Here is a 72,089-nt window from a genome sequence, read left to right as displayed (position 1 = left end):
TGTGCACGTGCGTGTGCGAGAGAGAGAGAGAGAGAGAGAGAGAGAGAGAGAGAGAGAGAGAGAGAGAGAGAGAGAGAGAGATTTTAGCATTTGGCAGGTAGAGGCAGGATTATCTGGAGCTCAAATTCATCCTCAGCTACATGATAAGTTCAGGACCAAGCTGAGCTAAATTTTGAGACCCTGTCTTAAGACAAAGGAAGGAAAGAAGGGAGGGAGGAAGAAGGGAGGGAGGGAGGGAGGGAGGGAGGGAGGGAGGGAGGGAGAGGGGGGTGGGGAGGGAGGAGAAATCTTCCAGCACAAGATAGGTAAGACATGGAGCAGGTGCTGAATGCAGATTCCAGTTTCCTTGCTGGCCTGCAACAGGGCAAGCTCCTGGCCATCACTTTCTTGGGAACATCTGCTTAGTATGCAAACTCCCAGACTGACCCAGGTTTGGATTTAAAACAAGGTCCCAGAAGCTCCTAAATGCCACCGAGCTTTTAGAAACACTTGATTTTCTAAAGACACCCCTAAGGCCCTGTTTGAATGGCTTGTGTCATCCTAAGGGCAGTCCAGACTAGACTTGGCTGTGAAGTGCACATTTGTCCATGCTGAGCCCAGGCTCTACTGTTTCCAGTCAAGATCCAGGCATCCAAGTCACAGGAGGATGTGTGTACTGGAGGGGAGAGACAGCTTGGTCCTCAGAGTCATTAAGGAGGCTGTTTACAGAGCAACACTCCTCTTTTAATTTGTTTGTCTTTTCAATTGTGTAATTAAATCCAAGCTACAGGGCTCAATTGAGCCCTGCAGGGAAGGAGGCAGAAATCCATCAATGCCCAGGAGTGACTGGCAGGTGTTAGCAAGCCAATAGGGTCTGGGATGGCAGGAAGTTTTGAGACTTGCCCTTTCTGCAGAAAGCCAGTATGGTACAAGGAAGGTGGCTGGGTTTTACAAATCAGACAAACCAGAGTTCAAACTCCAGCACTATCAGGAATAAGTTGTGTGCTCCATCTCTGCCTCTTTCTAGGGAAAATTTTCTGCAGACCAAGTTTCAAGGACCAATCAGGATGCAAGGAAGGATTAGTGTTGGTCGGGGACCTTCTTCTGCCCCCTTCAGTCTCACCTACACCAACTTACAGTCCTGCTGTGCCACAAAGGTGGAAGGCAGGGGCTTTTTTAGTCACTTTGCCCAGCCTAGCCATTGTCCAGCCTATCCATGCTAACTTCCCATCTTCATGGTAGTTCATGACGGATCAGACAGATCTTCATCTTAACACAAAGGGCATCTCTACTATTGGGATTCTAGAGCTTTCCACTTCAAAGTTCTATTTCCTAATACTATGAATTCTCAGGCTTGGGGGAAGGAGGAAGGCTATGTAGCCAGCACTTGCCCCACAGCTAAGAACTGCTAACTGGATTTAAGAAATACTTTGGGTCCATCCAGCTACCATTACAGAAAAAATTAAATTTCAGCCCTAAAACTGAACATAAAACCCATGAAGATCCTAGAAGTCCTGTCCATCTTCCCTGGTGTAAGAACACACACACAAACCCCAATGACATGACATAACCACACCTGCATCTCTCACTCAGCAGACAGTGGCCACGACCTATACACCTGACATAGTAAATGCTACCAGAAATTTCTATGCCAAATCACAGGAACTGGTGCTTCCATGGATGGATGGATGCTGGTGAAGGTCAAGATGAATTTGGTGTTACCATATCTGTTTTTACAGATGAACAAGTTAGAATGATAGGAAGTTAGGCCAATAGGAGGCCAGGGCAGCTTCAGTATTGTGTCTGCCCAGCCCCGACACACGTTACTTCATAAAGCACCCATATCCAAAGTTAGAAGAGCTAGGTTGGGTCTAGGTCTCTTGGAAGCAAGACTTCTGGTCCTTCTGATCTGTGACTGTCAACATTCAGCAAACAGAGAAGTCACTTGGGGACTCATTATCCAGTCAGGCAGCAACCAAAGTGTGTTTGGGATTATTACTTCTGGAACTCTGTATGTGCAGGAGCCGCCTAGGGATCTCTTCACCATGTAAATTTGGAATAACTCAGGCTGGGGCACAGGCAGGCCTATGTATCTAACCAGTTCCCAGGTAAGACCTGTGCTGTTAGCCAGAGACTCCTCTCATGAGTGGCAAGGGGTTAGTTAGCCAGCCTGGAATACCAGCTCCTTCCCTACCCCCACACCCATTCCCCAGCTGTGTAAAATCTGTGTAGCCTCTCTGTGGCTCAGATTCTTTATGCAGTCATACCTCCATACACATGGAATTTGCCTGCATAGATTCAACCAGTCACAGACAGAAGATATTTTTTGCTGCATCTGGATTGAATATGTAAGGACCTTTCAATGTCATCATTCCCTAGATAATATAATAAAGCAGTCATTTACAGAGTATTATGGTGTGTCAAACAGTAAGAAATTCAGAAGTGACTTCTGCAAATGGATGGCTGTGAACAGGGTCTATGCAGAATTCTTCTATGTTAGAGCAGGGACGTGAGCAACTTCAGAATTCAGTATCCACAATCCCTGCAATCAAGTCCCTGTTAATACCAACGGACACCTGTGAGTAAAAACATATTGCCTGCAGTGTGCTACCTCATGGTGCTGTTTTTAGGATTCTGTGAGGAGATTTTTTTTAAGGCCCTGAGTACAGCAGTTGGTGAAAAAAACCCTCAATCAATGGTGCTATTATTATTATTATTATTATTATTATCATCATCATCATCATCATCAGAGTCAGGTGGCACATCCTAAACTTTTAATAAATAAATGAAAACAATCAATGGTCTGTTTTCCCTCCAACTTATGTTTGTTCAGCTCTCTCAGTGCCTGCAACTCCCTGGATAAATGTGGGCACTAGCCATAGCATGCAGCTCACACTGGCAGGATGCAGCTCTGTAGATATTTCTGCTTCCGCCATTACTGCTAACTTAACACTTAAAACAGCCACCATTTGTGACACCTACAATTCCAGAGCTGCCCGCTTCTCTTCTGCTCCCAAGGTTGTCTCTGAAGTCAGGCACACACCTGGCGCTTGGCCTGATGCATGGTGGGGCTGCCACATTACCAGGGACTTTCTGTCCATGGCTTCTCTTGTCACTCTGCCATCTCATGTGAGCTTGTGACAGCAGGAGCACTTCCCAGAATTCCCTGGGAGGATGAGCCTCAATGTGCAAGCATTTTGCCTGTTCAAAAATCCAGAATGGAGGATACCAGGAAATACAATCCATGAGACACATAGTTAGCCAGGAGCCCTTTGAAAACAAGTGCTTACGCACAGCGCCACTGCAGTTCCCAACTGTAAGAGGTGACTTAACGTGTGTATGCTTATAACCACCTAGGGCAGCAGAAGTATGGATCCATGTGCATTCGGGACTGTGGGAGCTTATGCTCTCCTCATTAGGACAGCAGTTCCACAGTCCTCCTTCTTTTCTCCCCACTGTCCTGCCTAACCTTGTAGCTAGCAACTTTCTTCCCAACCCTTCCCTCCCCTGTGTGTCTTTTGTCTCCAAACCTCCTAGTGGCATAGTCAATTATTTATAAATGAACATTTAAATGCACCAGAATAAGGCTATTTAAAGGAACCCTGTGGTGACTCGTTGAGTAATTAAAATAATCATTTATTCCATAAGCATTTCTCAGTCACGCCAGGCACTGCATGTTAGAGAGGGACAAGAAGGGGACGAACAGTGAGATTCAGCTCCTGCCCTCAGGAAGCTCATTCACTTATCCTTTCATGCAGGAGACATTTATCCTGAACCTTCTGGTAATGTACCATGCTGAGTGCTGGAACCAAGACTGAACTCAGCACCATTCCTTCCCTCAACACACCCAAGACTAACCTGGACACCTAGATGCTCACAAGCCCACCTTGTGGTCTTTAAAGGGAACCTATCTGTGGACAGTCCTCTGCAAGCATGCATGACTTTTAACTCCGCATGGTATTCTGCAAGTTACTTAAACATGCTAAAGAATTTGGCCCTGCAGAAGGAGCCCATGGCATTAAGGAGCAGCCCAGCTCACTGGGTCACTGGGGTAGGACAGATGACATTTGTGTTCTAACACTGCTCTCAATAGCAGTGTCAGAAGCATGTTCACTCCTGCTCTTTCAGGACCCCAAATGATGTCACCTGCTAACATAGGTGCCCCATAGCCAAAAGGGGTTCCCTTCTTCACTGCTAAGCACGTGCCATCTCCCTCACAGCACTTAGCACTAACTTTATCTCCACGAACACAGGGACTTTTCTGCTATCTTCATCCTTATAAGAACAAAAAGACAAGGACAAAGCTGAGTTTCCAACACCAGCTGGGTAATTAAAGAATAAAAATAAATTTGGGCATGTTGGATCATATCTGAAATCCCTTAGGAGACTGATGCAGAAATGAGCCATGAATTCAAGAACAGCCTGGGCTACATAGCAATTCTAAGCCAACACAGACTGTAGAGTGAGAACCTATCTCAAACCAAGTGAAAAGAATGAATGAAAGGAAGATCCTTGAATATGGGGATGGAATATCTGTGAAGTGGGGATGTTGTGTGAACAGCAAGAATTTGGAAGCTTTAGAGGATGTCAAACCTGATTCTTAGTCAGAGTTTCTGTGGCTGTGACAAAACACAATGACCAAAAAGCAAGTTGGGGAAGAAAGATATTATTTGGCTTACACTTCCATATCATTGGTCATCATCAAAGGAAGTCAGGGCAGGAACGCAAACAAGGCAGAAACCTGCAGGGAGAGCTGATGCAGACGCCATAGAGGGGTACTGTTTAATGGCTTCATCCTCATGACTTGTTCAGTCTGCTTTTTTATAGAACCCAGAACCACCAGCCACAATGAACTAGACCCTCCCTCATCAATCACTATTTGAGAAAATGCCCTACAGCTATATCTTATGGAGGCATTTTCTCAACTGAGGTTCCCATCTTTCAGATGACTCTAACTTGTATATCAAATGGACATCGACCAGCCAGCACACATGAACTCTGAGGCTGTGTATCAAATGGACACAGACCAGCCAGCACACATGAGCTCTGAGGTTGTGTATCATCAAATGGACATCGACCAGCCAGCACACATGAGCTCTGAGGTTGTATATCAAATGGACATAGACCAGCCAGCACACAGGAACTCTAAGTTGTCTCTGTGCCTTAACCCCTCAGACTACAGTGAAATGGCTTTCCACAACAGGGGCCAGATCACTCAGCCCAGCACCAGGCATACTTTTTCAGGTTAAATTTCAGAAGAGTCAGGAAGGCTCTAACTCTGATAGACCTTAGCATGGTAGGCACTGAGTACAGGTTCACAGGGCAGGGCAGGACTGTGAGGAATGCAGCCAAAGGACTGGTATCAACCCTAATGAGGCATGAAGTTCAAGATTAAGTAGGTTTGAGTTAATAGCATGCAGAATTCCAGGAAAGCCAGCAGAGTTCTGTTTGTGCCAACAAAGCAATGGGAACTGGTACCTGGCCCACAGCACATGGTGGTTAGCTTCTGGCAGACCCATCAAGGACCTCAGCCTATTGCAGAGAAAATACCAAGAAACACTCTTCATTGTCTTTGATACTTTCATACACAGAAAGGGAAGACTTCAGGAAAAGATTCCCTACCCTTCACTGTTAACCATCATTGAAAACCTCACTAGGTACTCCTGTTCTCTAAAGCAGCTTTGCCTCTCCCATACTAAGTTAGTCAAATCCTCTTCTATGTGTCTATCATAACTAAAACATGCTTCATTGATATTTTAGAATCCTCCCATCTGATGGCAATCTCCCCCTTGAGTAAAGTTGTCCTTCCATTGCCACAGCCTCAGTGCCCCTACTGAACATAATAATAACTTCCATTGAATAGGACGCACTCTGTTATTGGACTTTGTTCTAAAAACTTTATGCATGTTGATTGCTTACTTTAAATCTTGCAGCAGCCCAGTAAGTTGATTTTACAAAGGATTCCCATTTTATAATCAAAGAAATCAAGAAAACCTTATTTTACTAGCATTTACTGTATGCCTAAGGAATGAATTTCATGTAGTAGACTATCTTAGTCAGGGTTTCTATCACTGTAAAGAGACACCATGACCACCACACCTTTATAAAGGAAAACATTTAATGTGGCTTACAATCTCAGAAGTTTAGTTCATTATCATCATGGTAGGACAAGCAGCATAGAAGAAGCTAAGAGTTCTAAATCTTTCAGGCAACAGGAAGTAAGCTATATCACTGGGTATAGATTGAAAATGTGAGACCTCAAAGCCCGTCTCCACAGTGACGTATTTCCTCCAACAGGGTCACACCTACTCAACAAAGCCACATCTCCTCTTTTTTGTGCCTCTCCCTTTTGGGGCCATTTTCTTTCAAACCATCAGCCACCCTGGTTCTCAAAGAGTTATAGCTATATCATAATGTAAAAATACATTCAGTTCAACTTCAAAAGTCGCCATAGTCTATAACACTCTTAACAATGCTTAAAGGTCCAAAGATCAATGTCTTTTCTGAGCTTCTTAACTGTAACTTCCTATAAAATAGAAATTAAAAAAGATTACATACTTCCAGCATATAATGGAACAAGATAAACATTACATTTCAAAATGTAGGGAAGGGGGCATGGTGAGGAAATACTGGATCTAAGCAAAACTTAACACCAGCTGAGAAATTCCAAATCCTGCATCCCTATGACTAATGTCAAAGCACCTTTCAGATCTCCAATTCCTTTCAGCTTTGCTGAATGCAACACACTTCTTTCTCTTGGGCTGGTTCTGCTCTCTGTTAGCAGCTTTGCTCAGCAGGTCCCATGGCTCTGGCATCTCCAACTTTTTGAGGTCTCATAGGTGATCCAGGCTTCAACTTCACAGCTTCATGTAATGACCTCTCTAGGTCTCCATCCAAGCTACCCCTGATACATGCCTGGCTTCAGCAGCTTTCCTTGATCATAGAGGGATATTTTATAATCCTGCTCTTCCACCATTGACTCTAAAACGAGAACTATGTAGCCAAAGCTGCCAATTTCTGCTACTTACTGGGGCTAGAATATGCCCCCCCCCCTCATTCATTGACATCTTTACCAGCTTTTTGTCCTTCATTGTTTAAGCCTGACTGTCCTATAACTTGATCTGTAGACCAGACTGGTCTCCAACTCAGATATATGCCAGCCTGTGTCTCCAAAGAACTAGGATTAAAGACATTCACCACCAAACCCAGCACTAAGCTTTTCTTTAATTCCTTTTCACAAGTTGGAAACTTAGCTTGGTGGTATCTTGTCCTAAGGTCACCACTCCCTTTATTCCATTTCTTAATCTATTTATATTCTTGAACACAGTATTTAACTCCATCCTACTTCCTGGTGCTCCTTTTCTCAATTACATCTTTTATTTTTCTTGTTTAGCTTGCTCCTTTTCATTATAAATCTTTATTAGAGTTAGCATTAATAACCACACAATAGAGTCAGTATTTGGCTAGTTTAAGATTTCCTCAGCCAGTTGAATTAATCTAAAACTCTTCACTTTATTTTCAGACAGACTCTTCAGACAAAGGCAAAAAGCAGCCACATTCTTCACCAAAAAAGGAATATATCTAGGCTACATGTTAAAATTTTTCTTCTCTGAAACCTCTTGAGCCAGACCTCCATGGTTCAAATTATTATCAGCACCACTGTCTTCCATGCTCCTACTATTATGGCCTATTAAGCAGTTCTTAAATCTTTCCTAACTGAAAGCATCAAAGTCCAAATTTCTCCAAACAAAACAAGCTCAGGCTATTACAACAATACCCCAATCCCTGTTACCAACTTCTGTCTTAGTTAGGCTAACTGTGGCAACTCTTTAAAGAAAAACATTTAATAGGGTGACTTAAATTTCAAAGGTTCCGTCTATGATGATAGTGTGACATGGCAGCACACAGGCAGACATTGTGTGGGAGCTGAGAGTCCTACATCTTGATTGACAGACAACAGGAAGTAAACTGACTCACTGGACATGGCTTGAACATATATAAGGCCTCAAGGCCCACCTCCACAATGACACACTTCATCTAAGAAGGCCACACCTACTCCAACAAAACCATCCCTTCTAATAGTGACACTCCCTTTGGGAGCCATTTGCTTTCAGACCACAATATGGACAAATGAGGAAGTAATTTAGTGAAATGATTAATCAGAAAAACCATTTGTTTCTAAGACTCAAGAAAAACATATATTAGACTTTACCCAGTATGCCTCTAACAGGAGAAAGGTGGAAGAGCTGTGTCCAAGAAAACTCCTTGTTATACAGCTTGACTCTTTAGGTCCCTTAGAATAAAAGGCTGTGCCTAGTAATACTGGCTTCTTGGAGGGCTGTGTTTTGGGGGCTTTTCTCCTATAATGCTCCCAAGTTGGCAACTTGATTGTCCCACAAGTTCTTGTGGTGGAAATTAACATTACCTGGAATAGTGTGCTCACCTATGGCTTCTAATACACACACAATCCTCTTCTATCAGATCTGACTTTTGCTGACATCATCAGGAATGCTGTGGCTGACAGATTCATAGGTTAAAGTGGGTTCTCCCTTCAGCTGCTTTATTCTGAAGCCTGGGGCTGGGAAACAACTGGCTGTCATAATGATAGCAGCTCCATCACCCAGGCTGAGAGTAAGAGCTTCTGGCTCAGTCCCAAGTCTTCATAACATGCTATCACACCAGTCACAGGCCAGTGGGCTCAGAGGTATATATTAGTTTAAATGCCAAAGAACCAATATCTTCACAGGCCATTCGTTTGGATGTGAACCAAGGCCTTTTAGCTTACCCTGCCACCAAGGCTGTATGTCAACTATCTCAGAGGGAAGAAGCCATGCTTCCTCATGGATGCCAGCTGGAACTGTGAAAATCATGTCACCATGAAAAAAAAGTTCATGAAGTCCTGCCATAGTCTTTAGTCATTACCCCACATGAAGACTATACTGTACTGATAACAATCCAAACACGACATCTAGGGAAACCCTGCAAATCAAACTACCTCTATTAACAGTGTGGCATAATAACAGAGCACTCACTGGAACTTAGCCCCACCATGTTCCACGTGCACTATTGTTGTGTGAGAATCCCCTCTGTATGCTGTGAATATGTTTTATTAACATTGGTTAATAAAGAACCTGTTTCAGCCAATGGCTTAGCAGAGTATAGCCAGGCTGAAAGAGATATGTATAGAGAGAATAGATGGAGTCAGGGAGATGCCATGTAGCTGCTGAAGAAGAAGAACTGGAACCTTAGGAACTTTGCAGTAGGCCACAACCTTGTAGCAATACACAGATGGAGAGTAATGAGTTAATTTAAGATGTAAGAGCTTGCTAGGAATATGCTAGAGTCATTGTCCAAACAGTGTTATAATTAATACAGTTTCTGTGTGATTATTCAGGTTTGGGTGACCAGGAAATGAATGAGCAGTATCCTACTACACTATTGAATATAAGTTTTTCTATGTGAGAGGGAATGACTATTAGTATTTTCTCATTTTACTGTGAGAAACTTGAAGTCCAAGCAGGTTGAATGAACTGTATATGATTTCATGGCCAAGGAGTACTGTGGTGTAGATCTGGCTTCAAGACCCCATGGATGAAGTATCTGTGTCATTTCACTAGAATAAGAGTCAAGCAAAGGGCTGGAGAGATGGCTCGGAGGGTAAGAACACTTGCTACACAAGCATGAGGACCTGAGTTCAGATCCCAGCAGCCAAGTAACAAGCTAAATACCTGTAATCACAGTGCTGCCGCAGGTCATAAACAAAAGGATAACTGAGACTCGCTGGCTGTCGGCGCAGCTCAATTCAGTGAGAATGCCTGTCTCAAGGGAATAAGATGGGAGGTGATAGAGCAGGACACTTGACGTCCTCCTCTGGCCTCTGAATATACAGATGGACACATGTACCCACATATTCACGCACATATATGATACACACACACACACACATACAATATAAAATAACCAAGCTGGATTATAGCAGGTTGGGTCATCCAAATTACAGTACTGCAAACCTGAAGACCTCAGAGACAACCCATGGAAGTACACCAATGTTTCTCAGCAAAGCCTAAGGGTGCAGGTGCCAGGGTAAAGTGTGAGGCTGCCAGTGATAGCCAGTAGCCTGAGTGAACATTAGAACCCTCTTCTTCCTGCTCAGGCTGGCATCTACCTCTACATCCCTGTCCACACCCCTTCCTGCTACATTAAGTCTTAGAGGAAGAAACTTGCCATAGTTCCGGAAGAATCCTGATAGCTAGGGTCCACCTCTAGCCATTCCCTAGAGACTTTGCACACATTTAATCCCTGAAAAACTGCACCTCTGTAGATATTAGTTCCTTTCTTAGTGAAACTGAGCATCATATTAGATGGACTTGGACAACATAGCCAGTCTGGGCATTGCCAGATCTTCTAGAACAATCTAACAAAACTTTCTGTCACAGAAGAAACATTCTATGTCTCTTCTGTTTAGTGTGACAGTCACCGGCTACACGTAGCTATTCACACGTGAAACAAGGTCTGGTGCGATTGAGAAACTGGGTGGTCAGTTCTAAGTTTTGTTGACTTAAACATAATTCTGCTTCATGGGAATCACATTGAACATGCTGAGGGTAGGGCTGATATTAAGATAGCCTCTGAGTCCCACAAGGCAATTTTCATTTGTATGTGTGTTTGTATCCATGTATGTATGCGTATGTGAACATGCACATAGGCATGTAGATACATGCTCACGTGGGTGCACATGTCACTCTAAGGTGTTGTTCTTTTGGTGCCACCCACCTTGTTTTTTAAGACAGGGTCTCTAACTGGCCTGCAATTCACCACACTATGCTTGACTAGCTGGCCAGTGGGCCCTGGTGCTCCACCTGTCTCCACCTTCCCAGAACTGAAATTACAATCATACAGCACTACACTTTCTTAACGTGGATTCTGGAAGGCTCATGCTTGCATGGCAAGTGCTTTACTGAGCTATCTAGCTCCCAGCCCATCTGTCTTTATTATCAGCAGCATCACCATGCAAACCCATGGGGCACTAAGAAGTAAACGGAAGAACTAATTTCTCCACAACCTCCAGCAACAAAGACTCCAGAATCGTGTAAATTCTCTTTTAAAAGAGAGAAAGTAAAAACTTGCTCTGCAAGCCAGCTTCAGATGAGTAGCCCAGCAGCCACATGTACCTGGGTTTCACACCAATTTCTCTGCAAACACCTCCACCACAGCCTCTGTGGTAATAAATTGTTTTAAGTTTATGTTCTCTCCACATCCATTGTCTGTCTGATCCATGAAACAGTTCTCTGAAATACTTACTATGACTCTCACTTCACAAGCTAAGAAATGGACCAGATTTAAATGATATCTTCAGAACTCAAGAAAATGTCATTCCAGATGACAAGTCCAAGCCAATGGCCCCTCTTTCTACACTTAGAAATGGCAGGAAGCTGGACTCTCTCTGAATGGGAGAGCTAGCTGCATGCTTCTGGCCTGCAGGCATCATTGACTGCACAGTATGAGGAGGGTAACTCCAGGCTTGAACAAAGGAAGGGAACCTGGTTTGATAGGTGGGAGGCAAGGGCTGGGGACACACCATACATAACACTATGGGGGCCAGCTAAAAGGCTCTGTGAGGTTTCTAATACATACTTCCATCTTTGTGGATCTGATTCTCTTCTCTGGATAAAAAGGGTAGGTATGCCAGTTGATCTCCAAGAACCCAGCAACCACAAACGCCAAGAATTCACTGAGTACTTCTTCTTTGCTGAAACTGCCGTAGTCCAGGACCAGCCCAAACCATAAATTATTTCTTGGACCAGAGGGGAGGTGTGGGAATAAAGACACATCTCACATGACTTTATCAGGAGTTTTCAGGGATTCCTCAGGAAATCCTGAATTCACATCCTGAAAAATCACGTGCATATGTTCTCCAAACAGCTTTTATACCAAAACATAAACTGAGGGGAAATTCATTAGCATTCTGTTTCCTAAGTAGCTGGGAGAATGACTGTGGTCACATCCACGCCTTTCTAAGCCAATTTTTGTCACATCTTCCTATCTTCCTGCTCTGTCATGTAAACTGAATTAACACCTCTTCCCCAAGGGACCTCCCTGCTGCAGCCAGCAGAGTTGGATAGCCAAGACTGGCGGGGGAAGGGGGAGATGCGGGGATTGAGACATGGAGGCTTCTTTTCAGGTGGAAGAACAGCAACCTTTATTTGGCCAAGCAACCATTTATACCTCTACTCCTTCTGTGGAGACCCACCGGCCAGAAAGAACACAAACATCCTTGTCAATTACAGACCACAAGGAAGTTCCACTGTCAGTCAGGGGGAGTGAGGGCAGCTGGATCAAAACACCTCCCCAATTACAAAGAAGGAGCAGAGTGACATTAGCATATCCTGACCTTTGTTTAGAATGGCATCAGTTTGTCTCAAAAGCTAGGTGATCACCTTCTGTGTGGCAGGTACAAACTGTGGCTTGAAATTCTGGCCACCATACCATGTAGAAATATGGACCCATATAATATGACCCTACACTGAACCTGAGAGAAACCAAGGAAAGGGGCACCACTGCCAGCCCTCCAGAAACTTTCCCAGTGAGGCTCTGTGTCATTGACGAGTCACTTAATGGACAAAAGCTTATGTAGATAGAACATTCAAAAAGCCTCTTGAAACATACAGATCTGTGTTTTCCATCCCAATCCTTCCTGGTTAAGCTGTGTGGTCGTGGTTCGGTCACACAACCTCTCTGAACTTTCATTCCCTGTAGAATTCTGCCATTCCCATCCAAGGTTGTGGTGAGGACCTCATAGATTTGAGGCAGTGCCTGTCAACTGTGTCCTGAGTGTTGCTTACTGCCCCAGTCCTTTCTCAGCCAATGGAGAAAGGAAACCCCATTAGCCGGCGTTCTCTTGTGGTTTAGTCTGACTCATCTTCCATGTTCCAACTCCAATATGAGCTTCCCAGCCTTGTTGGATGCCCAAATAATATAGCACAGATCTACCTGTGGCAGTGGACAAGAAAGTGCTGGTCATGGTGGCAAGGAGCGACAGTTCTTACCAAGGACCGTTTTAGCCTGATTTTTAAATTAAGATACAGTTACATTTCTACCCTTCTCTTTCCTTCCATCTCTCCTCCACCACCAGCCTTATCCCATCTTAAGATCACGGTTTCTTTTTCTTTGTTTTTATTACACACACACACACACACACACACACACACATGTGCCTTCAACCCATTAATACAACTTGTTGAGTCCATCCATTTACTATTGCTTGTATGTACATGATTTTCAGGGCTGCCTACTTTATCTTAGATTCACCCTGGGGAAAATATTTCTCCTGCTCCCAGTATTCCTTAGTTGACAATAGCTATTTGTCTAGGGTTGGGACCCCATGAGATCTGCCTCCTTCCATGGTAACACATCCATTGGTGTTGCCATTGTTCAAGTCTACTTTAAGCAGCTATATTGTTGAGGCATCTTGGTGAAAACTTGTCTGTCATTTCTAGGAGACACAATCTCACAGCAGACTTCCTGATGACCTTTGAGCCTAATCTTCTTAGTCCAGACAGACTGGCAAGTTGCTCTCCTGAAGTTTCTCAGCCAAGATTCCACTCATACATCATCCTTCAAGCAGTACTGACATCCATCCCTCTCCTCCCCACCAGCACCCAGGAGCAGCTCACTGGACTGTGTCTACTCTCAGCTGCTTCCACAACTGCTTCTGGAGTTTGAGGGGCTCCTGTTGGCATTAAGAACCTAAAGTCAAATTGTTAGAACCTGAGGAGGGCACTCCATAACCAGGAAAAGAGCTGTTTTTCTGGGGAAAAGTAAACATTTTTTCAAAATCTTCTCTAAGTGTGAATCTCTGATAAGGACTTGTATCATTCAGGGACTTGGCAGGAAGCAGAGGCTGACTCAGCTGGTATTTTTGAAAAGAATTTTTAATAAAAGGACTAGAGTAGAAATGCAAAGGTTATCAGGGTTCAGGGGACTCACAGGGGAGGCTAAGACTCTAGAGATGAGCAGCAACCCTGGGCTAGTGGTGTAGGAGGGTTTTCTTTCTATGTGTTGCTTTCATTGGTTGAATAAAGAAAACTGCCTTGGACTTTTGATAGGGCAGCCCTTAGATGGGCATGGTAGACAGAACAGAATTCTGGAAGGAAGAAGACAGTGTGGCAGACGCCATGGCTCTCCTCTCCAAGACAGACACAGGTTAGACTCATGCCAGTAAGCCATAGTCAAGTGGCGATACACATTAGTGGAGATGGAGATGGGTTAAATGAATATGTAAGAGTTAGCCAATAAGAGGTTAGAACTAATGGACCAGGCAGTGCTTAAATGAATACAGTTTCTGTGTAATTATTACAGGTATAAGCTAGCCAGGTGGCCGGGAGCCGGGCAAGAAGAAAAGCAGGCCTTCTCGCACAACATGCTAGGCTCAACTCTAGAGCAGAAAGGACATGAAGGAAAGTAACCATCCAAGTGCAGCTGAAAGATGGAGCCTTCCAGAAGTTTGGGAGTGAGATGCAATCACCAAGAGACTACAGTATAGCAGAGAGGACAGGTATGCTCAGTCCTCAACTCTGTCTCCTCCTAGTCTATAGCTGTACCCACGTGCTGAATCCTAGCATTGAGAAGAGGTCAGCAAGTACCAACTGCAGAGGTTAGGTCTGTGGTACCAGAGGAAGAAAAGGAAAGGCAGTCGGAGCTCCTAGGTCAGCTGGGGGAAGTCAGGTTTACAGTGGCCTAGAAGGAGATCTTAATTCTCATGTGCGTTAGCCCTGACACTTCACAAAGCCCATTTTCTAAATCTCCATATCTTTACTTACAAATGAATAGTTATAAAATTCAGAAAATTAGAAGCAATGTTTATGGTGGACAGCACAGAAGAAATAGACAATTAAGGACATATAAATAGATGTTTGTCTATATGGAAAGTCACAGATTTGGGAAGACACCTGGGTTACTGATCCTTGATCTTTCAGTACTGAGCTGTTGGATTTGGAGCAATCAGATTAAGTTATCTGAACTCAGGCATGTCACTAACTAAATACTTTTTAGTACTCTGCTCCAAAGAGTGATGTAGTTAAGTTTTATGTACATATGTACAGGTAGCCATATTATTAAGGTGCCCTGGATGAAGCTTTCCTGCCACTTCTAAGACACAGTCTTACAGTTAACTTTCCGGTCTTCTTTCATTCAGCTCGTCTGCTATCTTGGCCAGAACAGAAAGTTGCTCTAGCGACAGCTTCTGCACAAGAGCCTACTCATTCTTCATACTACAAAACAGAGATATGTCATGTTTACAGATATATGAATATATGTGAGTGTGGCACAGTGCTTAACATGGAATATTAATAGAGTTGTTGATAAAGATTAACTAGAAAATGGGTTAGAGAGACGTTGGCTCAGTGGTTAAGGGCACTTGCTGCTCTTGCAGAGGACCCAGTTCAGTTCACCTGTGGCATAGTGGCCTACAATTGCCTCTAACTCCAGTTCCAGAGGATCCAATACCCTCTTCTGGCCTCCGTGGGCACTTCACACATGTGGTGTAGAGACATAAAGGCAGACAAATGTTTATACACACAAAGGTAAATAAACCATTTTTTAAGTAGAAAGTGTCTCTGCTCTCCCTGGATTTCTTCTCGCAGCAAGAGCTGCTAAACTTGAATTTTAGTGTCCTCTCTCAGCAGAGTAGAGTCACTCCCATGCTTGAGATTTTTTTTTTCCTCAAGGCAGCTTGACGTACAGACTCAGTTTTTTTTTTCCTTAAACTTGACTCCCCTACTGCTTAGTTCAACTGTTACCACCCAGAGGGGAGCAGAATGCAGGTGAAGTGAGGCACCTCCATGTTCCACACCAATATTCATGCTTGCTTTAAGCCATGAGGACACTGGAGATACAGCCGTAAAGATCTGGACTTTGGAAAACCTCTTCCAGTTGAACAAATGTGGATGTTCTCATCCATCCTCAAAGTTCACTGAAGTAGTTCCAGGTCTGTGATCACCCTTCTTACCATTCCATCCTTGTGTTACCCTGGATATAAGACCTGGGTGAGGTATCTGTGCATGAACAACCTGCCAGGTATTCAGCTTGATATGGACATGCTTTTCTGAACAAGGAAGACCTAGTTTATGCCCCAACAGTTCTCAGAGAATTATGGGTATCAAGAATTTCATCAGTGATTAGAAATCTCATAACTGTCTTTGTAACTAATATAGAATACACCTTAACAGTTAAGATAGAGAAGACTACAGCATTTTTACCATGGTCACTAGAAAATTAATGGCAAAACAATACTTAAGTCACCAATGAAGGATGTAAATACTCTAAAATAAGCTTATATTCACAGAAGACTGAGCCCCTCCTCAGCGAGGCAGTAGTAAGTGCCACTGTCATTCCCAGGACTGACAGCTGGGTCTCCCTACATAGGTAGACAACAAGATCAACCAAAGACAGGGAACTTTATTGGAGCAAAGACAAGCCATCCCTACTCTTTGTGACAGTGTGGGTTGGTATGACAGTTTAGAATGTGGAAGAGTCCAAAGCATAGTAATAAATCTCCTAGGCAACAATTCTCCCATTGTGACTGTGCTGAGTAAGCAGCTGGGACTGGGGTGAGAAGCAGGCAGAGATGAATTCTACAGTCTGCACACTGTTAGAAAAAAATCCTAAAACAGGTAGCTCCACCAGCACAAGGAAATCAAATTAGGTCAGATTAAACCAAATTAAAATATCCATTGTTTTATTAAATACAGTGCTCTGGGTGGCCAAGCACATGGAGGGGAGACAGGAAAGCAGGGAGCACATGCAAACCCTGAATCACATGTTCCTTCTCTGGGAGCCCACTTAAATACCCAATGGGAGTGGTCCTGACCCTCCCCTGGGTGAGGGGTCAGGAACTGGCATGCTGGGATTTGGAGTCCAGGCCAAAACAACTCCCAGACCAGCCAGCTGAGATGGATGCCAGGGGCTGGGGTTACGCTCCCAACTTAATATTCCAGACTCTCTGGATATAGGGGTGACAGGAAGTTGAGGTGATAATTATGACCAACATTATAGGCTCTCTTTGAAAAAAAAAGGCATAGACTCAATTCTGGCTACTTCCTGCAGGCATGGGGCAACATGGGGGAGGGGAGAGCTGGGTGTTGGTGGGTCCATGTTCAGTGTGTGGTGTGGCTGGAAAGGCATCCTGTTCACTGTCATCCCAGAGATGCCGGGCATCTGTTTTCTTGAGGGCAGATGCCTAGGAGGAAAAAAAAATATTGTTATCATTGTCTCTATGAAATGGGGCTAGCCAAGGGATGAGACAGAATAGCAGATGAAACTTTTATTTGGCAGGTGTCCTTGATCCAGGAGAGCTGGTACCAATGGTGACATCCAGGAGCTGATACAGGTGCAGCAGGAATGACCTGCAAAATAAGCTTAGAGAACTGTACAGATTTACATCTTGCAGTCATAGCAAAAGGCTATTGCTTTAGGTTAGAAGGCTATTAGAGGAAATTGGGAACTTGACCTCTGAGGGTTGAAACCTGTTAATCCTGGACTATGAAGCCTGTTAAAGAACAGTGCTTTAAGTTGTCAAATGCCTTTAGACAGATCTGAAAGGAATAGATGAGCAAAAAACGAGACAGCTTTTGGCTAGCAGGCAATCCCAAGTCCTCTCATTGTCTTTGGAGAACATCAGTCTTAGAAGCAATATTTGCCATTAGCTGTTGAGTGCGAGAGACCCAAAAATTTTTTCTGTGAGGGGGAAGATTTAGTCTACCTGTCTTGGCAGGATGAGCAGATCAATTCCCTAGGTAAAAGGCCTCTTTTTGCTTCTGTGTGGGTGGCTTTGCCAAACGGAGAGGCAAGGCACAAGGCCTTCTGTCTTCTTAGAGGACACATAGGGTGTTGCCAAAGCTGGCAGGTCTCTGTGTTGGAAGCTCTATAATTGTTAAAATGCCAATGGTCTCAGATCTGTAAAGGCACTTGAGAACAAGGTACCATTACCTGGTATTTTAAACTGGGCTAAATTTTTAGAGCTGTTGTAAACTGGAAGCACACAAGTACACAAAACTTAAATTCACAACACGAAAACACAGTTACAGACTAGTTGTCAGCAGGGAAGGGCGGGGCAGCAGCGGAGATGCCAGAGTGGTCTCAGCATGGATGGCAGAGACCAGGGAAACAGCTATGAAGAACGTAAGGCCGATCACCCGGCCTTGCTGGGGCCCATGAGAGCCATGCTGTCCTTGCACCAAAGCTGACGGAAGTTGGAGCGGGACTAAAGAGCTGTCAGGGAATGAACACACAGAGAGAGACCGGGAGTGGGAGCCAGACAACAGTGCTGTCAGCCGAGCGGGAGAATTCGCATGCTGGGTGAGGGACCAGGGGCTCCCTGCTGCAAGGCGGGAGCCAAGCTGGGGTGGGGGAGATGGAAATCAGGTGGGACAAAAGAGCCATCAGTGAATCAACACAGAAAGAGAGAAGGAAGTGGGGGCGAAGTGGAGGCCTGATGAACAGGGCAGTCACTTGAGAATGAACAAAGTGGAAGGGGGGAATAGGAGCGCCATACTTGAAAAAAAAAACGCAAGCTTTGGAGTGTAATTTGCTTAAAGTTAGATCGTTCTCATTTAAAAAGGTTTTTAAGTGCCCACTTAAGGGCATTTAAAATCTGCTAGGAATCGCAAATGCATGCCTGTGACATGGGCCCGTTGCAGTTTGTCCCCCGGAACACGCTGAGTCAGAAAACCGGAGTACATGAGAAACTGGCTGGGAACATCTTCCAAAAAATCTCAAATCTCACCTCAGCAGGAGGCCTGGCCTCTGCAGTGTGTGTGTGGAGGAGGGAGGGGGGGGAAGCGGTGCATGTGTGCAGGAAGGCCCATCATCTTAAGATGAGCAGCTTCACTGACGCAAAGAAATCCAATTAGGTCAGACAACCAAATTAAAATGTCCATTGTTTTATTAAATACAGTGCTCTTGTGTGGCCAAGCACATGGAGGGGAGACAGGAAAGCAGGGAGCATATGCAAACCTGTAACCACGTGTTCCTCCTCTGGGAGCCCACTTAAATACCCTATGGGAGTGGTCCTGACCCCTCCCTGGCATGCTAGGATTTGGAGTCCAGGCCAAAGCAGGTCCCAGGCCAGCCAGCTAGTATGGATGCCAGGGGCTGGGATTATGCTCCCGACTTAACACACTGCTGAAGTTAAGTCTAGAGAAAAGTCAAAATTCACTAACGTTGAGAATCAAGATCCTCTAGCTCCACTTCTGATCATCTGGAAGCCCAGTCCTTCAACAGTCTCAGCATAGGAAGCTGGATATCAGGATAGAAGACAGGATATGGAAATGGGAAGTAAATACAAACTTAATATGGTTTTAATTTAGCCCAGCTTATCTTGGTCACAGTAGGATCTGAACTATCAGCCTCTATACCTGGTTTCCTGATAGCAAAAAGCAGAGATCCTCTATAGAGGGCACAAGGTCCTTGTGCTCACAGATAGATAGCACTAGGGAAACCAGGAATGTTAAACACGTGGGGTTATCTTCAAAATGGGGAGAAGTATAGTTGTTTTTCCACTCAGAAAGTTAGGAATGGATGTAATTAACAGCCTGGTGATCAGTGCTATCTGTAGGGCAGGCCACAACTGAACCCCCCAGACTGTTATTTTTTTTTATATGCCAGGCTGTTTATTACTAGACCTTTATCTTAAGCATTGTTCTCAGTCAATAAAATCCATCCTATGGGAGATGTCCCTTGTCCTTTAAACAGCCTAGGTAACCTCTGTGCTTTCCCCCAGATCGTTACCTTGCGCATTGTTTCTGAGACAACAGGAACCATCTTTATGGAAGAGTCTATATGTACTATATAAAGAGTTTCAATGTAGATATGTCTTAAGCTTTGTGGTATACACAGGATTAAGTTAATTATCGCCAAGAAACTTTTTTCTAAAATTGTGCTGTACTTAAATACAACTACAGTAAACTGTCCAGTGTTAGACTCTAGAAGTTTGAATCAACACCGTCTACTGAGTGGTGTTGAATCAGATTTCCTTCTTGCCTCTCACAGATTGCTACTCTGATGGTCATAGTGTCTTCAGAGACTCGCATACCTGTCCATGGAGAAAACAAAGGAAAAATATGTTATCTAGTTCATCTCTTTCTGTTCACTCAACCAAAATGTTCAGCACTTAATCAAAAATAATGAGACATTGCAAGAAGCAGAACATGTGACCCATGATAAATAGAAAAGATAATCAACAGAAGTAGAACCAGAGTCACAGATGTGGGGGTGAGCAAACACTGACTTTAAAACAATTATCATACCCATCTTAAATAATCCTAAATATGACTGGAGAGATGACTCAACAGTTAAGAGCAATGGCTGCTCTTTCAGAGGACCCAGGCTGAATTTCCAGAACCCACACAGCAGCACATAAGAGGATCAAATGCCCTCTTTTGGCTTTCACAAGAACCAAGTACATATGGTACATAGAAATATATGCAGACATAACATTCATACATGTAAATAGGATTAATATTTCTTTTTTTTGGTTTTTCGAGACAGGGTTTCTCTGCAGCTTTAGAGCCTGTCCTGGAGCTAGCTCGTGTAGACCAGGCTGGTCTTGAACTCACAGAGATCTAGGATTAATATTTCTAAAATGAATTTTAAAAAAATGGAAGCAGATGAACAGTTAGAAAACCTTTAAAATAATGATTTATAGAAAGGACTAAAATTCTAGAACTTGAAAACACAACTGAAATGAAAGAGACAACAGACAGACTAACAAAAATGAGGTTCCACGGAAGACAGACTCAGTAAGCCAAAGAACACATTGCTTACTTTCCTCATTACTGTAACAAAAGACCCAACAAAAGCAACTTAGGGAAGGAAAGGCTCCCTTTGGCTCACAGTTTGATGGTACAGTCCCTTACATTGGGGCAGGCACAGAAGCAGGAGCCTGAGGTGGCTGGTCACATTGTGACCACAGTCAGGAAGTAGAGAGAGATGAATGCTGGTATTCAGCTCATTTTTCTCTTTAGTCTGGGACCCTAACCATGGGACTGTGCTACTAGGATTCAGGGTGAATCTTCCCTACTCTTTTGTTTAGTTTTCATTGAGCTATACATTTTCCTCTGATCCCCTCTTTTCCTCCCTTCTCCACTTCTATCCTACTCTTTTAAACCTCTCTGGAACCACACACACATACACACACCCAGAAGTATGTTTCCATGGTGATTATAAAGCCAGTCAAACTGACAATGAAAATTAACCAGCATAAAGAGGAATTCATATAAAATAGCAAGAGGCTGAAGAGACAGCTCAGCCATTAAGAGAGCTTGCTCTCTTACAGAGTTCAATTCCCAGCACCCATCCTGGGTGGCTTCCAACTACCTGGAACTCAAGTTCCAGTGGATTTGTTACCCTCTTCTGGCCTTGGTGGGAACTAGGGGACCCATTCACATACCCACACTTACACACAAATAAAAATAATTTTTAAAATTGAATTTTAAATTTTAAAAATTGAAACAAAAAGAAAATAAAATAAGAGAGATAGAGATGAATATGTATGTATGTAACTGAAAAGGGAAGGAGAATTGATATAAACATGCAGGCTGCCATCACACGTTCATCTTAAACACTCTATTACCCTTGCCTGGAGTGCAGATAGCCACATAGACTCTCCCATGACCCTCAGGCTCTTGCTTACCTATCTCCATCTCAGTGGGGCCTTCCCTGAACCTCCTATACTGAACTTACCCTCACCCACCCCTCTCTCACTCTGAGCTGGAATTTCTTCTTTCCTCTTTGTTTTATCTCTCCTTTAACCTTTATTACCAGGAACAGACTATATCTTTCACTTAGCCTGCTGTTTGTGCCTCTCCTCCCCTGGAGTCTATGTCCCCTGAGGACAGGGGCTTTTATCTGTTTTGTTCAGGATTGAGTCCCCAGCATTTAGTGCACAGTGGGGCTCAATAAATGCTGCTGATCAGATAAGGTGGGAGTTAAGGCTGCTATGGGGAAGATAAGACAGAGAAAATCTTTATGTGGTAACTGCAAAGACTGGTGTGCTGGGCAGGTCCCTTCTAGATGCAAATGACAGAGAACTAACAAAAATGCGTAAAATAAAATAGACAATGTATTGGTTCAAGGAACTGAAAAAAATAGGGTTCATACTTTAGGAATAATTAAATTGGGTCTAGATGCTGAAAAGTCACAGCAAAGTCTCTCTTTATCTCTGGGTTTTTCTTCACTGTGAGTTTTATTCTCAAGCCAAGTTTCTCAGAAAAATGAAGTCCTCCCTGTTATTCTTAGGAGAAGTCAGTCCAGGCCTTCTCATGGTGGGTGACCTGAGGCCTCCATAAGTCCCCTGAGGACTCAGCAGGTCCCCTTGGCAGGTGGGAGACCAAGGCAGATGAGAGACAGACAGATACACCATGCAGAGAGAGTTTGGGTATAGAGTTTATTTAGTGGGCTATGAAGGGGAAAGAGAAGGGGGAAGGTAAAAGGGGGAGGAAGAGAGAGAGGCGAAGGGGGAAGAGAGATAGAAAAAGAGAGAGGGAAAGAAAGAGGCGGAAGTTACCTCTTCAGAAGAGGGGCAGACACAGAGAGAGTGAGGGGCAGAAAGAGAGAGAATACAGGCTGGAGGAGGCAGGAGATCTGCTTGCCTCAGCAGAAAGGGGGAGGGTTGAGAGTAGACAGGGATTGTCTCTTAAAGGGACAGGGTACCCAGGTGCCAGTCCAGGCTAGCAGATCATAACACTCCCCCCCCCCCCCCCCGCTTATAAACCCATCCTCACACCCAACATCCTACCTCAAACTCCCACTGCTGCCAAATTCCAATTGTGCATGCTTCTAACATGACTACTACTCCAGATGAACACGTCTCTAAACAGCTCCACCAAACATCCTTGTGCTCTGCTCATGAGGCACACACCTGTGTCAGAGGCAGTCAGATCATGAGGGGACTCATTGTTATGGTTTTGGTCCCTGGTCCCTTTAAGAGACAAGCCATGCCCACTCCCTCCCCATCCGCTGGGATAAATATATTATTTATAATAATAATATATTATAGAGTATATAATAATATACTATATAATATAATAATATATAATAATAACATGTTATTTATCTTTCTGGGTCTGGGTTACCTCACTCAAAATAATCTTTTCTAGCTCCATCCATTTGCCTGCAAATTTAGAGATGTCATTATTTTTGCTGCTGTGTAGTGCTCCATTACATAAATGTACCACATTTTCCTTATCCATTCTTCAGTCGAGGGGCATTTAGGTTGTTTCCAGGTTCTGGCTATGACAAACAATGCTGCTATGAACATGTTGAGCACATGTCCTTGTGGTATGATTGAGCATCCTTTATACCCAAAAGTGGTATTGCTGGATCTTGATGTAAATTGTTTCCTGATTTTCTGAGATATCACCATACTGATATTCAAAGAGACTGTACCAGTTTGCACTGCCACCAGCAATGAAGGAATGTTCCCTTTACCCCACATCCTCTCCAGCATAAGTTCTCATCAGTGGTTTTGATCTTGGCCATTCTTACAAATGTAAGTTAGAATCTCAGAGTTGTTTTGATTTGCATTTCTTTGATGGTTAAGGATGTTGGGCATTTCCTTAAGTGTCTTTCAGTCATTTTATTTCTCTTTTGAGAGTTCTCTGTTTATGTCTGTACTCCATTTTTTATTGGATTATTTATTCTTTTGATGACCAATTTCTTGAGTTCTTTGTATATTTTGGAGATCAACCCTCTGTTGGATGTTGGGTTGGTGAAGAACTTTTCTTATTCGGTAGGCTGCTATTTTGTCAGTGTTGACTGTGTCCTTTGCTTTACAGAAGTTTCTCAGTTTCAGGAGGTTCCACTTAGTGCTTTTCTGAATGTCTTTGCTACTAGGGTTGTATTTAGAAAGTGATCTCTTGAGCTATTGGGTTCAAGTGTACTTCCCATTTTCTTTTCTATGAGGTTCAGTGTGGTTGGTTTTATGTTGAGGTCTTTGATCCATTTGGAACTGAGTTTTGGCATAGTGATAGCTATGGGTCTATTTGCATTCTTCTACATGTTGATATTCAATTATGCCAGCACCATTTGTTGAATATACTTTCTTTTTTCCATTTGATATTTTTTGCTTCTTTTTCAAAAATCAGGCATTCATAGGTGTGTAAATTGATATCTAGGACTTCAATTCGGTTCTATTGGTCTTCTTGTCTGTTTTTATGCCAGTAGCAGGCTGTTTTCAGTACTGTAGCTCTGTAGTCGAGTTTGAAGTCAGGGATTGTGATGTGTCTAGAAGCTTCGTTATTGTACAGGATTGTTTTGACTACCCTGGGTTTTGTGCTTTTCCATATGAAGTTGAGTATTGTTCTTTCAAGGTCTGTGAAGAATTTTTCTGGGATTTTGGTGGGCAGTGCATTTGATTTTTGTAAGATTGCCATTTTTACTATGTTAATTCTACCTACCCAAGAGCATGGGAGATCTTTCCACTTTCTGGTGTCTTCTTCAATTTCTTTCTTCAAAGATTTAAAGTTCCTGCCATAGAGGTCTTCCACTTGTTTGATTAGAATTACTCCAAGATATTTTATGTTATTTGTGACCACTGTGAAGGGTGATGTTTCTCTGATTTCTTTCTCAGCCCATTTATCATCTATGCACAGGAGGGCTACTGATTTTTTGAGTTGTAATCCTGCTATATTACTGAACTGTTTATGAGTTTTAGAAATTCCTTGGTAGAATTTTTGGGGCCACTTATGTAAACTATCATATCATCAGCATATAGTGAGAGTTTGACTTCTTTTCTGATTTGTATCCCCTTGATCTCCTTTTGCTGTAGCTAGGAACTCAAGAACTATATTGAATAGATATGGAGAGAGTAGACAACCTTGTCTTATTCCTGATTTCAGTAGAATCACTAGGAGTTTCTCTCCATTTAGTTTGATGTTGGCTGTTGGCTTGCTGTATATTGCCTTTATTATGTTTAGGTATGTTCCTTGTATCCCTGCTCTCTCCAAGACCTTTATCATGAAGGGATGTTGTATTTTGTTGGAGGCTTTCTCAGCATCTAATGAGATGATCATGTGGTTTTTTCTTTCATTTTGTTTTCACAGTGGATTACATTGACACATTTTTGTATGTTGAACCATCCCTGCATCTATGGTATGAAGCAACTTGGTCATGGTGGATGATTTTTCTGATGTATTCTTGGATTTGGTTTACCAATACTTTATTATTTTTTAATTAATGTTCATGAGGAAGATTGATCTGTAATTATCATTCTTAGTTGTGTCTTTGTGTGGTTTGGGTATCAGGGTAATTATAGCCTCATAAAAAGGATTTCACAATGTTTCTTCTGTTTCTATTGTGTGGAACAATTTGAGGAGTATTGGTATTAGTTCTCTTTGAAAATCTTGTAGAATTCTGTGCTGAAACCATGTGGCCCTGGGCTTTGTTTGTTTGTTTGTTTATATGGAGGCTTTTGATTACTGTTTCTATTTCTTTAGCAGTTATAGGTCTATTTAATTTGCTTCTCAGTTTGATTTGATTTTGGTAAGTAATATTTTCCCAGAAAATTGTCCATTTCCTTTAAGTTTTCCAGTTTTGTGAAGTACAGGTTTTCAAAATATGACCTAATGATTCTCTGAATTTCTTCTGTGTCTGTTGTTATGTCTACTTTTTCATTTCTGATTTTAATTTGGATATTCTTTCTTTGCCTTTTGGTTAGTTTCGATAAAGATTTGCCTATTTTGTTGATTTTCTCGAGGAATCACCTCTTTGTCTCATTGATTCTTTGTATTTTTTTTTTGTTCCTACTTTGTTGATTTCAGCTCTCAATTTGATTATTTACTGCCATCTACTCCTCCTGGGTAAGCTTGTTTCTTTTTGCTCTAGAGTTTTCATGTGCTCTGTTAACTCACTTGTGTGGGATTTTCCGAACTTCTTTATGTAGGTGTTTAGTGCTATGAACTTTTCTCATAACACTGCTTTCATTGTATCCCATAAATTTGGGTATGATGTGTGGTCATTTTCTTTGAATTTTAGGAAGTCTTTAATTTCTTCTTTTATTTCTTACTTGACCTATTGATGATTCAGGTGAGCATTGTTTAATTTTCATGTGTTTTGGAGCTTTCTGAAATTACTGTTGCTGTTGAATTCAATTTTAAGCCATTTTGATCCAAAAAGATACAGGGGGTTACTCCAATTCTTTTTTTTTCTGTTGAGATTTGCTTTGTTATCGAGTATGTGGTCGATTTTAGAGAAGGTTCCATGAGGTGCTGAGAAGAAGGTATATTCTGTGTTTGGATGGAATATTCTATAGATGTGTGTTAAGTCCATTTGAGTCATAACATCTGTTAGTTCCCTTATTTCTCTGTTTTCTGTCTGACAGACCTGTCCAGTGGTGAAAGTAGGGTGTTGAAGTCTCCCATTATTACTATGTGGTTTAATGAGTGATTTAAGCTTTTGTAGTGTTTCTTTTACATAATGGGGGTGCCCCCGTGTAATGTGGAGGCTGCTTGTTCATCACAGCCACCCAGAACCAAAATAATCACACATAAACTATATTAATTAAAACACTGCTTGGCCCATTAGCTCTAACTTCTTATTGGCTAACACATCTTAATTTAATCATTTATATTAATCTGTATATTGCCATGTGGCAGTGGCTTACCAGCAAAGATTCAGCATGTCTGACTCTGGTGGCTCCATGGCGTCTCTCTCTCTGACTCTGCCCTTCTTTCTCCCAGCAATCAGTTTTATCTTTCTCTGCCTACCTTTGTTCTGCCTTGCTATAGGTACAAAGCAGTCTCTTTATTCATCAATGGTAATCATAACACACAGAGGGGACTCCCACATTACCTCCCCTTTACTGTTTAAATAAAAAGGAAGGTTTTAACTTTAACATAGTAAAATTACATATAATAAAACAGTTATCAAGCAAAACTTACAGTTACTATATTTATATCTACTTTATTTTTTATCATAACTAAAGAAAACTATATTATTACCATCTATTCTTCAACTCCATCAAAGACTCCAGAAGGATATAATATTACCTAAGTAAACAGGAAGTGCATTGTAAGCAACTTCCAAAACTCTAGAATTGACAGAGGCATCTCTCTACCTGGACAGTCACCCAAAGTTTTTCTGTACCATTGGGGTATTCATCTTCAGCCTTCAGGCCCATAGTACCCAGCAAACTTTTCCATGAAGCAGAAAAAGACAGATCTGCCTACATTGGCAGTTTTCCAGTTACTTTCTTCTGTATCCTGCAGAATGTCTATCAGACTCTTTCATGAAGCAGGGACCCCAAAGGATCATCTCACCTTTATGCAAGTTCTGTAGTCATTTCTCTGTGGATCCTGCATGTCCAGTAAAGCATTCCAGGCAAAAGCAGTTTCTTGCCCAAATGACTTGCCAACTCCCTAAGGAGCCTCTTCAATGTCCATCGTCCTTTTGAAGTAACTTGGTGCTGCCAGGAGCAGATGTGTGTCACTGTCATGAAAAGTCTTAAGTTCTTAAATATTTTAAATGCCATATTCTGTAGTCTTTGAAAGGTTTGAATAATGCCTATCCATCTGCAATATGTCTCTATACATTTAGAAAATCTAACATGACTACAAGCTTGACTATTATAGATGATTATCTATTAACATATATTTCTTAATTATACATTACATTTTTTAAATGAACTACACAATCACAATACCTTAATCAAGAACAGAAATATACATATAACAAGATTGACCTTAAATTTTTATCAATAGACTAAGATCTATACCAATGCAAATTATTCATATCTCTATCATATCTCCCTTTAAATGTAAACAAACATTTACAGACAATATTTGGGAATGTGGGCATAGTTATTTTTCTCCAAACTGCTTCCTACTGTTTATTGAGTAAAGTAATTTTTGAGGGTATTATTAGGGTGTTCATGGCGACCTTTCAGGGGGCCTGTTCCATAAAATCATATTGGTCTGGAAACAATCCACAGATTCTCATCTTCTGTGAAAACAAAAGAACCTCTTTTCCAAAGCAACATGTCCTTAGACTCAAATTTTGGAATCAAGATACCTTTATGTTGGTTTAACTTAGCAGTCCACACAATGAAATGTCTCTCTGTACTTAGCTCCTTCACAGCCAAAAATTCAAAGAAAATACAATAATATACATAATCCAGACTTTGTGAATTTTCCATCTTTACATGGCTTATTTTTCTTTACTTCTTTTAATCTATGACTGTCTGTACTCTGTCTTTTTTTTAATTGATTTTTATTGAGCTCTATATTTTTCTCTGCTCCCCTCCCTGACTTTCCTCTCCCACCTACAACCCTCCCCGAAGGTTCCCATGCTCCCAATTTACTCAGGAGATCTTGTCTTTTTCCATTTCCCATGTAGATTAGATAGATCTATGTAAGTCTCTTTTATTGTCCTCATTGTTGTCTAAGTTCTCTAGGATTATGGTTTGTAGGCTGGCTTTCTTTGCTTTATGTTTAAAAACCACCTATGAGTGAGTACATGTGATAATTGTCTTTCTGTGTCTGGGTTTCCTCACTCAAAATAATGTTTTCTAGCTCTATCCATTTTCCTGCAAAATTCAAGATGTCGTTATTTTTTTCTGCTGTGTAGTACTCCATTGTGTAAATGTACCACATTTTCCTTATTCATTCTTCAGTCGAGAGGCATTTAGGTTGCTTCCAGGTTCTGGCTCTGACAAACAAAGCTGCTATGAACATAGCTGAGCACATGTCCTTGTGGCATGATTGAGCATCCTTTGGATATATACCCAAAAGTGGTATTACTGGGTCTTGAGGAGGGTTGTTTCCTAATTTTCTGAAAAATCACCACACTGACATCCAAAGGGGTTATACCAGCTTGCACTCCCACCAGTAATGCAGAAGTGTTCCCTTTACCCCACAACCTCTCCAGCATAAGTTGTCATTAGTGTTTTTGATCTTGGCCATTCTTACAAAACAATTCTCAGAGTTGTTTTGATTTACATTTCTCTGATGACTAAGGATATTGAACATTTTCTTAAGTGTCTTTTAGCCATTTTAGATTCCTCTGTTGAGAGTTCTCTGTTTAGGTCTGTACTCCATTTTTTAAATTGAATTATTTGTTCTTTTGATGACCAGTTTCTTAAGTTCTTTGAATATTTTGGAGATCAGATCTCTGTCTGATGTGGAGTTAGTGAAGATCTCTTCCCATTCTGTAGTCTGTCCTTTTTACTTGTTGATTATATCCTTTGCTTTACAGAAGCCTTTCAGTTTCAAGAGGTCCCATTTATTAATTGTTCCTCTCAGTGTCTGTGCTGCTGGGGTTCTATTTAGGAAGTGGTCTTCTGGGCCAATGAGTTCAAGTGTATTCCCCACTTTCTCTTCTATAAGATTCAGTGTGGCTGGCTTTATGTTGAGGTCTTTGATCCATTTGGAATTGAGTTTGGTGCATGATCATAGATATGGATCTATTTTCATTCTTCTACATGTTGATGTCCAGTTATGCCAGCACCAGTTGTTAAATGCTTTTTTTCCACTTGATATGTTTTGCTTCTTTGTCAAAATTCAGGTGTTCATAGGTGTGTGGATTGATATCTAGGTCTTTGATTCAGTTCCATTGGTCCTCCTGTCTGTTTATATGCCAGTACTGTAGCTCTGTAGTAGAGTTTGAAGTCAGGGATTGTGGTGCCTCCAGAAGTTCTTTTATTGTATAGGATTGTTTTGGCTATCCTGGGTTTTTTGCTTTTCTATATGAAGTTGAGTATTGTTCTTTCGAGGTCTGTGAAGAATTTTGCTGGTCATTGCATTGAATCTATTGTACTCTGTCTCTTTGAAGACTTTTTTTTTACTTCTTTTCCACCCCTCTATACACTTTTTCTTCTCTCTTCCAAGCCTACATACATTTATACAACACTGACTCATTTAGAGTTCTTTTATGTCTGAATCTGTTCTTATTGTGTTATCTGTAATTCTATACTGTCTTGAAGAGCTTTTAAAATGATAAGCAGCTTGGTTGCAGCTGTTCTGGTTGGTCGCTCTGCCTCTCTCTACTTGGAAAATGGTGGATATACCATTGCTACAAGGTCTGGTAGAAGCTGCACTCAATACTTTAACTCTGAGAATGAGCATGCAACAATAAACCCCACAGTTTAACAAGGCTCTTTTTAATCTGGAATCAATCTGTCCACGTTACATAAGCTGTGCTTTAAACGGGTGTGTCATACAAGTCCTGCCCTCTCCTGTCAATGCTCTCAGGGTTGTGGGAACACAGGACTAAGGATGAGTATTGGACCCTTCCTGAGTCTGGCTCAGAGAAAATGGACACAGGACTCTGTATATTCCACATGCAGAATTGCTCTTTCTGTGTTGAAGCCAGGGGAGTTACTGGATCAACATGTTTACATGAGGATACCTTTTCATTGTTAGGCAATGACAGAATTCTTCATGACAGCCAGAAATGTGCTGTAGGAAATCTTACAGCTTGTGGTTACCCACCTACTGGGGTGTGGCCTCTTTGACCATATGTGCTGACACAGACTCTGTGTCTGCCCCTTCCTCCTTTTCGCCAGCTGTTTGTTCAGATTGTTGGATTGCTGGATTCAATCTCTGTCCACCATCCAAGCAGAGAATTTTGGGGTTTGTCCCTAAATAAATATCTATTCCTCAATTCTGAGCTATGAGAATTCAAAAAGCTATGAGCTGCCATTCTGTTGTCTGACAGAGGCAGCTTACAACAGGTTACCCCGCTGTTCTTCATAGGTTCAAGCGACCCATGATTTTCAGCAGAGTCATATGAGGAGACAAAAATGAAGTTGAATCCACAGTTATGCAGGAGTCTTTCGCTAGAATGCTGTGGACAAAAATCACAGTTATCATAGGTTGAGAAATATATCCCGCACATAAGAACAATCATTAATCATGCCTCCCAACTTGTGTGTGTATCTGGGTTCATATGTGTCTTCTGGAGCACCACCTGTCCACTCCTGTGTGAGTAGGAGGGGTCAAGTGTCACACTTACTTTGCTTCCTGAGACACTCTCCCTGAACCTGTGACTTGTCAGTAACTCTAGACCCCTGTACAAGGATGAAAAGGGAACTTCTCCCTTCCACCTCCATAGAAGTAGGATGATACGCTCACACTGGCCTTCAAAGCTTTTATGTGGCAGCTGGTTCTGAGCCCACGCCCTCACATTTGAAGACCAAGCACTTGGTGGAGTGAGTTATTCCTGGCACTAGGAGGGCAATTTCATGGTGGCTACACTCTCATCTTATGATATCTCTCAGGAGCCAAGTGTTGTCAACAGAACAAATGAATAATTGACCCTGTGTGGTGGTCAATCCCCTGTTGGAGCTCTGGATGGGAAGCAAGAAAAGCTTGTGGTTGAATGTGTTCACGAGTGCCTGTGCAAGCTAAAAAAGACCAAAGGTTATTATCCATTTCCTGCCATGGTGAGCAGCCTGGGGAATTAGGAAGTTTGGCCAAAAAACAAAACAAATCACATGGTTTCTTGACTTGTGTGAAGATGACCAGTGTAGATTTGCTGTCTGAAAGGGGCAGAGAAGCGACCACATGCTTTCTTGAGGTAAGACCGAAGGGCAGATGAGGCTGGTACCTTTGAGACCTTGAAAGGAAGTGGCCTGGCTTTACTGGATGGTGTCCCTAATGGATTCTGTAACCTTGTCTGTCAGGGACAGATTTCTTTCACATTGTCCTGGCTAGACAGCCTTTGCTTGGGAAGAGCTGACTAGGGATGTGTGTCCCATTCTAACCTTCCATGGTGCTCAGCCTGAATTCTCTGGCCACCTGCCCACCTGCCTCCCATTCAACTTCACCATGACAGGAAACAGATCATGATGTCAGAGTCACACAGAGTTTGCTAATCCCCCTGCTTTCCAAAGGCTCATGAGAAAGCTGAGAAAATTGCCCTTTGCTTGCTTAGATTGCTTTACCAACACAAGGAGTTGATTGGCAGGGCACTCCCTAAACTCCATGGTGCGCTGCGCTGGTCTAGGACTTATGTTCAGACTGTGTCTGATAGTCAGTGGCAGGAAGACACTAACACTGAATGCCCCACCTTTTTCAGCAAGTTGACAGAGAGGCTGTGGCATGGGTTGGTTGACGGGCTGCCATTGTCGTCAGACTTCCATTGTCACATAAGGCAGACCACTGATGGTTTTTTTGTTTTTTTGTTTTTGTTTTTTTTTTTTTTTTTTTTTTTTTTTGGTTTTTTGAGACAGGGTTTCTCTGTGGCTTTGGAGCCTGTCCTGGAACTAGCTCTTGTAGACCAGTCTGGTCTTGAACTCACAGAGATCCGCCTGCCTCTGCCTCCCGAGTGCTGGGATTAAAGGCTTGAGCCACCACCGCCCAGCTCACTGATGGTTTTATATGTTGTGTCTTCCAATGAGGATTGAGGGGTGTGCCTGGTATTTGTTCTTTTTCTGAGACTATCTAGCCCATTCTGACCATGTGAGGTGGTCACAAACATCCAATTAGGTGCAGAGAGGCAAACAGGGCTCCTCTAGGTGAGGGGTTCCACAAAAGAAACTTCGTTGTGGATAAAATTGAGTGCAAGGTTCTCTTCTGTCTTGTCTTCCAGACATTTTTATGGAAGTGCAGGGTTGCAACTTTCAAGAGAGACAGTGGTGTCATCTGCTCTCTGAGAGTGCAAGGAGAGCGGAAGAGTGGGGACAGCGACAGTCAGAGCTCAGGGCGATGCTACCCAAGAGTTTCCTCTCCCCATCTTGGTTAGTATGTGGCTTTGTTTGAATGAGAATGGCCCCCATGGATGAACATGTTTGGATATGGAACAGCAGGAGGTATGGCCTGGAAGGAGGAAGTGTCAGTAGGGGTCACAGAGCTTTAAGGATTCTAGAGCCAAACCCATTCCAAGTCTCTCTCCCCCACCCTCTCTCTCTCTCTCTCTCTTTCTCTCTCTCTCTCTCTCTCTCTCTCTCTCTCTCTCTCTCTCTCTCTCTCTCTCTCTCTCTCTCTCTGTGTGTGTGTGTGTGTTGCTTGAGAATCAGTGTCAGCTATCACCTCCAGCTCCAATGCCATGACTGTCTGCCTATTGCTAGATTCCCATCAGGATGGTCATGTGCTGTCCCCTCTGCAACTGTGGACCCCTAAGTAACATGCTTTCTCCCATAAATGGCCTTGGCCACAGTGTTTTGTCAAGGCGATAGAGTAGAAACCGCAGAAATGGGCGATTTCAGTAAGTGAATGCTAGAATAGGTTTCTGTTTGCAACAAGCGCCTATTTCAAAGGCCCTAGGGCACCTGGCAAATGATTCATGACACAGGGAGACAAGTATCAAGCCCTCCTCAGGATGACCTGCTGACCCACTGCACCATAAACACCAGTAGAGTTCAGCACTATAGGCTGCCACAGAGACATGTGTGTACAAGCTGTGCTCAGCGGTGGCCGAAGAAGTAGATTGCTATTTGCTAAGCAGACACAGCACCCACATTCAGAAAGACCAATGCCAGCATTCTCAGCAGACATAAGAAAGCCTGATTCATTGGTGGATTCCATCAAGACCAGGCTTCAGAAACTCATCTTCCACAAAGAGACACTAAGAGAACTCAAACTAATTCATCCCTTCAGCGCTTCTCAACTTGAGGGTCTCAACCTCTTTGGGGATCGAATGAGCCTTTCAAAGGCTCACCTAAGATCAGAAACAGGAGCAAAGGTAACTGTTTTTGGGGGGGTCTTTACAACATGAGGAACTGTATTAAAATGTTGCAGCATTAGGAATATGGAGAACCACTGGTTCAAATAATCCCCTTAGACAAGAACCCTGGATTCCCTGTCAGCTGGGAAGCTCTCGCTGACAGAGCTGTTCACAACCTGCATGGTTCCCATGAGGATTCTACAGATACCTCACTCAACAAGAATGTACACAATAGCACTGGCTGATTCCTTGTAGCTGCATGACAGTGACTGTTTCCCCCAATCTAGACCCCGGATGTCATCACTGGACACAAAGCCGTCCAAGGATGCTGGCCTTGTCCAGCGGTGATGTTCCACAGCCCCCTCAAGTCCTAGTTACCTTTTCACAGTGGCCAGAAAAGTCCTGTAATTTTAGTCAAAGTGAAAGTATCATTTACTGGGATAAAAATACTACCACAGTTTCTAAACTTGTGGAACATGGGAAGGGCAGCATGGACCCTGGTGGCAGGAGGCTGTGAAGAAACAGACACAGATGCTTCCAGATCAGCCTGAGGTTGGATAGAGCAGAAAGAGGAGGCTTCTGGAAAGGGGTTGGTATGAATCCCGTAGGGAGGCATGGTCTTCTGGTCCTGGAAACCCATGCCCTGAACCCCATATATCTCTTCTCCAGGGAGTTTCTTCCGGTCAGCCTTCCCAATGTCCCTGTCTCTGCCCTACATGCTCATCTCTTTCTTCTCGGCTGCCTGGCTGGAACTGGAATTTCCTATGGGCAGACTCCTCCCCTTCCCCGATGTCATGCCCTGTCCCCCTCACTGTCTTACTGATTTTCTTCTCTCTTGCCTTGTTCCATACACCCCTCTCCTCCTCTCTACCCTTTACATGGACTTCTTTACAGCTGGTCATCGATAAGGATCTTCAAAAATTAGGGGACAACTTGGTGAAGACCCCATGTCATGTGGAACACAAAGTTGCATAACGTGGATTGCAGAAGTTGGACTGCTGGCTCTTTAAAATGGGGTGGCCGTGTGTCCGACTTCTCTGCCTAGCCATAGTGCTGGAACAAGTATGAGCTTACCTTGCTGGAGCTAACAGCTCCCACTGAAGGGAGAAGAGGGGTACAGAGCTTGTCCTCATGTGTCACGGAGTGTGTCACAGGGCATGATGATTTCGGGTACATAGCTCTAAAACGTTCTGGCCTGGCCTTCTCTTGTGGCTCGTAGGCCACGCCAGGCCGAACGAGACCCATGGTTTAATAACCATGGCCCCAGGCCTGTTCTTCAGACCTTGAAAGGAGACATAAGCAAAGGACTTTGTTAATGACTCTGACATAGGCAGGACTCACCACTGGGCTAGCCTGTTGTCCCACAGCCCTCTACATGATTCTTCTTGCCTAACCTGATCTTCCTTCCCCAAGCCCAAACCCCTCTCCTTCCCTCCACTGCCCCTTATTGCTTCCTCTGCTTGTCTGCTTCAGGCTCAACGTCCCCAGAATCCATATAAAGGGGCAGAATGAGAAAGCTCCTTCTAGGGTCACAGACATTAGGGTTCATGTCCTCTAAATGGTGCTGCATATCCATGGCAAAAACAAAGATGAAATACACAAGAAGTCACTGGGCTGGTCTACCCGGTCTCACTGGGACTCCATTTCCCACCTCTCCCTGTCCCTCACCTGGGGGTTGGGGCTTCTTCATTTGGGGTGAGGAGGCAACAGCAGAAACAGCAGCAAAGACGATGGATTTTCCTCCTCACCCCTTTAAGGCACCATCTCTTCCTGTTGTTGTCAGGGCTCTGGTTTTGGTCACCATGCAAGCTGTCTTCACGGTCCACATTTGGGCTGGGCAGAATGCCTTCAATATCTTCATATTCTTCCCTTTGGATCGGGAGAATGTTCAGGGACTTCTCACTCTCCTGGGGGGAGGCAGGGATAATGATAACTTCGGGGTAGAGAAAGGGAGGCACAGGACCACCAAAGCTTGCATCATCTTCTGTGCCCTGGGTTGGGCCATCACCTATGGTTCCCTCATTCTCCCTGCTGTGGCCAGTGTCCGTGGTGACCTCATGGACTGTATTGTGGCTCAGGGAAGCATGATAGGTTACATCAACTTCTATGCCCTGGGTTGGGCCATGGCCTATGTTGTCGTCAGTATCCCTGCTGGGGCCAGTGTCTGTGATGACCTCAGGGACTGTATTGTGGCTCAGGGGACCATCAAAGGTCACATCAACTTTTGTGCCTTGGCTTGGGCCATGGCCTATGTTGTCGTCAGTATCCCTGCTGGGGCCGGTGGTAACCTCAGGGAGTACACTCTGGCTAAGGGGAGCATGATAAGTTACATCAATTTCTATGCCCTGAGTTGGGCCATGGTCTATGTTGTCCTCAGTATCCCTGCTGGGACCAGTGCCCGTGGTGACCTTAGGGACTCTACTCTGAATCTGGGGAGCACCAATGGTATCTTCAACATCTGTGCTTTGGCTTGGGCAAGGGCCCATAGTTTCTTCATGTTCTTCCCTCTGGCTCAGGGCACACAGCAGATGGAGGCCTGACTGGATGGTGATGCTGCCCTTCTCCTGGATCTCAGCCTCTCCACTGTCATTCTCCATATCTAAATCCTCCAGGCAGGAGAAGTACTCCTTCTCTGTCTCACTGTCAAGGACAGTTTCATATGATGAAATATTCTCCATTTCCTCAAAATAAATCTGTGGGGCCGAAAAATCTGACCAGTTCTTGCCCCACAGTTTTTCCCTTTCCTCCTCCATGGCCCCCACCCTGGCAGGTGGGGGATGGGACCACCACAAGATTCTAGAAGGAAAAAGACAAAAGCAAGTCTAGAAGAGAAGTTTATGGCTCTCAATGTCTACATCATGAAAATCATCAAAAAATTAGCTATCTCAAACCTCCTTATGATATATCTTGGGGTCAGAGGTTACAAAGAAAATAAATGCCAACCCAAACCCCAAAGCAATTATGAGAAACCATAAGAAAGATCATAGGTGAAATAAGTGGTCTCTTAGAGTTTGAATAAAAGACCAAAGAAACAAAGATCTTGTGATTTGAAAGGATAAAGTCTGACAAACCCTTGACCTGCATCACCCAGAGAGAAGATTCAAATTCTTGAAATGTGAGACAAAACATGAAGTATGAAAGAAGGACAAGTAGGACCTAGGGAGCCCTGTGTGTTTGTGTGATGTGAACTGACTCTACAAAGTTGATACCTCTGTAAACAAGAGATTTCTTGAGTCATAAAAGAGACACTAACATTGACAAGGTGTTATTAAACCTACATGGCACTTGCTGCCTTCCAGCTACTTCACCCTGGGCGTGAGGATCAATTCTAGATGTTACAAAACATTCAAAGTGATCAATTTAGGAATGAGATGGAAAGAGAAACACAACTTCTGCTAGCAAGGACATCCTAGGACCAACAGAGTGCATGATGGGTCTTTCCATATAATGGAGACCAGTGCTCCTTGGGAAGCATCCAGAAGACATGAAGAAAGATGATTGCAAACATAGTCTTGAAAGCCAGTATAATCCTAAGACCTATCCCACAACAACAACCACAACCCCACACACACACACCCACACAGGCTTGGGTATATTCCAATGTCGTTGATGAACATCCACTTGTACATCTATTATCAGATTCCTTGCTTTTTCACACAAGTTCAAACAATACATGACAGCTAGGATGTTTCCTATTCGCAGAGAGTTCAACAGGGAATCCTAGGACAATTCTATGGGGAAACTAACAAGCATGTAAGGAGATCAAGTGAAGAAGTCCACACTTGGCCACAAAAACATCAACTTTCTGATGTTTTTCTCTGAAGAAGAAATAAACTTGAGGTTCGTACTGCATTCCCCCCGTCCTGGTTCCAGAGAAATGGTGACTAGAGCTGTGGATCAGTAGCTTGAACCTTAACTGAAATGGGGGACTTTGGGGCACACACAAGGGGCAGCTGTAATGCCACGGAGCAGATGAAAATAATTACAGGTCATTGTATATATCTATAGAAGTGTTACAGACGATTCTTATTTCACACAGATAAGGTTTAAAATAAGAAAAATTAAACCAAAGTAAAACATGGCAAAAAAAAATATTTAAATGGAACCATTAAGCAAAATGGACACATAAAGCAGAAATCTGTGCCTCAACAAAAAGCATTGAGTGTATGTATCAAAAAGAACAACTGGACACAAAATCCAGCCAACAAAGAGGAAATCTCCCAATGTCAAAGTTCAAGAGATTAGGAGATTCCAGTTTATTGGGTCAAGTGTAGAAGTCCAAGTGCTCTCTATCCAGCAAGAGTTTCACTGCAGCATCAAGACAAAATGCAGTCCGCTGTAGGGCCTTATAGGAAGAGAATTCAATAACTTCTCACAAAGGCTTTTTGTGATGTCACAGTAAGCAATGGACCAGTAACAGCAAAGAGACCAAAATATGATTCTCTACCCAGCTCCAGAGACTGCATAACTTTTGTCAAGATTGTGAGCCAATCCCTAACAAAATACAGCTTAAATGACAAAGGGTAACCCTCCTCTCAGGCTCTCAGTGGACAGGGAGGGATGTTAGATGAGGAGCTGAGGACTTGGGAAGATAAGTCTGAAGCAGTTGGGTACATGACTTTGGCAGGTCCCTGGTGCACCCAGTCACCCAATTCCTCCTGAGGCTCTGGGCTTTTATGACTTCCCCAAACTGCATCAAACTGCACCTCTTGCTAGAACCCAGGCAGTCAGACATATGAGAAGGTGTGAGTCCCTTCCTATTAACCCTGAGCAGGACACTTTGACTTTAAGAACATAGTAAGCAGGTAACATGGTAACAAGGTAACAAGTGCCATAGTAACAGGGTGGACAGACTCAGCAACTCTGTGCTGACCTTTGCTAGGGACACGGGTATGGACTAGTTAGAGAATGAACCCATAGTCTGCCCCAATGCCTTATGCACTAGGATGCTAAAGTTCTCTAAGTATTCTGACGACTACAGACATTGTCTCCACACTTCGCATATTCAATTCCTTTATCTAAAACTCATATAGATGGTCATCTAAAGGATGCTAGCGCTCCCCAACACTGGGATGCTGTAATGAAATGGACTGTACCTCATGGTACACATGACATGTTTTTGATATTTTTTGAAGGGCGTTGGGGTGCAACATAGCAAGTATGAAAGATAGTTATCAGGGTAGATGAGCATTTAAGTGCTTTAAAGGATCTATGAGATAATAGATGGCACAGGTAGATGTGATAAACATTCACATGGTGATGAAATAGCTGGCTTACAGCTTGTCCATACTAATAAAACTTTCAGAACCAGAAAAATTAAATTTAAAAATGTCAAGGAATCATGCTTAAGAATAGAAATGTGGGACTAGTCAGAAGAAACTGAATGAAAAGCACAAATTAAGTCAAGAATCACCTCAGAGACAGAAATCAAAACCAACAACCTGGGAATCAAACTCGCTGTTTGGATGTCAAAGCCAATGAACAGCGTCTGTTTTCGTAGATCAGTAATATCAAGGTTTAAGTAAATCAAAGTCTGAGCTCAACAACTCTGCAGCCAACCAAGCTACAGCTTCTCTGCAGAGTGAGAAGCTCCAGCCCCAGCCAGGGCCTCATGTGGGCGGAGCCTGCAACTCCTCACAATGGCTCTAGTGAGGTCATAGGAGGAAATGAACCAGTCACAGCTATTCACAACCAAAAAAATTAAAAAAAAAAAATTTAAAAACCCACTTCACCTTCTGTCTCCCAGGACTGCATTGGTTTTCTCATAGCCATGACCAATTCCCTGAGAATCAGCAACATTTGTTCCATGGGTTGTGCTATGGCTCAGACTCTCAGAGGACAGGGAATCCATGTCTGGGGACTTGGGAAGATGGGTCTGAAGCAGCTGCTTACATGGCTTTGTCATGTCCTGCTGCCTCTAATGACTCAATTCCCCCTGCTGGGTTCCACCACCATGGGGCATTACAATGTCCTGAACAGCACCCCCTGTTAAAGACCGGAAATCCAGAGAATTGAGATGGTGTGAAAGCTCTCCTACACAAACCTTGAGGACATTTGGACTTAAATAACAGCAACAGTAACAAGAGTAGACTTAGCTGGCTTTGGGCTAGCCTGGGTTAGAGACAGGCTATGGACTAGATAGTGAACACATAGGCTTCTTCAAAGTCCTTTTCAGTCAGACCCTCAAATTCTCTGATGACTCCAACTACTGCAGCCCTCTTCCTCTCCACCCTCATGACACTCAGTTCCTTTCCCTTAAACTCGTAGTTATGGGCACCGAAAGGATGTTGGCCTGTCTGTGACACTGCGAGGCCACGAGGAAACTGTCGTCCCTCAAGACTTTCCAGAGAGTGTTCTGTTTAGTGAGTGGCATGGTGGGCAGGAGAAGAGTCTTAACGTGGTAAGGGGATTTATAACCACAGGGAAATGCCGGGGGAAGTAACAAGGCAGGTGGGTATGCTCCAAGTGCATGACCAAATCAAATCCCTTATGTTTTACAGCTAACTTAACAAAAGTTAAGGTAAAGAAATAAACCAATGTATGAAATGTCAAAGATGAATGTGTAGAGAATAAGAGAAAATGGTTGATGATGAAATAAACTGAAGCAGGCATGAACTAAATCTAAGCCAAGTCAGTCAAAATTCAGGCACAAACCCAACCCCACTGGGAAGCACACTCACGATGTTCAAGTCAGTGGTGATCACAGATGTTCAGACGCACACTAAAAATCAAAATATATAAAAATCTCAGTCTTGAGTCAAGTACTCTGTAGCCAACCAACGGTTTCACTGCAGCCAAAGAACAAGGTCTAGGCCCAGCTGGTGCCTAATATGGGTGGGCCTCTCTCATTCATCACAATGGCTCCTTGTGAGGTCACAGAGCCATGCACCAATCACAGTTGACCAGAAGCCAGCATAGCTTTGGAGTTCTTTGCTCATGGCTCCTCCCACATAGGTGCCAAGACTCAGTGTAAGGGAGGTAGAGGTTATTTGGCTCAGGCTTGCAGAGGATCAGCCCAGCATGGTGGTGGGCTCAGCTGGTGGCACTGGCAGCAGGGCCTTGGGTGACTGCTTTCACTATATAGACATCTCCTCACCCTCGAGCCTACTGAAATATCCTTGCCATCTAGGCCACTCCTGAAATTCTTTTCAGTGTCAAAACCACAAATCCCGGTTTCTCCTGAGTCAAGATCCCTAAAAGCTCAAACTGCTGAGGGTGACAGTTTGAAGTTAGGTCTCTGTCACGTCAATGACTGACGATTCTGGGGACTTATGCCAAATCAGCAGGGCAGAGAGCTGACTGTGTTGCCTGGTAGCCTAGGTTTACCTTCTGCACTATTTCTATATAGAATGAGAAACATATAATAAGCAGATCACGTGACTTCGTGGTACTTATCTTTTCTACAAGCTGGGAGCTTTACTCTCTACCTGTATCACACTCCAGGTATCCCGGACTATGACCATACAGCCGCATCCCATCAGCTAAGCAGGGTTGGTCCCACTTAGCACTTGGAGGGGACGCCAGGCATGTTGGCACACATGGTAATCTTAGCATATGGGGGTGAAGGCAGGAGGATCAGAAGTTCAAGGTCATCCCTAGACATATGTTAAGAACAACCTGAGCTCCATGAGACCCTTCCTACAAAAGGAAATGAAAACATCTTAATACATTTTCACAACTTTGGATTCATCAATCTTTTCTTATCCCAGCAGCATAGGCACACACCAGGTGAGAGAAGGCTGTTAAGGGAGAACCTGGAACAGACAGACCTGGGTGCTCACAGGGGAGGAAGAGCAGCTTATGTCCAAAAGCTCAGAAGGTGGAAGATAGACCCCTTGTTGCAACTCTGAGTCATGGAAAAAGATCAACATCGACTCTCCTCCCCACAAAATGTAGCCCAGACTGGCATCAGATTTACTATGTAGACAAAAATAGCCTGGAACCTTTGATCCTCCTGCCTTTGTCTCCCAACTCCTTGAACAGCAGGCACGATTCCATGCTTGGCATTGCCTTCTAAATTCTCTCTCTCTCTCTCTCTCTCTCTCTCTCTCTCTCTCTCTCTCTCTCTCTCTTTCTCTCTCGCTCTCTCTCTCTCTCTCTCTCAAGATTTATTTATTATGTATACAACATTCTGCCTCAATGTATGCCTGCACACCAGAGGAGGGCGCCAGATCTCAGTACAGATGGTTGAGAGCCACCATGTGGTTGCTGGGAATTGAACCCAGGACCTCTGGAAGAGTAGCCAGTGCTCTTAACCTCTGAGCCTTCTCTCCAGCCCCTCTAAATTCTCTTAATTATTATTTTAGTACACTTTGTGTGTGTTTCTATGTGTATGTGTGTTCCTATGTGTATGTGTATTTGTTCCTATGCATATGTGTGTGTGTTCCTATGTGTATGTGTGTGTGAGTTCCTATGTGTGTATGTGTTCTCAGCATGTGGCTATCAGAAGTACTTGCTATATATCCAAAGCTGGCACTGAATTTATAGGAATCCTCCTGCCTCCTGTGTGCTGCTGGAATTCCAGGTGTACTTCCCTATACCTGGTTTAATTTACTTTGCATTATGAAAAAAATAGTTCACTTGGTTTGTGTGAACAAAAATGTCTGAAAAGATGCTGTCTGGCTGTGAACAACAACAACAACAACAACAACAAAGCTCCTGGCAGGAGTCTGTGTTGTGGCTGAAGAGACAGACAGACTAGGCAGAATTTCAATACTGTGCAGAGGTTTGAATTTGATAGGTCCAGAGGTTAATTACTTTACCTTGTGCTAGTTCTAGCTCCTTGCTGCACTCAGTATCTGAGTTTCTTCCTGTCTTCCTTCCCTCTTTTTTTTTTTTTTTTTTGACTTTTCAAAAACACACAGGGTTTGATTGTCTATCCCAGGCTGTCCTGGAATTCACTCTATAGAGCAGGCTGGCCTGGAACTCTGTAGATCCACCTTCCTCTGCTTCCTGAATGCTTGGATTAAAGGTGTGTGCTGCCACCACCCAGCTGTTGCTCTATCGAAACTAGCATCTCATGCTAATAAATAAAAACCTCCTTGAAGCTATTAACTTAGCAGAACATTAGCTTCTCCAAACCGAGAGCCTAAGAATGTCATCAGGTTGCCTGTTCGCCTGTAGAATACCACTCCCCACTTCTCGATGTACCTGCCGCTCTGGTGTGCCCACAAATGTATTGTAAAGCTGCCTTGACTTACGATTATCTTTGATGTGTAAAATTGCACAAATCCTGTGAAAAGGCTTTCACATTGGAACATGGAATTTTGGGTAACCTAAACTTGTGTTCCTGGGCCGTCTCACTCTAAATGACTCCAGAATAAACCATCTCTTATTTCCTTTAGAATGAGAGTTGAGGTGCTAATGTTGGCGTTTCTTTATACCTGAGAGATCGATAACACGAGGCGTTGTCCTCAGCTACCAGACGTTCAGAAACACCGGAAACCCCGTGTTCAACACAGTGATGTGGTGCGTTGGTTTTTTCCTGTTGCTGAGACAACAGGGACTTGAGGAGGTTGGAGGGTAGAGTCTGCCATGGCAGTGGGAGCTGAAGGCGGCCTCTCACATGACATCCACAGTCAGGAAGCAGAGAGCCTCTCCAGATGGAGCTTTATCCCCAGCTCCTATATTTTGGTTTGGAAACAAGGTCTCATGTGGCTTCACTGGCTTCACACTGTTAGTAGCCATGCAGAACTGGCACCTTCAAGGGTAGTTGCTGTGTCAATGACAGGTAACCTTTTATTTCCAGATAAAGCTGTGCAGAACACACTGGGCTTGTGCAGGAATGCACCCTCCCCATAAGAACAAGTGTGGCCTCCCCATAAATTCACACCTCTTCTTTGGTTTGGGAGAGCCCGGCTGTAGAGACAATGCCCTGCTTCTCCTTCCTGCTGCAGCTGATAGGTCCTTCTTCCCTTGCTTCCCTCTGGGCGTCTTCATTTTGGCTTTGTGCTGGACAAGAGGAGAATCCACTGAGATCCTTCAGTCGCTGGCCTGTAACCTCTCACAGAAGAATGCACTCACATCTTTCCTCCATGTCAGAATGTACTGAATAACACTAAAGCTGTAAGGCTGAGCAGGTTTAATGATGGCGGTTTGTATAAGTCTGCCTACCTTAGCAGTTTGAACAAGGCAAATTTCAGTTCTTGATTCCAATCCTTTTTGTTTCTTTTTATTGATTTACTTTGAGACAGAGTCTCTCTACGCAGCCCTGGCTATTGTGGAACTAGCTATGTGTACCAGGCTGGACTCAGACTCACAGAGTTCTGCCTGCCACTGGCACCCAAGTGCTGGGATTAAAGGTGTGCACCCCACTACCTGGCTTTATTTCCATTTGAATTGCTAATATTAATTCACATCAGACATCACACTGTAAATGTGGCTGCATATCTCTCCAATACAGGCAGGTAAAGGAAAGAAAGCCACTGCAGAGTGCAAGGGTTTCAACAGTGTGCTGGGAACGTGGATCCACAGAGATAAGGAATGAGACCTATGTCAGGAAGGAGCTATGGCGGAACTGCTCCCAGAATCAGGTTTGAGAATGAAGATGCAGAATTTATTTGTGAGATGAAAAGTCTGAACCAAGTCCACAGCAAGAAATGGGTCAGGAGCATGGAACAGTAGTGGGTCAGGTCCAGGTCCATCAAGTAAGCTCTATCAGTAGTGAGGGAAAGAGCAGGACAGGGGGTCCTCAGTTCTTGCACACACAGCATCAGATGGTAGGGTGGTGTGCAGTCATGCCATTGCAGTGTTTTTGTTTGTTGTCAAAGGGTTTTACTGTTTTGGATCACGAGGAATCCAACCTAAGTTCTCACACATGTCAAGCGAGTACTCTACCACTAAGCTGTGCCTCCCTCCTGCCACTGAAGTGTGAGGGTACAGCATTCTATGAAGCCCATGTGAGGGAGTTGTGCCCTTTCCTTAACCTGGAGTGTCTGATACATCCTTGGGCCTGATCTACCTGATATGATTTAAATGCAGCCATGTTGTATGGGTCTCTGCAAACACCACGGGCAGCAGGGTAACAGTCTGATGGTGGTTCAAACTTCAAGTCTGATGCCAAGTAGTTTATTTGGGACACTTTTAACCACAGCACAATTTGATGAAGTTTCCCAGTGATAATTCACTCAATCTCATATGCACAGCAAAGCTAAAGACATGATCACATCAAAACTCTGTGTTAAGAATAAATGCCATCTTCTATAAAGATGGGTTCTATAGATTAACTGAGAAAACAAATTCTAGATGAGGGTCTGGGTGAGGAGCTGGTGTAGTCTCAGCCACATAGGTAGCCCAAAGTTTGCCACATCTGTTCTCACCTTTCTGGGCAGAAAACCAGTTATAGCTTGTTGTTTTAAGGTCAATAGAAGTCCATAGTGGCCGGGGGAATCCTGATCTTCCAGTTCAATTGAAGGTTTGCTGTGGCTCCTGGCAGGAGTCCTCCCCAATATGATGCCAACACTTCCAAGCCAGCAAAACTTAAGGTTGTGGGAACAGGAAGGAAAAGTTTTCCTAGGGAGTCACTAGGGTGTAATGAGTACATATTGCCTTTTCCATCCTGCCTTGACTCCTGGACCCATGGATCCTGGCTATGGGAGAAACTGTACCATATACTGGATGCTGATTCAAAGCATATAGCACCTTCTATAGAACCTGCCCCTGCCCTCCATGCTGATGCCATCTAATTGACACTGCAACTTGTCTTCAAAAGACCATTCTATCTTTCATCAGGCCAGCTCCCTCGGGATAGTGGAGAACAGGGTGAGACCAGTGGATTCCATGATCATGGGCCCACTGTCATGAACTACACTTTCTACCTCCCCTTACCAGCCTACTGTGCCTTAAGTCTGGTTATAGGTCTAGAGGCAACTATTGGTGGCCCCAAGGGGCATCAGTATTGTGTTGCCTGACAGTTCCTTCAGAGAAAGTCACAGCTGGTTTAGAAGACAATGAAGAATGAACTTCCTCAATCACAGGTGACAATGATAACATTTCAAGGGGGGGGAATGAGGGTGGAGTGATTACCCCCCAGGTGAGATTAACCCTTGAGAGCCTGAGAGCTCACAGTTCTTAGCTCTAATAGAGTCCTCACACACATCCCCATCTCAAGTCTCAGGATCCCATACTTTACCAATTAACACCCTTGCCTTAACTGCAGACACTCTCTGAGGCTGGGACTTGAGTATTTGTTGTAGTTCAGCTGACTTTTTCATGTGGGCTTCTCTTTGATTTTCTGTGACTTGAGGTCTATGACAACTGATCATGAATTAGTAAATCAGGAGGGCCATGAAACTGATCATCTAAAATCATTGTATGAGTTATTCTGATGAGGTACAAAATCCCTGTCATCAAAACTCTCAGTTTTTTTAATCTGTGTCCATGCCTCTGTCACCTTTCAAACACAGCATGAACACCATCAGGATATTTCAAATGCTGAAGACAGGCCCAGTGTCTCTCTCTTCCTGTTCTGTTCAGACAATGAGTGCCTTGGTGTTCATGTCACATTTTCCAGAATTCTCCACATTTACAAAATCAGAAGACATCTGGCATGTTCAGAGTGAGAATAAATCTTTTTCCTCCTCTATATTTTCAAGGTCCATGTGACTCATTCTGGCCAATGGGCTGTCAAAGACGGTGCTGATGGGCAGAGAAGAGGGGTCAGACTTTAAAGTGATTGTACCTGAGTTCAGTCCCCCAGAACTTACATGAAAAGTCAGGCCTAAGGGTGCACACTTGGTAATCCCAGTGCTGGGGTAGGGTAGAGGGGGGGCTGTGGCAGGTGGGTGCCTGGGGCTTTCTGAACAGGCAGTTTAGCCAACTTGGCAAGTTCTTGGCCAATGAGAGACCCTCAGTAAACAAGCTGGGGAGGCTGGAGAGATGACTCAGCAGCCAAGAGCACTCCCTGCTCTTCCTAGAGGGTATGAGTTTGACTCCCAGCACTCATGTGGTTTTAAATAACTCCAGTACCAGGAGATCTGACATCATCTTCTGACCCCTGAGGGTACCAAACACACATGCGCACAGACACACACACACACACACACACACACACAGAAAGAGACAGACAGACAGATGGACAGACAGACAGACAGACAGACAGACATAATTTAATGAAGTCTGAGACAGAAAAAGAAAACACTGGATGCCTGGGATCTAATGAAACAAATGTGGGAAATAGCAGAAGGAAGTTTTTGTTATGCCCAGATGACGGAGTCCCCCCAAAACCAGCCAGGAGACCGAGTCCTGTGTGTAAAAGCAAAGAGCCTTTATTCTTTCATAAGTTTGCAGACTCGGACTCCCCATGTGTCCAAAGTATCTGAGTGATCTGAGATCTCCGAGCTCAGTTGGGGTTTGGTTTTTAGAGTAGCAAAGGTAGGGGTGAGGGACTTCTAAGGTGCAGGACTCTTGATTGGCTGACATTTGTCTAGGGGTGTCCTGGTGAAACTCGATAGGTGTGTGCTAGCGAGTGATCCTATCTGCAATGGTTGGGACGTTAGGAATTTCCTTGGGATGGTCTGTTCCTGATGGTGACAGCTTGTAGCTTTTCCTGGAACCTGGTGCTGCCTGCTATGGCAGCTGTACGGCCTGGGCGCCATGTGTGGCCAGGCTGCCCTGGGCCCCACAGTTTCTAGTAAGTCCTTTAACAGTGACATTCTGTTCAGAGGGATGTGTTTTAAGTGCTTTCCTCTTCCTACTGTCTGGAACGTGGATACGATGGTGATAGCAGCTATTTTGTGGCTTTGTTGCAAACTCGAAGATGGAAATCAAGACTCACGGATCCAGCCAGCATGTCTTCCACACAGTTTTTCCTTCCGTTTCCTGGGAGTTTGTGAACGATAGAAGTCAGCTGGATTGCCAGCAATAATTACAACCTAGAAGTACTTCGGGAAGCCATCACTGTCCTTCTTGGAGAATTTTTTTCAATGTTTTGGGATCATTTTTCAGTTCACTAGTCAATTCTGAAGCTTTCATGCCAAAGCGACCATTATGAGCTACTTTATGTCACTCCTTCCTGACTTTAGGAGATTTAATCTAAGGAAACGTTCAGAGGGCATGGCAAATGTAGCTGGAAGAAAGTTAAAAACAACAAACGAAGGGAAGAAATTTAGCAGTGCATACCCACAAGGTGAGCCTTCCCTTAATCTGCTAAAGGTATTTTGAAAACTCGACACTATCATATAATTTATATATAAGTTAAACACACAGGCTCTAGAGTTTTGCATCACTGGCATAAGTAGGCAGATATAGGCATGGTGGACAAGGTAGGCATTTTGTTTGAAAATAAAAGTGACTGGCAGAATGAAATGCAAAACAAAACAAAGGACTCGAGACTCCCAGAGAGTTAGAAACAAAATAAAGGACCACAGACTCCCAGAGATTTAGAAAGCACTGACCTTGATGGCATTGCCCTGACTCAGTGAAAGTTTTCACCAGCACTGAGAGGAGTGTTCACTCTGCTTAAGTGACTGTCACGCAGAGTGTCCACTCTACAGAGCAGAAGTGAATGCCAACTGAGATTTATCCACAAAAGGAGGAAGGGTCTATCACTAAGGCATGCCCCTCCAGCTCTTTTCATCCCCTTTGACCTTGTTCTGTTCCTCCGCACCACCCAGACAGGATGTGAGTTCCAGAAGCTGGATGATCAGTTGCCTCTTCTAGGATAATAGAGGCCATCTTTGGATACTTGGTAGTGTTCTGTGCTCTGTTTGCATTAATTCAGCAAGACCAGCACAGGGGAAATGACATACTGAACTACTTCTCAGATGTCCTCGCCTATGCCTACTTATTCTCGCCATGCAAAACTCCTCTAAAGCCTGTTTAGTTAATCGCCCTGATTAGACCTGCAAGGGATTGCATACAGCATCAGGCAGCACTGCAATAATGGGTTTGCTGGAGTGCACCAGCATGCATTGTGACTAGTCCCACAAACTAGCATCCGTGTAACTTCCCACAAAACCCTCCAGTCAGTGTCTAGAACTCTCCTCTCTCCTTCCTCGCCAGTCCCCTCCACACACCCACTTCTCCTCCTCCTTTGTCCCACCCTTCCCTTGACAGGGCTCTACTCTGTTGCTTAGGGTCTCAATCATTAATCCTCATCCTCCATCTTCCCCTTGCTGATGTGACCTAAAGAATGGGGTCTTTCTCCAGTGGAGAGAGGTCCTCCTCTCCTCCTCCCTAAGGGTAAATGCAGTGGGGCAGGTCAGGGACCTGACTGGGGAGCCACCCCTAGGAAGGCAGTCACCTAAAGATGATGCTCACCAGCCCTCCCCACCAGATTCCTCAGCCTGTGGCATGGTCCCTAGCAGCTACCATGAGGTCCAGCTCAGTGTGTTAGCCTTGCCTCGGAAAGGCATAGCTACTTATTTTTCCTTTTCTGTCCTTTTCTTTCTTTTGTTGACCAGAGTCCAAGTATGTTTTAAATCTCCCACTAACTCTTTCTGAAGCGCCCCTCTCTGCCATGTGGCTGCTTGTCACCAGGTGGTTGACCTCTGATCTCCAGCCTCATCTGCAGCTGCATGGCTTCTGCTTCTTCTCTTCTCTGTTCTCCTCCTCTCTTCCAGGGAGGGGCGAGAGGCAGCTCTCTTCCTTTCCTTTAAAACCCCAACACATTGCCCCCAAGATCCGGCTGAAGTCTGTTGTCTTTGCTCCTCTCGTTATGTCTGTTATTAAATTACTTTGTTAATGAGACCAAGAGGGGCCCTGATTTGTCCAGTATCACATCATGTCTTCGGGACTCCCTAAGATGTTTAGTGCATTTCTTCCTTGTCCGTAAGTCTTTAAGCAACAGAGGAAAAACAAGAACAACAGAACCGGTTCCTGCACCACTGATGACATCAGCGTCACCACACATGGCTTTCTTATGTTTCTGAACAAGGAAACCCTAAGACCTTTGTGCTCATTTTTAGGATGCGGTTATTTTAGAGCAGTTGGCTGGTGTGTGTGTGTGTGTGTGTGTGTGTGTGTGTGTGTGTGTGTGTGTAAATGGATGAAGGAGTGGGTGGATGTACTGTTGGGTGGGTGGAAGGTGGATAGATGGGTGACTGCAGAGCATGCATAGGTGAATCAATGGATGGATGGGGGAATGAATGAGCTGGTAGGTAGATGTGTTGGTGGGTAGGTGGGTGGTTGTGTGGATGGATGAGTGCACACACACAGGTGGCTCAGCAATCAAGAGAGCACACTGCTCTAGCAAGGAGTGGATTTTGGGTCCCAGAACTCATATCAGGTGTGGTTTTAAACAAAATTTCAATCATTCAATTTTACCAATAAAGACTCAAGACCAGATTCTGTTTTGAAAACCTGCTAGCTCAGAGTCGCAGAGAAAACACCTGCCTGACCTTCCTCCTCTGCTGATGTCCCAGAAATAGACCTTTCTCCTACACTGTCTCAAACAAAACTCCTCAAACAGAAAGACCCACCCTTCTACTTCCTTGGTATGGGAGAATTGTCTGTATCCTGTCAATCAGCTTTTATTTAAAACATGATTGACAGAATACAGACAATCCTCCCGCACCAATTCCCCCTCTTTAAAAAAAAAGAGAGTAGCCTGGTAGCCTGGGAGGCAGAGAGAGACGGATCTCTGTGAGCTCAAAGATAGCCTGGTTTACAAAGGGAATTCCAGGACAAAGATATACAGAGAACCTGTCTCAAAAAGCCAAAAGTGAAAATAAAATTGAGGTTAAAATAAAGCCACGTAAAGATGGAAAATACACAGAGAATCTTGATACTGTATGTTATTATGCTCTCTTTAAATTGTTTAAATGCTGAGGAAGGAGCAACAGCTACTAAAAGGTATTTGCTTATAAATGCTGCAGAATTAATTCAAGATAGGTATTTTGAAAATATCTTGGCCCCCTCATGCTACAGAATGGCTCCCACGTGGATAACTACATCCACATAATGCCTGAGAAAGCTTTTTTAAAAAGACTAGAGTAAAACATTTGGGTTTTCAGCCGTACCAGGAAAAAAATCTGGGCTGTTTTAAAATGCTGGCTTTCTGGGCCTTTCTGCCAGGGAAAACTCTTTCAAGCAGGTGGCCTGGACTATGGAGCTATGGATACATTGTTGCAGCTTGCTTCCTGGCAAGAAAATGCCATAGGAGCTTTTGACTGTTGTTTATGAACATACTATTGCAGCTTGCTTCCTGGCAAGGAAACTTCTCCATATTCCTTAGCAAATTAAAGACCCATGTGGCCACAAAAAGAGAGATATACAATAAAGAGAGATTCAAAGAGTAATAAAACCTCTAAATGGTTTACATTGTGTTAAAAATATATACAGGCTAAAGATTAAAGTTCTCAAAAAAAAAAAAAGAAAGAAAAGAGAGTAGCCTGGGAGGCAGAGACAGACGGATCTCTGTGAGTTCAAAGATAGCCTGGTTTACAGAGGGAATTCCAGGACAAAGATATACAGAGAACCTGTCTCAAAAAAGCCAAAAGTTAAAAGTGAAAATAAAAGAAATAGAGGTTAAAATAAAGCCACATAAAGATGGAAAATACACAGAGAATCTTGATACTGTATGTTATTATGCTCTCTTTAAATTGTTTAAATGCTGAGGAAGGAACAACAGCTGCTAAAAAGATATTTGCTTATAAATGCTGCAGAATTAATCCAAGATAGGTATTTTGAAAATACCTTAGCTTCAAAATTGAAGTCAAAAGGCATGTTACTTTGGAGAAGAGATTTTGCTTTTGTTTCCACAGAAAATGAGAGGCTGTGGATTTATTCAGAGTTAAGAAAAATCCAGTTTGATCAAGGAAGGCTACCTGAGAAGTCTCCGGAAGGAATAGATGGCCAGATGTCTGAGTTCTTCATCCAGAACAGGTCCCCATAAGATTATCAGCGCCCCCAACCAGCTGGAAGTAGCCTGGAATACTATGCCCACATTCCCAAAAAATGGACTATGGATATTTTACTTTTTTTTTTAAAAGAGGGGGAAGTGGTGTGGGAGAATTGTCTGTATTCTGTCAATCATGTTTTAAATAAATGCTGATTGGCCAAGCAGGAGGTAAAGGTGGGAAAACCAGAAAGGAAATAGAAATGATACAATGAGAACAGGAGAATTCTGGGAAGGAGGAAGTTAATTACTCCCACTCCTGCCCAGACCAAAGAAGCAGCAGGATGTGATCTGCCCCACTGTAAATAGGTAGTGAGCCACATGGCTAACATAGATCAGAAAAATGGGTTAATCAAGATGTGAGAGTTAGCCAGTGAGAGGCTAGAGCTAATTGGCCAATCAGCTTTATAACTTACAGAGATCTCTGTGTTATTTCTTTGGGGCTTGCCAGCTGTGGGGTACCAGGCGGGACAGAAACCCCAACAAACAAGCAGGTCTGGCCCCTTCATGTTATACTTCCTACTTCCTGTGTGTGTCTCTATCCATCCTCCTGACTCTCTCTGACTCTCTGTGTTTTTTCTTCCTATCAACTGGTTGCTTCCTCCACCTCTTGACCTATGATTGACTTTATTTAATCTGGGGGCTGGGTCTCTCATCCAGGGCCCCCTGCCATCTAAGCAGAATGCAGGAAGTGCCCTCCACTGCTGAGCCACTGACCTGGCTGTTAATACACAGTGACCAGTCAAGTTACAAAAGCAGAAAGCCAGTGGTTAAATACCTGGCAGCAGGAACACCATTGTCTTACTCTTATCTCACCTGCAGGCCACTAGGCTCTCACACAGGCATCCTCTCCCCCTGCAAAGGTCATCTCTTAAGGGATGCCTGGTTCCATGTTAAGTGTCTTTAAGGGTCGCAGGGGAGTTTATGTGTATTTATTACACCGTCTGAGCACTCTGGAGGAGGTGTCACTAATTGATTGGGACAGAGCAGGCAGTGACACAGTGCCATCAGCTGAGGGCTGGCTGTCACATGCCCACAATACCAGGCAGGTACCTTGGATTCATGCACCTAGTCCTTCACTGAAGGATTCTAGTCAGGTGCTCTACCACTAAGACATTCCCCAGTCCAGGCTGAAGACTTAAAAAAAAAATCTAAATAAAAAGGAAAAGTTCTAACACAGTAAAACTATACACAATTAAGAACCATTATCAGATAAGAATTAGACTCACAATGCCCAGTCCTTTAGTTTTTTGGCAAATTCAGAGGAAGTACTCTTTTGTCTACAGTGGTGGGGCTGTGAGGCACTTGGGGCCAGGATGAAGACACTGGGGAACCTCCGTGGGAGAAGCTGCCCACAGAGTGACCATGGGCAGTGGGGAGAATTTGTGGCTTCAGAAGCTGCTGTGCAGTCTTGTGCCATACGTTGGATGCCAAATGTTGTTTTTATCTAAGTTGTTCTGTTTACCAGTGAAGATTCAGGAGTCAGAAGATGGGATGAAAATGGGCTAGATCAGAGAAGCCAAGAAGCAACCAGCTGACCTTTCTTTTTGGCCAGAGACCAAGCAAGAGAAGCATCTCTTTGCTTGTCCCCAACCAAAAAGTCCATGAATCTCTAAGTCCCTCCCTTGTCCTTCCTGCGAGCTCTCTGTCTTTCCAGATCCTGTTCTCTATGACTAATTCTTGCCAGCTTGTCACTGGCCCCATTCCAAGGTTAATTTTAGATGTCACTGGCTCTGCCCCCAATCCCAGGTTAATTTTAGAAACACAGTCTCACAATGCGACCAAATGTCCCACAACATATTTACATATTTAGAATGTGAAAATCATTTTATTTTATTTCTTTGCCTGGCTGGATATGTGTGCACCACATGTGTACAGTTCCCTTGGTGGTCAGAAGGGGGCATTGGATCCCCTGGAACTATCATCGGAGATGTTTGTGAGCCAATGCGTGGGTGCTGGGAGTTAAACTTGCGTCCTCTGGAAAGGCAGCCAGTGTTAACTGCTAAGCCATCTTTCCAGGCCCTTCTAACTTTAAATTTTTATTTATTATTGTTATGTATATGATGGGACCTGTGTGCCGCAGTGCACATGTAGAAGTCAGAGGACAACTTTGAGGAGTTGGTTCTTTCTTTAGTTCCCTTTCTGTGAGTCTGGAAATCAAACTCAGGACACCAGGTTTGTACAGCAAGTGTTCTACACATTCAATTATCTCACTAACCCCTAATTGTTTCTTTTCCAGACAGGGTTTCTTTGTGTAGTCCTGGCTTCCTGGAACTCTCTCTGTAGACCAGGCTGCATATTAGGCAAGCACTCTAGGAACTGAACCATACCCTAGTCTGTTCTCCAGTGCAATCTTATCTTTATTTGACTCTTGCTACAGCCCTTGCAAGCTTATGTTGAACACACTGAAATTTAGAATTTAGTTATCTATTTTGGGATTTTGGAGACAGAGACTCAGTGTGTAACGAAGGTTGGACTGGAACTACAAGTCCTCTTGCCTCAGTTTTCTAGGCACTGGGATTACAGGTACACACACTTCTTGCAATCTGAAGGTTAGGGTAGACCCTTATACTCTTCAGGGAGGGACGCCATTCAACTCACAGCAGCCAATAGCCAAGCATGTCAGTGACCCGGGACTCACTGTCCAGTGGGAGCAACATGGAGAGACAATGACTCATGTCAGATCTGTCTTCTAGATGTTAGATGCCATCCAAACTTTGGGAACTCAGAGGAAGCCCAAGAGAAAGGACAGAAATTTCCTCTTCGGATTGAGGTGAAGAGGGGGTTTGAACTAGTCACGAAGCTCAATGACAGGACACACGTTAGCAAGCCATCAGCAACGTTTTTGCTATATTCTGCTTCTCTACCACATTAGCTTTCTATTGTACTGAGTCCAGTACATGCAATTTCCTTTAAGCCAGCAGATCTAAAATTTATTTTTGTCTCTAGCCCAATTAGGAAAAAGTCGGGATTCCACCTGCTCCCACTTCCTGGTGGAAGACAGTTAGGTGATAAAAACAGAATGATGTCCTAAAGCCACCTGAAAAGCCAGAGGATTGCAAGTACATCTGTTTTGACTTCTGTTCCATGCAATGCATACATAGCTGAAAGCCCATTTATTGAACAATTATAGGCCAAATCTCTGCTGAAACAAATGTGTTATTAAACACTGTGGGGCTTGCCAAACAGCCCACAGCCGGTGAACTTGACAACGCGAAGCTGAGCAAAAAGCACAGCAGTGGGAAGTTGTGGTCAAGTCACAACAACGTAAGGACAGAATGGCCTTCCAGGGCCTTCTAGAAACTTCTCTTGTCAGTGACACCCTTGTGCACTGTAGTACAGTCCTGACTGCTGGTCGGATGTCCTAGCAGAACACCTGTTAAATAGTCATTTTTTGTCAGTGGTGGTGGTGCACGCCTTTAATTCCAGCACGTGGGAGGCCAAAACAGTGGATTTCCATGAGTTTGAGGTCAGCCTGGTCTACAGATTGAGTTCCAGGACAAGCCAGGGCTACGCAGCAAAACACTGTTTCAAAAAACAAGCAAAACAAAACAAGTCAATTTTACTCTTAAAATTTTTAGTACATATGTTTTAATTAATTAATATATTAATTAATTTTCAACTTGATCACAGTTTCCCCTCCTTCCCTCCTCTCCTCCCAGTCCTTTCCCCAACCTCCCTTCTTGCTCCACCATCTACTCATTCTTTCTCTTCAGAAAAGCCAAGCCTCCCACGCATATCAAGTTGCAGTAAGACTAGGCATCCCCACTCCTATTAAGGTTGGATGAAGCAACTAAGCAGGAGGAAAAGGTCCCAAAATCTGGCACCAGGTCAGAGCTACCCCTTCCTCCTACTGTTAGGAGTCCCACAAGAAGACCAAGCTACACAATTATAACATTTATGCAGAGGGTCAGTCACATGCAAGATCTCTGGTTGGTTTTTCTCTTTTTTTAACATTTATTTATTTATTATGTATACAACATTCTGCCTCGATGTATGCCCGCATGCCAGAAGAGGGCACCAGACCTCAGTACAGATGGTTGTGAGCCACCATGTGGTTGCTAGGAATTGAACTCGGGACCTCTGGAAGAACAACCAGTGCTCTTAACCTCTGAGCCATCTCTCCAGCCCCTCTAGTTGGTGTTTCAGTCTCTGTGAGCTTCTATGAGCCCAGGTTAGTTGATTCCATGATTTGTTTTGTTTTGTTTTGTTTTGTGTGATATCCTTGGCCCCTCTGGCTCCCACAGTCCTCCCTCCCGCTCTTCTGCAGGATTTCTCGAGATTCACCCTATGTTTGGCTGTGGGTCTCTGCATTTGTTTCCATCAGTTGTTGGGTGAAGCCTCTCTGATGGCAATTGGGCTAGGCAACAATCTATGAGTATAGTAGAATATCATTAGGAATCATTTCATTGACTCTTGTAATTGCTAGTCATGTTTGGATCGTAGGTCTCTGGGTTACCTAGCCTCTGGATCCTGGTCCTCCAGGCAGTGATAGGGATGAGCTCCCTCTAGTGGCATGGGTCTCAAGCTGGACCAGTCATGGTTGGTAACTCCCATAATTTCTGTGCCACCTTTACCCCAGCACATCTTGTAGGCAGGGCAAATTGTAGGTCGGAGGTTATGTGGCTGGGTTGGTGTTCCAACCCCTCCACTGCAAGTCTTTCCGGGTTACAGGAGATGGCTGATTCAGGCTCTGCACTCCCCATTGCTAGGAGTCTTAGCTAGGGTCACCCTCACAGAGTCCTGAGAGTTTCCACTGCATTAGGTTTCTAATTCATCCCAGAGATGCCCACTGATTCCAGCTGCTTTTCCAGTAATCTCTCCCTCCATCTCCCCCCACATGATCCCTCCTGTTTCTACGCCCACCCACCCATCCAGACCTTCCCCCCTCCATCTGTGATATCTATTCTATTTCCCCTCACAGTGAGATTCATGTTCTTTCCACCCCAGCCCTCCTTGTAACTTAACTTCTTTGGGTCTATGGATTGTAGCATGATTGTCCTCTTCTTTATGGCTAATCTCCACCTATAAGTGAATGCACACCATGCTTGTCTTTCTGGGTCTGGGTTACCTCACTTAAGATGATCCTTTCTAGTTCAATCCATTTGCCTGAAGATTTCATGTTGTTATTGTTTAACAGCTAAGTAATACTCCATTGTACCACATTTTCTTTATCCATTATTTGGTTGTTTCCAGTTCCTAGCTATTATGAATGAAGCTGTTACGAACATAGTTGAACAAGTGCCCTTGTGGTATGGTGGAGCATCCTTTGGATGTATGCCCAGGAGTGGTATAGCTGTGTCTTGAGGTAGGCCAATTTTCAGTTTTCTGAGAGATCGCCATATTGATTTCCAAACTGGCTATATAAGCTTGCACTCTCACTAGCAGTGGAGGAGTGTGCCTCTGTCTCCACATCCTCGCCAGCATGAGCTGTCACTTGTGTTTTTGAGCTTAGCCATTCTGACAGGTGTTTTCTATCTAGGGTAACAGCCTTGTGCGTTAGAGCAATACCTAACCCCAGATAAGTAACACAGATGCACTGCTTGTTTTCCTCATGGCTGTGACCAAACGCTCCTACATCACAAAGCATGGGAGGAAATTGAGGCTCCCTTGGTAGAAAGAAGGTGGGTGGAGTTCACAGTAGGAGTCAAGGCCCCTCACATCCTGGGATCAGGAAGCCAAGAAAGGGGAATGCAGGCTCTCAGCTGGCTTTCTTCTTTTTTTCAATTTGTTGAGTGTGAACCCCAAGCTCATGAGATGGTGCTGCCTACCTTCAGGGTGGGTCTTCTTAGGTAGACCAGAATACCCTCTACTTATAGTGATCCTCCAGCCTCTGCCTCCAGAGTGCTGAGATTAAAGGTGTGTTCCACCATGCCTGGTACAACCGATACTATTTCACGAGCATTCCCCAAATTCTTCTGGAACTGTAAGCAATGCTTAGGAGTCAGCAGCACTATCCTCAAACAATGTTTATGGCTGCCATGCCTGCCCACAGATGGCTAGCTGCCATCACTCATCAGTGGAAACCACAGCTGGACTCAGTGCAGAGAAGAGAAGATTGTGGTGAGTACAGCCCTGACGGATACATCTACATCACTGCTCCTGCATCTGTGGCTCAGGGAACATGGAGGACGAGGGGACAGAAAGATGGTAAGAGCCAGAACATCAGGAAGCCTGCTGTGAAACCATCTCTCCTAGAAATGGCTGCATAAAAACCAGAAAGCAGCAGTATCAATAGATCCACTAACATGGAAGGGGAACAGTTTCACTGGGTCCTACCCATAGGTGAAGAGCTATAGGCAACTAATGTCTTCTGATTTAGCCTCTCCCAGGGATGAGCTCCCTCACTGTTATCTAATACACGGTAGTCAGCCTTAAAACCACATGCACAAACAACAAAAATGGCCTCATCGGGTTATATTTATATATTTTTGCATGCATATACACATACAGACATACATATACACATATGTATGTACACACATGCATACAATGTATACACACACATATATACATACACACATATACATACACATATGCACATACACATACATACATACACGTACAGGCATACATATACACACATATGCACACACATGTATGCAATGTATACACATATATACATACATACACACATATACATACACATATGCACATACACATACATATATGCATGTACGTAGCACAATGGTCCTAGAAAAAGAAGCTATTGATTTAAGAATGACGGGTGTAAGAGAGTGGGAGGGAGGAAAGGAGAGGAGAAAGTGACAGAGCTCTGTGTTAAAATTGCTTGCTAGAAGAGAGAACGGACTAGAGTGAAAGGAAGTGTCGCGGCTCCCACTGCATGCGAAGTGGACAGACGGCGAGGACTGTATCTGCTTCACAACAAAAGCGACCAGATCCACCGTGCTCAAAGGAGAATTTAGATATCTATTTATTTATTTACTTTTTTTTCTGTTTTTTGAGGCAGAGCTTCACTGTGTAGCCCTGGCTATCCTGGAACTCACTCTGTAGACCAGGCTGGCCTTGACTTCAGACAGATCCCCCTATGCAAACAGGACTTAAGCAGCAATGCAAACAGGACTTAAGTTAGATTCCCCAGCACCCACATGTAAAGCCAGCATGGTCTGTGGCTGCAATGCTCTGGAGAGGCCCAGACGGGAGGATGGGCGGGGCTTCAAGAGTGAGCGGGGCTTGCTGGCTGCCAGCCTGGTTTCAAGGGAAGGAGAGAAAAATGAAACAGTAGATTACACAGGTCCTCCTCTAGCTTCTGCTTATGAGTGTACACACACACACACACACACACACACACGGTTTAGGTGTGCACACAAGGATGGGTGTACATTTTTTGAACACTTGGTAAAAAAAGTTTTTTACACATTAGAAAACTTGTAAATATGTATATGAAATTGAACGTTTTGGGTTTGTGAGATGGCCCAGTGAACAAAGGTACTTGCCACTGAGCGGGGGAGTTCAATGCCTGAAACCCACAAGGTGGGAGGAGAAAACCATCTCCTGCAAGTTGTCCACTGACCTCTATAAGCACATCATAGCATTCCTGTGCCCACACATATGCATACACAAACACACACACATGTGTCTACACATGTGTTCTACATGCATAATGTGGTGTGTGTAGTATCTGTACATACATATGTTGTATATGTGCATATGCCTGGTATATGTGTGTTTATGTGAATGACGTGTGTGATACATGTTTGCATGTGTGTGCTGTATGAAAATATGTGGATTTGTTGTATATATGTGTGCTGTGCATGTGTGTGCTATATATGTATATACATGTATGCTATGTGTGTGGTACATGTGTGTTGTATGTGCACATATATTCATGTGTTTCTGTGTATAGTGTAGGTACATATGTGGGTGTGGGTGGTGTGCAGAAGCTATAGGAGGCTCTTGGGCATCTGTTCTCTCACTTTCCACCTTAATCCTTAGAGAGAGGGTTTCTCATTGAGCCTAGAGCTAGGCGGGAAGCCAGGGCCCTGGGAGCCTCCTGTGTGTCCCCCACGGTACAAGGTTTATAGGTTTTCATTGACACTTCCGTTTTATTGTCAAGGTAATGCTGGGAATCTATCAATGTAATCCATCATATAAATAAACTGAAGGATAAAAACCATATGATCATCTCATTAGAGGCTGAAAAAGCATTTGACAAAATTCAATATCCCTTTATGATAAAGGTCTTGGAGAGATTAGGGATACAGGGGTCATTCCTAAATATAATAAAGGCTATTTACAGCAAGCCGACAGCTAACATCAAATTAAATGGAGAGAAACTCAAGGCCAACCTATATTTCTCAATTATACATTACATTTTTAAAATGAACTACACAATCACAATACCTTAATCAAGAGCAGAACTATACATATAATAAAACTGACCTTAAATTTTTATCAATAGACCAAGATCTATACCAATGTAAATTATTCATATCTCTATCATATCCCTCTTTAAATGTAAACAAACATTTATAGACAATATTTGGGAATATGGGCATAGTTATTTCTCTCCAAACTGCTTCCTACTGTTTACTGAGCGAAGTAATTTTTAAAATATTTATTTATTTATTGTGTATACAATATTCTGTCTGTGTGTATGCCTTCAGTCCAGAAGAGGGCATCAGACCTCATTACAGATGGTTGTGAGTCACCATGTGGTTGCTGGGAATTGAACTCAGGACCTTTGGAAGAGCAGGCAAACCTCTGAGCCATCTCTCCAGCCCGAGTGAAGTAATTTTTGAGGGTATTATTAGGGTGTTCATGGCGACCTTTCAGCGGACCTGTTCCATAAAATCATATTGGTCTGGAAGCAACCCACAGATTCTCATCTTCTGTGAAAACAAAAGAAGAACCTCTTTTCCAAAGCAACATATCCTTAGACTCAAATTTTGGAATCAAGATACCTTTATGTTGGTTTAACTTAGCAGTCCACACAATGAAATGTCTCTCTGTACTTAGCTCCTTCACAGCCAAAAATTTTAAAGAAAACACAATAATATACATAATTCAGACTTTGTGAATTTTCTATCTTTACGTGGCTTATTTTTCTTAACTACTTTTAATCTATGACTGTCTGTACTCTGTCTCTTTTTTTAAAATTGATTTTTACTGAGCACTACATTTTTCTCTGCTCCCCTCCCTGCCTCACCCCTCCCACCTTCAACCCTCCCTCAAGGTTCCCATGCTCTCAGTTTACTCAGGAGATCTTGTCTTTTTCTACTTCCCATGTAGATTAGATCTATGTAAGTCTCTTTTAGTGTCCTCATTTTTGTCTAAGTTCTCTGAGATTGTGGTTTGTAGGCTGGCTTTCTTTGCTTTATGTTTAAAAACCACTATGAGTGAGTACATATGATAATTGTCTTTCTGTATTTCTGTGTCTAGGTTTTCTTACTCAAAATAATGTTTTCTAGCTCCATCAATTTTCCTGCAAAATTCAAGATGTCGATATTTTTTTCTGCTGTGTAGTACTCCATTACATAAATGTACCACATTTCCCTTATCCATTCTTCGGTTGAAGGGCATTTAGGTTGTTTCCAGGTTCTGGCTATGGCAAACAAAGCTGCTATGAACATAGTTGAGCACATGTCCTTGTGGCACGATTGAGCGTCCTTTGGATATATACCCAAAAGTGGTATTACTGGGACTTAAGGAGGGCTGTTTCCTAATTTTCTGAGAAATCGCCACACCAACATCCAAAGAGGCTGTATCAGTTTGCATTCCCACTAGAAATGCAGTAGTGTTCCCTTTACCCCACAACCTCTCCAGAATAAGTTGTCATCAGTGTTTTTGATCTTGGCCATTCTTACAGGTGTAAGATGAAATCTCAGAGTTGTTTTGATTTACATTTCTCTGATGCTAAGGATGTTGAACATTTTCTTAAGTGTCTTTCAGCCATTTTAGATTCCTCTGTTGAGAGTTCTCTGTTTAGGTCTGTACTCCATTTTTTAAAATTGAATTATTTGTTCTTTTGATGACCAATTTTTTGAGTTCTTTGTATATTTTGGAGATCAGACCTATGTCTGATGTGGGGTTAGTGAAGATCGTTTCCCATTCTGTAGGCTGTTGTTTTGTCTTGTTGACCATGTCCTTTGCTTTACAGAGACCTTTCAGTTTCAGGAGGTCCCATTTATTAATTGTTCCTCTCAGTGTCTGTGCTGCTGGGGTTCTATTTAGGAAGTGGTCTTCTGGGCCAATGAGTTCAAGTGTATTCCCCACTTTTTTTCTTCTACAAGGTTCAGTGTGGCTGGCTTTATGTTTAGGTCTTTGATCCATTTGGAATTGAGTTTTGTGCATGGTGATAGATATGGATCTATTTTAATTCTTCTACATGTTGATATCCAGTTATGCCAGCACCACTTGTTAAATATGCTTTCTTTTTTCCACTTGATGTTTTTTGCTTCTTTGTCAAAAATCAGGTGTTCATAGGTGTGTGGATTGATATCTAGGTCTTCGATTTGGTTCCATTGGTCCACCTTTATGTTCTATTGCCAATACCAGGTTGTTTTCAGTACTGTAGCTCTGTAGTAGAGTTTGAAGTCAGGGATTGTGATGCCTCCAGAAGTTCTTTTATTGTACAGGACTGTTTGGGCTATCCTGGGTTTTTTGCTTTTCCATATGAAGTTGAGTACTGTTCTTTCAAGGTCTGTGAAGAATTTTGCTGGTCATTGCATTGAATCCATTGTACTCTGTCTCTTTGAAGACTTTTTTTTTACTTCTTTTTCACCCCTCTATACTCTTTTTCTTCTCTCTTCCAAGCCTACATACATTTATCCAACACTGTAACCCATTTAGAGTTCTTTTATGTCTGAATCTGTCCTTATTGTGTTATCTGCAATTCTATACTGTCTTGAAGAGCTTTTAAAATGGTAAGCAGCTTGGTGGCAGCTGCTCTGGTTGTTGGCTCTGCCTCTCTCCACTTAGAAAATGGTTGATGTACCATTGCTGCCAGGTCTGGTAGAAGATGTGCTCAATACTTTAACTCTGAGAATGAGCATGCAATAATAAACCCCACAGTTTAACAAGGCTCTGTTTAATCTGGAATCAATCTGTCCACGTTACATAAGCTGTGCTTTAAATGGGTGTGTCATACAAGTCCTGCCCTCTCCTCTCAATGCTTTCAGGGTCATGGGAACACAGGATTAAGGATGAGTATTGGACCCTTCCTGAGTCTGGCTCAGAGAAAATGGACACAGGACTCTGTATATTCCACATGCAGAATTACTCTTTCCATGTTGAGGCTAGGGGAGTTACTGGATCAACATGTCTACATGAGGATACCTTGTCATTGTTAGGCGATGATGGAGAATTCTTCATGACAACCAGTAATATATATGCCTCACCTGCCCCAAGCTTGACAGGATACCCCACCATTGTGACAAGTAGGGCCTCCTAGAAAGGGGACCAGAGTCACTCGGTTGCCACCGAGATGACACCTGTTGCTTTGTTTGCTGAGAATTTCCTGGTTAGTGTAGGTCATGTGAGTTACAATGTACACATGCATTGTTTCTGGTTCCTTCTGGAACTGGTTGACCATGTATGGATCTGTGTTTATGATTATTAGTTAGATGTTTCATACTGCATGGATCCTAAACTCTAGTCAGATAAAGAAGATTCTGACTCAAGAAGACAAACTTATGTGTGACGACTGTGAACATGGATTCTGTGGCTTAGTTTGAATGAGGATGGCCCCCATGGGTGAACATGTTTAGATATGTATCCCCAATAGGTAAAACTGCTTGGGAAGGAACAGGAAGTATGGCCTTGAAGGAGGAAGTATCAGTAGGGGGGATCATAGAGCTTTAAGAATTCTAAAGCCAAACCCATTCCAAGTAATATCCTCCCCCCCCTCTGTCTCTGTCTGTCTCTCTGTCTCTGTCTCTGTCTCTGTGTGTGTGTCTGTGTGTGTGTGTCTTCCTTGAGAATTAGTGTCAGCTATCACCTCCAGCTCCAATGCCATGACTGTATGCCTATTGCTAGATTCCCATCAGGATGGTCATGTACTGTCCCCCTCTGCAACTGTGGACCCCTAAGTAACATGCTTTCTCCCATAAATGGCCTTGGCCACAGTGCTTTGTCAAGGCGATAGAGTAGAAACAGCAGGAATGGGCAAATTCAGTACCAAGTTTCTATCTCAAAGGCCCTAGGGTATCTGGCAAATGATTCATGACACAGGGAAACTATAAGGTAACAGGGACAACTGGAGCAGGAAACCGACCAATCACTGAGCACCTTGACTCTGAACCCAGAGTCAGAGAAAGAAACGCCCTGGATTTGAGACCTGGACCAGGAGAGAAACATCTTTATCCTGGAACCCAGAAGTAAAGACATCTGCCCTGGCTCTGAAACTAGTGTCAAAGAAACACACATTGTCCCTAGAATCAGAGCCAGTGAAAGAAATATAACCTGGTCCTAAGATTAGAGTCAAAAAGCTAAAAAGGACCAGTGAAAGAAACACAGTTTGGCCATGAAGTCAGAGCCATCTCTGACCCTGAACTGCTAAATTGACCAATCCCTGAGCAGGGAAAAATTAACCAATCCCCTTTCTCCCTGGGAAAATTCCGCCCCTAAGAAGCCCTGTATAAGCCTCTCCACCTCTTCAGTTGAGCGCTGCTGTTAAGTGGCAGAAGCATGAACTCTCCTGGACTCCTCCATCCCAAATGAATCTCTTTCTCAAAAGAGTCTTGGGTGACGACCTTCATTCACCAGCACAGAGCAGAAGAACCTGGCTGGGACGTCCCTTAGGGGACAGAGCTGAAAAGCCTTGCTGAGATGCTCCCTAGGGGGACTCAGCAAGGCAGAGCAGAACAGAAGAACCTTGCTAGGATGCTCCTTAAGGGGGGGCTGAGCAAGGCCAGCTGAGGAAAAGTAACAACTTTTCGCTGGAGCAGGAGGAGATTGCTACATTTCTTCAGGGGGCTTCCGTAGCAGAAAAAACATCTTGGGACAGAGAAGAGGCATACAGCTCTGCTAGGCGCTCCTGTAAGGGAGCAGAGCAGAACTCAGCTGTAGCTGCTCTCCAGGAGAGGAGCAGGATCCCTGTATCCTGCGGGAAAACCATCCCCCATCATACCCCAGCTTCAGGTGGCCTAGCTTCCCGATAGTCAGAACACCTTTCTACCAGTGCTGAGCTTTCCCATTGCTGTCACCCTACCCACCCCCAACTGTCTTATTGTGGCTCACCTCTCCCCTGCAGAGCTGTCCTATTGTGGCTCTACCCCTTCAGAGCTGTCGTATTTCAGCTTTACCCCCCCCCCAGCTGTCCTGTTGTGGCTCACCCGCCCCCCCCCCCAAAGCTGTCCTGTTGTGGATCTATCCCTTCAAAGCTGTCCTATTGTGGGTCTAAGTATATCCTGGCTTCCTGATAAGTCAGGATATCCCAATACCACTACTGTAACACATTCCCCTATAGAGACAAGTGGCAAGCCTTAGAATGACCTGCTGACCCACTGCACCATCAACATCAGTAGAGTTTGGCACTGTAGGCTGCAACAGAGACTTGTGTGTACAAGCTGTGCTCAGCGGTGGCCGAGGGAGTATATTGCAATTTGCTAAACTGACCTAATACCCACATTAAAAAAGACCAATGTCAGCATTCTCAGCAGACATAAGAAAGCCCAGTTCATTGGTGGATTCTGTCAAGATCAGGCTTCAGAAACTCATCTTCCACACAGAGACACTCAATTCAAACTAATTCATCTAAATCAGTGCTTCTCAACCTGTGGGTCTCAACCTCTTTGGGGATCGAATGAGCCTTTCAAAGGCTCACCTAAGATCAGAAACAGGAGCAAAGGTAACTGGTTTTTTTTTTTTGGGGGGGGGTGTCTTTACAACATGAGGAACTGTATTAAAATGTTGCAGCATTAGGAATATTGAGAACCACTGGTCCAAATAATCCCCTCAGACAAGAACCCTGGATTCCCTGTCAGCTGGGAAGCTCTCACTGACACAGAGCTGTTCACAACCTGCATGGTTCCCATGAGGATTCTGCAGACACCTCACTCACCAAGAATGTACACAATAGCACTGGCTGACTCCTTGTAGCTGCATGACAGTGACTGTTTCCCCCAATCTAGACCCCGGATGTCATCACTGGACACAAAGCCGTCCAAGGATGCTGGCCTTGTCCAGCGGTGATGTTCCACAGCCCCCTCAAGTTCTAGTTACCTTTTCACAGTGGCCAGAAAAGTCCTGTAATTTTAGTCAAAGTGAAAGTATCATTCACTGGGATAAAAATACTACCACAGTTTCTAAACTTGTGGAACATGGGAAGGGCAGCATGGACCCTGGTGGCAGGAGGCTGTGAAGAAAAGGACACAGATGTTACCAGATCAGCCTGAGGTTGGATAGAGCAGAAAGAGGAGGCTCCTGGGAAGGGGTTGGATTGAACCTCCCAGGGAGGCATGGTCTTCTGCTCCTGGGCACTCCATATATCTCTTCAGGGAGTTTCTCCAGATCAGATCAGCCCACCCAAGATACATGCTCATCTCTTTCTTCTCTGCTGCCTGGCTGGAACTGGAATTTCCTATAAGCAGACTCCTCCCCTTTCCCAGCGTCATGCCCTGTCCACTGTTGCCAAGCTCCTTCCACTCCTTCAGCCAATAGCTGCTGAGATACCAGCCCATTGAGGCGTGGTCTTCCCTTCTTTAAAAAAGCAGCAACTGCCCTCCTCTCACTCCCTGGCTTCCTGCTCTGCTTCTGGCGACTAGGCTCCCTTCCTGATTGCACAGAGAGCTATTGTCTGGGACAGTGATCTGTAAGTTTTTCCCCTTTAAATAAATAACCATTCTATTAATCATAATTCCGAACTGGTGTGGGATTGTTTGTGATTTACACCTTCCTCTGGCACCCAAACGTTTGGTTTTAGGACCACTTCTTCCCCCTGCTCGGCTGCCTGCCGCCAGCTTGGCTTGGCACCAGCCCTCCCTCAGCCGCGGCCTGTGCTTTGTGCATGGAGACAGCATTTAATATAAATTACCACGCAGTGGCTTTTCTTGCTGAAATTCTTTATATTTTCTCTTTACATGCCTCAGATTGGCTTCCAGTCCCCACGCACCCTATCGTTTGCCTCCCCATGTGGATTTAAACTCCACAGGCCCAGACAGTCTCTGCTTGCCAGGTTTGCTCTTTTCTGAGGTTTTTTTTTTTTTTAAATCTCCCTTGCAAGCACAGCACTTAAGTGGCGCGAACTAGAGCTCAAGCAGTTGCCGAAAGCTGCAACCCCTGGGGCAACTCTGTCATGTGGAGGCATACGCGGCTTCTGGGTTGCTCTTCTCTACCCCTGGATTCTGTTTTTCTGGTTCTGTGTATGGAATTGATTTAATTACATTTACTTTGTTGAGCAACTTGTATTTCCCTGTTTTTAACAAATACTAGGGCAGACACTGAAACAGGACTCCGTTTTCATCACCTTTGCAGTGGTTCTAGTTGCGAATTGGCAACAGCGCCACCTATTGGATAATAGGTAATATGGCGGTTTTTGTTTCCATCACAAATTTTACTGCTTTGTTTACTAATACAATGGATTATATCATGCAAGGTTTATATGATTATGGGGATACCTTAATTTACTTGTTACTAGGTTTCAGTTTTATTTTCCATATTCTATCATTAAGGAAGAATATGGCACTTGTAAGAACGATATAATCTCTCCATACTAATAATGAACAACTAGTTGAAAGGATTAAAATTATTGAAAATCAGAGGTTATCTGAACAAGTGGATACTATGATAGACAAAATTGACTCCATATCCAAGGGTACTAGGAAGTTACCTGAAAGGGTTCAGGCTGTTGAATTTGACGTTCAGATATTATCACAAAGTTTTGATGAGGTAACAGACAGAATGTACCTCCAAGATGGGAATCTACATGTTATACAGAAAAGTTTAAGGAGGACATGTTATCTTCGAAGGAAAAAATTAAAACTTTGGAAATACAGGTACAGAATGGGGACCAAAAAATCGATACCTTAGTGAAATCACTAGAAACACATATAGGTCAGGAGATTCAGGATTTAAGAGAGACGATGATAAAAAAGATTTGAAAAGATTGAAGAAATTATTGCAGCTGGTGAACAGAGTAAGGAGGCACAAGGACAGGCTACAATGCCACCACCAGCTATTAGAACTGGCTTTCCCAGGGTTTTAGTGACATACCCTGTAATTTATTCTGACAAAGCATCAACTTCTAAAGGCTCAAAGGAAGTCAAAGAAGCTAGATGGAAGCCAATAGAAATGAATGATCTAAAAGAAATCAAGCAAGCTGTCGTTAATTATGGCTTGCACTCTGCATTTGTTAAGGAAATGATAAGGACTTGGGCTTCTAATGTCAGAGCTTCCCCCCATGATTTCTTTCAGTTAGTGTCTACAGTTTTAGATGATGGACCTTCCTTGATATTTGGAATTTATTTCAGAGAAGAATCCAAACATATGGAACAGTAAGGAAGAGCAAAAGGTGTGGAGGTTTCCAAAGATCAAATTCTTGGTGTAGGAACATATGCTGATCCACAGGTCCAAGCTCTTTACAATGAAGAAGTATTGTGTCTATGTCACCAAGCAACCTTAAATGCTTGGAAAAGGGTCGAATCATATACCAGGATTAGGCAGGGACAGAGAGAACCCTTTATTGACTTTTTGCAAAGATTAATTAAGGCTCTGGACATAGGGGTAACAGACCCAGAAGCTAGACGAATACTTTTTGAATCTCTAGCTTTTGAAAATACAAATATAGATTGCAAAAAGATAATTGGGCCTTTAAAGTCTAGATCTGCACCTATGGATAAATGGATTCAGCATACGATGAATGTTGAGATGTTTAGCTATAATGATGAATCTTGGGTAGGAGAAGCAATTTCCAAAGCAATGAGGAGACATCAAACTGCCAGGTGTTTTAATTGTGGTAAATTAGGACATCTGCAAAAGGATTGCAGACAAAGAACTTCTAGGAATAATATCTCCTCTGGGAATGACAAAAATAGGAGACTTCAGCCTTCAGGTATATGTAGGAGATGTGGTAAAGGCCGACATTGGTCCAAGGAATTCAGGTCAACAACAGACAGACAAGGCAACCCAATACCATAGGGAAACCCCTTGAGGGGCCTCTCGCAGGCCCCCAAGCCAACTGTGGCCCAGTCATTTCCAGTTACAGTGGAGAATGTGCCTCACCAAGAAAATTAAAAGCTCCAATTTCTGCTGTAAAAAGTAATACTGGTCTAAATGATGAATTACATGTGGAGGACGAGTCAAAAAATCCAGTAGGACAGAGTAAACGTATATTTTGGCAGACTTCTATTAACGATCAAAGACCAAAGCTAAGAGTCTGTATAAATGGCATTTTTATTGAAGGCTTATTAGACATAGGTGCGGATGTAAGTATCATTACTCCAGAATCTTGGCATCCGAATTGGCCTCTACAAGAGGTAGATGTTCAGTTCCTGGGAATTGGAACCCTATCTGATGGAAAACAAAGCACAAGATGGGTTGAATGCATAGGGACTGAAGGGCTAATAGGAAGACTAAGGCCATATATAGCCAATATTGCAATAAATTTATGGGGCCATGACCTGCTACAGCAATGGAATACCCAGATTAACATTCCTGTAGTTCCAGGAACTCATAATTCTGGGAAGGATATGATGAGGTATTATGGGAAAAGGTCACCATCCATTCAGGCTGTACAAGAACATACAGCAAATAGCAAACCTTTAGAGGTACCAGCAGATCTACCTTTAAAATGGCTAACTGAAAAGCCAATGTGGATCAAACAGTGGCCTCTAGCTGAAGATAAATTACAGGCATTGGAACAGCTGGTACAAGAGCAACTAGATGCTCAGAATATTGAGGAATCAACCAGCCCTTGGAATTCTCCTGTGTTGTAAAAAAAGAAATCTGTTTCTCTCTGTGTGTCCCTCTCTCTCTCTCTCTCTCTCTCTCTCTCTCTCTCTCTCTCTCTCTCTCTCTCTCTCTCTCTCTCCCTCCCTCCCTTAAGTAATAAATGTTCTTTATGCCTAAAAAAAAAGAAATCTGGTAAATGGAGAATGGTGACAGATCTAAGAGCTGTCAACAAGGTAATTCAACCTATGGGCCCACTACAATCTGGAATTCCTTTGCCTTCTCTATTACCAAAAGGATGGTCTCTTATATGTTTTGAAAGATTGTTTTTTCACTATACCTTTACAAGAAAAGGATAGAGAAAAGTTTCCTTCACAGTGCCTACTTATAATAATTCTCAGCCTACTAGGAGATATCAATGGATTGTCCTCCCACAGGGGATGCTCAATATTCCCACATTGTGCCAATATTTTGCAAGTAAGCCATTGGAAATGATACATAAGCAATTTCCCAAGTCCATAATTTATCAGTAAATGGATGACATTTTGTTATCTGATTCAAATAAAGATACTTTAGAAAGGATGTTTGAAGAAGTAAAGAAAGTCTTGCCTAAATGGGGATTATAAATTGCCCCTGAAAAAGTTCAAAGAGGAAATTCTATTAATTACCTAGGTTACAGAATAGGGTTAGAGAAAATTAAAACGCAAAAGGCACAAATTAGGAGAGACCGGTTACAGACTCTTAATGACTTCCAAAGATTGTTAGAAGATATTTCCAGTCTACGACCAGCTGTTGGGATAACACCTGATCTAATAGTTCATTTAAACAAGACCTTAGATGGTGATAAAGATTTGAATAGTCCCAGAAAACTGACAGCTAAAGCAGAAAAGGAACTGACAATGATTGAGGAAAAATTACAGGAGGCACATGTGGATAGGGTGAACCCAAATCTTAGCTGCATTCTAGTCATATTGCCTTCCAGAATTTCTCCTACAGGGATTTTAATGCAGAGGGAAGTTATTATTTTAGAGTGGATATTTATACCTCATAAACCTAGTAAAAAATTAAAAACTTATGTGGAAAAAGTCTCTGAATTAATTATAAAAGATAAGCTGAGACTTTGTCAACTAGCAGGTATAGACCCAGCAGAAATTATAGTGCCTTTTACTACTGACGAAATAAAAATGTTATGGGAAGACAATGAACCATGGCAAAGAGCTTGTGCTAATTTTTTGGGAGAAATTAACAGCAACTATCCCAAAAGTGATAGACTTAACCTCATAAAAAAAACTTCTTGGATTCTTCCTAGAATTGTATGAGATGCTCCAATAACTGGAGCCTGTATGTTTTATACTGATGCAAATAAATCAGGGAAAGCAGGTTATAAATCAGAAGAATTGAGTAAGGTGGAACAAAGCCCTTATAATTCTGTCCAGAAGGCAGAATTATATGTCATTCTTATGGTGCTAAGGGACTTTAAAGAACCTCTTAATATAGTTACAGATTCACAATATGCAGAAAGAGTTATCTTGCATATTGAAACCACTGAATTTATACCAGATGACACAGAGTTGACTTCATTGTTTATCCAGGTACAAGACATAATCAGGAATAGGCTTTGTCCAATGTACATAACACACATCCGGTCCCATACGGGTCTGCCTAGTCCTCTAGCACAAGGTAACGCTGAGATTGATCAATTATTGATTGGAAGTGTGTTGCAGGCCTCAGAATTTCATAAAAAACATCACGTCAATAGTAAAAGGCTTAAAGAAAGAGTTTTCCATTACATGGCAACAAACTAAGGGCATTATAAAGAGATGTCCTACTTGTTCTTTCTATAATCAAACACCATTGCCTGCAGGGAATAACCCAAAGGGTACTCAAAGGAATGAAATCTGGCAGATGGATGTGTTTTGCTTTATGGAATTTGGTAAATTAAAATATGTACACCACACCATAGACACGTATTCAGGTTTTCAATGGGCTACTGCCCTGAACTCAGAAAAGGCTGATTCAGTAATCACACATTTGTTGGAATTATGGCCATCATGGGTATACCTGCACAAATAAAGACAGACAATGGTCCAGCATATGTATCTAAGAAAATGAAATGCTTTTTTGATTATTATTATAATATAAAGCATATTACAGGTATACCAAATAATCCTACAAGTCAGGCAGTTATAGAAAGATCAAATCGTACTATAAAGGATATCCTGAACAAACAAAAAGGGATGGAAAATACCCCCAGAAATAGATTGCATAATTCTTTATTAACCTTGAATTTCCTTAATGCTAATGAGAAAGGAACAGCAGTGGCAGAAAGACATTCGATAATGGAAAAGTCTGCTGAACTAAATCAACCGATTTATTTCAAAGATGTGCTGACCTCTCAATGGAAGCCAGGAGATGTGCTACGTTGGGGAAGGGGTTTTGCTCTTGTTTCCACAGGAGAAGAAAAATTGTGGATACCATCAAAATTAATAAAGGTTTGATTTGAAGAGGAGAAACCTCTTGGAAAGGTAAAATGACAGCTCATCCACAATAATGATATTCATACAGGTGGTAAGAAAAACATATAGAATGGGGGCAGGGTTCTGTTCTTATCTCCACAGGTAAACATTCATCTTTGAAAAATTCAAGGGACCCTGGATGTTTGAATACTGACAGATGGAAAAATAACTGCCCAATAGGGATTATCAGGAAAACTAAATAGGTTCCGTAAGTAAAATATACTAAATCATATTTCTAAATTTATAGAGCTGGTTTT

The sequence above is a fragment of the Arvicola amphibius genome, chromosome 15, assembly GCF_903992535.2.
Source record: "Arvicola amphibius chromosome 15, mArvAmp1.2, whole genome shotgun sequence".
NCBI classification, from domain to species: domain Eukaryota; kingdom Metazoa; phylum Chordata; class Mammalia; order Rodentia; family Cricetidae; genus Arvicola; species Arvicola amphibius.
This window is presented reverse-complemented; position numbering follows the sequence as displayed.